At 33.9% G+C, this 72,089-nt stretch overlaps 8 protein-coding genes across 9 annotated transcripts; 4 read left to right on the forward strand and 4 right to left on the reverse strand.

The window, feature by feature from the left end:
- Window positions 1–36,161: 36,161 nt before the first annotated feature.
- BDCG_08875 (cytosolic Fe-S cluster assembly factor NAR1) lies at window positions 36,162–39,928 on the forward strand. Its single transcript, XM_045424647.1, has 2 exons — window positions 36,162–36,484; window positions 36,590–39,928. The coding sequence occupies exons 1-2, from the start codon at window positions 36,377–36,379 to the stop codon at window positions 38,345–38,347; spliced, it is 1,866 nt and encodes a 621-aa protein (XP_045273318.1). The 5' UTR covers window positions 36,162–36,376; the 3' UTR covers window positions 38,348–39,928.
- On the reverse strand, window positions 36,170–42,295 carry BDCG_08876. 2 transcript variants are annotated; one of them, XM_045424649.1, is made up of 5 exons: window positions 40,850–42,204; window positions 40,278–40,769; window positions 38,767–40,221; window positions 37,965–38,695; window positions 36,170–37,859 (listed from the first exon to the last, which is right to left on the reverse strand). In XM_045424649.1, exons 1-3 carry the CDS (start codon window positions 41,433–41,435, stop codon window positions 39,305–39,307), a joined length of 1,995 nt encoding a protein of 664 aa, XP_045282715.1. In that variant the 5' UTR covers window positions 41,436–42,204; the 3' UTR covers window positions 36,170–37,859; window positions 37,965–38,695; window positions 38,767–39,304. The 2 variants fall into 2 exon arrangements, with proteins under 2 accessions (XP_045282715.1, XP_045282714.1); XM_045424648.1 differs by having other exon boundaries at window positions 36,170–38,695; window positions 40,850–42,295.
- Window positions 42,296–42,430: 135 nt separating this feature from the next.
- Window positions 42,431–42,751, forward strand: BDCG_08877 (DNA-directed RNA polymerase I, II, and III subunit RPABC4; the record flags this gene model as incomplete). The annotated part of the gene is made up of 2 exons (XM_045424650.1): window positions 42,431–42,633; window positions 42,727–42,751. 2 exons carry the CDS (start codon window positions 42,431–42,433, stop codon window positions 42,749–42,751), a joined length of 228 nt encoding a protein of 75 aa, XP_045273319.1.
- A 75-nt stretch (window positions 42,752–42,826) lies between these two features.
- BDCG_08878 (anthranilate phosphoribosyltransferase) lies at window positions 42,827–44,789 on the reverse strand. Its single transcript, XM_045424651.1, has 2 exons — window positions 44,294–44,789; window positions 42,827–44,218 (listed from the first exon to the last, which is right to left on the reverse strand). Exons 1-2 carry the CDS (start codon window positions 44,612–44,614, stop codon window positions 43,247–43,249), a joined length of 1,293 nt encoding a protein of 430 aa, XP_045273320.1. The 5' UTR covers window positions 44,615–44,789; the 3' UTR covers window positions 42,827–43,246.
- Window positions 44,790–44,860: 71 nt separating this feature from the next.
- On the forward strand, window positions 44,861–47,690 carry BDCG_08879 (uncharacterized protein). Its single transcript, XM_045424652.1, has one exon. It carries the CDS (start codon window positions 45,014–45,016, stop codon window positions 46,064–46,066), a length of 1,053 nt encoding a protein of 350 aa, XP_045273321.1. The 5' UTR covers window positions 44,861–45,013; the 3' UTR covers window positions 46,067–47,690.
- BDCG_08880 (1-phosphatidylinositol phosphodiesterase) lies at window positions 45,804–48,291 on the reverse strand. Its single transcript, XM_045424653.1, has 2 exons — window positions 47,908–48,291; window positions 45,804–47,816 (listed from the first exon to the last, which is right to left on the reverse strand). Exon 2 carries the CDS (start codon window positions 47,758–47,760, stop codon window positions 46,333–46,335), a length of 1,428 nt encoding a protein of 475 aa, XP_045273322.1. The 5' UTR covers window positions 47,761–47,816; window positions 47,908–48,291; the 3' UTR covers window positions 45,804–46,332.
- Window positions 48,087–52,333, forward strand: BDCG_08881 (acetyltransferase). Its single transcript, XM_045424654.1, has 3 exons — window positions 48,087–48,667; window positions 48,734–50,713; window positions 50,770–52,333. Exons 1-3 carry the CDS (start codon window positions 48,583–48,585, stop codon window positions 51,240–51,242), a joined length of 2,538 nt encoding a protein of 845 aa, XP_045273323.1. The 5' UTR covers window positions 48,087–48,582; the 3' UTR covers window positions 51,243–52,333.
- Window positions 52,334–62,775: 10,442 nt separating this feature from the next.
- BDCG_17875 (uncharacterized protein) lies at window positions 62,776–62,968 on the reverse strand (the record flags this gene model as incomplete). Its single annotated transcript, XM_045426923.1, has 1 exon — window positions 62,776–62,968. A coding segment is annotated over one exon (192 nt), but the record flags the coding sequence as incomplete, so codon positions are not given.
- Window positions 62,969–72,089: the final 9,121 nt, after the last annotated feature.

Raw genomic sequence — 72,089 nt, forward strand, 5'->3', positions numbered from 1 at the left:
GTCTACTTATTAATAATTACATCTCTATCAAACTCATTCTTCACTGTTAAAGTCTCTGACACTGATATCTTTATCTGTCAAGAAGTTAGTGCTGCAGCACTGCAGAAGAGTATAAGAAATGTATAAAATATTAACTTATTAACTTACAAAGTATCTCAGTTATCTACTTCAGTTGAAGTGAGATTCTCTTTAATTAGTGATTAATCTTCACAGTACTTTTAATAGCAGTACTGACTGATCTCTTCTTGAGATCAGTTATTCTAAGATATTTTTTCATCTCAGAGATTCACACTTTCATCTTCTTTTACAGATGAGTAAGAGAAATCTTCTCAGTCTTGATAAAATTCATCAATACTTAAAGCTCTGAGACTCTTGCTCTGTACTGCTTAAGTATCTAGACTCTTTATCAGAACTGATATAATATCTTTCTGTGAAGTAATACTTACAGAGAGATAGAAGTTATTATTACAGATGCAATGAAAATAATAAGAGTGAGAGAAGAAGTAGATATATAAAATCTCTCTCTTCTTCAGCTGCTTAACACAGTGTAGATAAGTAGTGATGTCAGTCAGAGATCACACTGAAGCCTTCTCACAGAGAGAAGATGAAGAAATCACAGAACTCTGCAGACTCAACTCAGCAGTATTCTGAGCAGAGATTGAGTGTGCTGTGAGAGAGAAACTACAGATTGAGCTTCTCAGAGTCACTGTCTCTGAAATCAAGCTCTTTCTGAATTTCTCTCTGAATGATCACACAGGGTCATATGCTACTGTATTGGCTGAAAGGAAGGGCGGCGTCGCAATGACGGTGAGAGAGGTGAGAGATGAACTGAATGCAGATGCACTGACTGACAGAACTGCTGTGACTGTAAGAGAAGTAGAAGAAGATGTGATAATAAGAGCAGTGCTCCTGCAGCTCATTGACACTGTCTCTGCCTTCAACCTGGCTTTCTTGACAGTCATAGAGACTGCCGCTGCATCACAAAGATATTTATTCACTAGAAAACATCAGAATAAGCTCTCTATTATTCTTTAAGAATGATACTCTCATACACTCACTGTTACAATTGAGAGAGAGGAAAGAAAAATGTTTTATAAAGAGAGAGAATCTTTTCAAAAAATCCTATCACTACTGTTAGCTTTGTCTCTAAAAATACATCACTTTTGCAGAGAATTTCATATATAGAACAGAATATATTGAGAGATCTGCAAGTCACTTATTAACTATATTTTTCACATTTCAAATCAATATATAAGAAACTCACTTATCATGTGTTTGAATTGAATGAAGATGAGAAAAGAAAGATTTATATAGTCAGCAGAAAAACTCATCTCTGTATCATACACAGTATATATACTGATAATCAGTTAGTAACTGTTACTATACAACAAAGATAATTTCTAATTCAGTAATCTTGAAAGTATAGAGACTATACTCTTAAAGAGAAGAATATTATCACACTCTCAGACTGTATCAAGACTCTGCTGCAGTTTCATATGACTTATCACTTTCATACAGATGATTTCATTCTATCTGAACTGGTTTTCAATCACTCTATGACATCATTTGAATATATCATAGAAAGATTCAATTAATGAGTATAAGAACTCTGCTTCTATATAAGATCAGCAGATTACTCTTTCTTAATAATAAGATATCACTGAGGTATCACTCTGACTATTCTCACTCATGAAATGAAAGAAGAGTATCTGCTCATTATCTATATAGAATAGCTAGATGCTGACTTCTTATCAAAGAAGTCAGTGATTCATTTTACTCTGACTGAAATATATACAAGAGTTACTGCATGTCTCATACAATCTTCTTAGCATACTAAGTATTATATCTGTGATATTCTTGCAATAACTCTGTAGCCTATAAGCTCGCTATTTAAGCAAGATAGTCAAGCTCACTTATACAGCTTCTCAAACAACTACCTCTATATGTTACCACTGACTAGTCACCGCTTCGGTTCCGTCACGTTACAAAGTATTTATTTTTATATTTTAAGCTCTATTAGTTAGTAACTATCTGTTATAACTGAAAGAATTAAAAACTTATATATTTCAATCTCTGTGAACTTTACTGCAGAAACTCAGAAGTAATTAACTGAATTATAGATAACTACTATAAAAGAAATCTCGGAGAATTTATAATTTATTTATAAAATATTATTTTCTATATTTGAAACAGAGAAACTCTCTGAATCTGTGAATAAACTAATTTTAATAAAGAATATTTTTAAGCATTTTCTATAAAACTAACTTATTTTTTTATAAGAAATATTTACTATCTGTAAACACTCTTAAATTAAGTCTTTAAACATGATTTTTACAAATATTTATAAACAGAAATAAAACTTTCTTAAATTATGATTATTTAAAATTATTTATTGAATTATAATTTATAAAAGCTTCTGTAAATTTATTTTAAAATTGATTCACAAGTCTGACTATGTGATATAAAAGATGAAAAAACTATTATTTATATAATAATAGATCTCTATTTCACTGAAATCAAGAATTAATTAAATTATTTAAAAAATAATAATAAGAGATTCTGCTGATCAGTTCTTAAAATTTATTTAATAAGTAAATTAAGAGATTTCACAAGCTGAATAGAGAATATGTAAGAATAAGTACTCACAGATGATTATTTAGTCATTTACAGCTTGATATAATATATACTGATGACTACTAGAAGGATTTTATAATAGAAAGATAAATATAAAAGTTAAATATATAATAGTATTTAAGCTAAGTTATGAATAGTAGTCACAAACTTCAGTGTATATAATTGTATATAGTTAAGAGCTACTAACTTTATTAATTATATAAGAGATAGAAATAGAGATAAAGAATCTGTAAGAAGTAAGATTTCTTATATACACTTCTCTCTCTAAAGCTTTATCTGTAAAGTCTTTTATTATATAATATAGCGGAACTGAAGTAGTAACTTATCAGTAATATTATATATAGACTGACTGTGTGACTGTGTCTGAAATCAGAATCAAACTTTATAGTTATTACATTATTTAAAAGTATTACTTCTGATTATGATTTGTATTCATTATATTAATCTCAAATCATGTTATTTCAAATATTAAAGATCTCAGATTCACTTTTCAAATAAAAATCTAGTCTCAGATAAAGAATATATTTAAATTCTTAGTTATATTTTCATTCTAATTTCATTATTGAGAATAGTATTAAATGAGATTATAAAATCATTTCTCACTTACATAATATCATAACATAGTACTTATTTATTGAAAATTTAATAGAGAGTATTATTAAATATTATTACTTTTCTAAACACAGATTATAATTTATATAATTTTAATTATGAAAAAAATATAAAATATAAAAAAAATTAAAAAATAAAAAACAAAATAAAAACAAGAAAAAATCATAATGAAAAAAAAGAGAAAGAAAAAAAATAAAGAAAAAAGAAAAAAGAAAAAATAAAAATAAAAAAAATCAATGTAATTCAGAAGAATATATAACTGCTAGATAATAACACAGTCACTTCTAAACTTGCTTATAAATGTAAAGAGGCTATAGCAGTCACTAATTAATTTAGTATACTATATATAAGAAGCTAATGTACATCTGTAATTATATACTGACTTAAGCAATCTTTGAATCACATCTGATAGCATGTCTAAAAACTGGTGAGAAGTGCAGACTTCTTCAGAGTATAATAATTTCATCTATGAAGTGATTCATAGTTATTATATCAGTGTGGTTCTGAAAACGCCTCAAAAGATAGTGTATGAAGAAGTGTGAGTAGACTGACTGATGAGATCATGAATTTCATATTTAATCTTATTTAATCTGATCTCATACATTTCTTGATGTGAGTCTCACCAGAATCAAGTCTTAAAAAAATCTGAAAATGAATCATTTCTGAGAGAAATGACATGAAAAATGACCAGATTTAATTCAAGAACAGTGAAATAGAAGTAATTTCTCAGAATAAACTATAAAAGATAATCATTCTTTCAAAATCAGAATGAGACTGAGACTGAAGATTAAAATCAGTCTCATTCAGTTCATTCAGTGATTGCTTATATAATCAGAATTTGATAATAATTATTGATAATACTCATGAAATAATTAAATATATTCTTATACAAGTTTATTCTTTACTTTCTTATAAAAACTACACTTCTCTGATATACTGTGATCAGAGATATTAAACTGTCAGATAATTCTATATTTTACAATCATAAGTTTCTTGATTATTTCTTCTTATAATTATCTCTGATAATAGTGATAAATATCTTAACTTGAGTTAAACTTTCACTTCATTCTCATTTCTGTTAATGAAATTGTCAGAATATCACATATTATCAGTACAATAGTTGAATATATACTGTTAACAATTTTTCATAACTCTAGAATTGATTTGACACATAAATTCATCAGATCATCTTGAAAATAGTGATTAAATTCAGTTTTATAAGTATATAATTTTGTCTGATTTTTAGTTGTAATCAATATATATAAGTTCTATTTCAAAGTTAGTATTATAGTTCTATATGATATGAAGTGTTATCAAAAATTATTACTTACTAGAAAATTGTATTTCACTGTCTTCACATCTTAAATATCTGCTTATTTAAATCTCTGATAGTTAGTATTATAATAGTCTCAGACTAATTTAATATATGAGTCTCATTTCTCCTCTGTTCAATCTTGAGAAGTGTAGATATTAACTTAATAGAAGAGATCTAGTAGAGCTGCTATAGCATAGTACTCTGTAAAAGATTGTTCAGTTTTGCTGTAATAATATACTAGTTTATCTCTTACAGTAATAATAGCCTGCATTATAGCATTATCTCAGACTGAATTTCTTTTTAAGTAATTTAACTGCTTCTTAAGATAAGTAAATAAACTATTATACTATCATCAGACTGACTGCAGTATTAATATATAAGTAATTAAGACTGTCTTTATTATCTTATAAAACTGAAATAGTAAATTAATCACATATTTCAACTGAGTTCACTTCATGTTAGAAAGTTTTAATATCTGAATCTTTTCTCAATCAGAGTGTTACACTTAATAATCAATTATCTGATATAATCAAAGAGTCTGAACAGTTATCTTATATATTAAACTTCACTATATTCTAATATTCTATATCATATTCAGTGATGTGACTGATTTGTTTATTTATTAAATATCATGAAATTGTTATTATTATTTAGAGAAGATACAAATTGTATTAGTAATATTTCAAATCTGTGATATTTAAATTATTAATCAATCTATTCAAAATTAACAGTAGTATTATTAAAAAGTGTTACTAAAAAGTAATATTAAAAAGTGTTATTAAAAAACATTATCTTTTATAAAGTGAATATAAAAGTTACTTAAGTAATCACTTCTTCTTATTCTCATCTCAAGAATCAGTTATCTTATTATTCTTCATCTTAATATTAAGATTCTTTATCAGTGTTTGTATCACAAGTTAAATTATATAAGCAATGCAGAAAATATATTCTTATTTATCATTTCAGAAATACAAAGTCAATTTTTGCTTCAAGCTCTTCATCATAGTATAGTTATTCACAGCATTATCAGTTATAATTGTAAGAAGACTGAGACTAATATCTTAATAGTTATTTTTAATCACAGTTATTAATATCTCTGTTATATAATTCTCAGTATGACTACTGATCAATGATTTAAATTCAATTAATATCTCTTAATAAGTTCAGTTCTCATTAATATAATAATATATAACTCTTATAAATGCAAGATTGTTTGTACTAGTTTATACATTCACTGTAAGTAAACTGATCATGTGACCGTGTCTGAGACCAGAATCAGATTTTTTGATAGTTTCATTATTAATTTGACTGATCTCATTACATGATTTTAACATTAGATAGTAGTTTCATACTGTCTCAGTGAGACTTACTGTCTACTCTTATCACATTTTTCAAATGAGATTATGATTTTTACTTCTCAATTTAAATTATTTTTATTACTTTAAATGACTTTAAATCTCATTTGAGTGTTATCAAAAAGTGTTACTTTTTAAAAAATTAAAAATAGTCTAAAAAAAACCTTAAAATATCTAAAAATAGTAACTTTATGTCAAGAATGAGACTAAATGAGATCAAATGAGATCACTTTCTTATTTTTTTCAAGTCATGGTTTCATTTTAAGATCTGATATATAGTCACTTTGCATGTTTTTTTGATAGTCAGTCCCAGCGGGATTCATGACAAGAAATGTATGAGATCAGATCAAATAAGACTAAATATGAAATTTATAATCTCAGCAGTCAGTCTAACTGTAAGAGACACTTTTTAATAATTCTTCAACTCTGATTCTAGATGTTGTATATTAACTTTATAGTATGTCTTGAAATTGAACTGAAGACAGAATCAATGTAAAATATAAAGATTTGAATTAAGTATTTAAAGAAGTATTCAGAATTCAGAGTTTTTAATTGATTAAAGAGAAAGATTCAGATATATATATATACAAAGTAATTATTCACAGAAGTTATCAGATAAGAGTTATGAAATCAGAGTACTGATATATAATTATTTTTACATGATTTTCTTCAAATTAGAAAGTTAGTATTATTAAAAATTGTTATTTGATAGAGTAACTTATCAGCTCAGTAGTAATTTTCTGATTATTTTTTTTTTATTATCTGTATTCTAATAACTTCAGATATTGAGAAATTTCTTCAGAGTTATAATTAGTTCATGATAAATATTTCTGAATAAAGTTACAGTGATTGCAGTAGAGAGATGACTCTTCAGTAATCTATAATACAATTTATTAATAATTATTTCATAGTTCATCTCAATATTTATGTTGAGTTTTTCATAAATTTCATGACCTGAAATCAGATGTGAAGAATGAAGTAATCATTTATTATAATTGAAATAGAGTATTCTATATTGAATTGTAAACAATGTAGACTTTGTAATTCACAGTGATTTCTTAAAAAGTTTTGTGAATCTTCAATAGAAGTAAAAGAAGTGAAAGAAGTGAATTCAGAAGATATGATAATAATTTAAGAAAGATAATAATTTATTTTCAATAACTGATCACTGATGAGTGTAAGAAGAATTAATATAAGAGAAAATAATCTTGTTTCTTAGCTTAGTTATAATTTTAATACTAACTCAGATTGAATATTATTAATGTATAAAAGTAAATAAACAATCTTGATTAATCTCTGTCATATTTCTTGAAATATATTAATATAGTGAAAGAGAGTGTTATCAAATTATATTATCAGATAATATCATTAAAAATATATTAATATTATAAATATTAATGTTAAAAAAATGTTAATACTTATATATTATAGTAATTTGTGAATCATGATAGTTAAATATATATATATATATATATTATTTCTGACTTGATTACAACTTGTACAATAATTTTTGAAAACTTAAAATCAATTTTAATTATTAATAATTATGAACTTATAACTAACTAATATAAAAAGAAAAAAACTTTTTCTACTTCTTCTCTTTCTCATTCTTTTTATCATTTTTTATAATTCACTTCTTATTCTTCTTCTTCTTCTTCTTCTTCTTCTTATCTGAGATAATAATTATCTCAAAATCTCTCTTCACTGCCTTCTTAGAGAAGAGTTCTCACTGCTTTCTCTCAGTCAGATTAACCTGTACTTCAAAATCTTATATTTTCTAATCTGCTGTCTCAGATTTCATCTCAGCAGTAAGCAGATTGACATACTCAGAGAGCAGATCTGTCTTCTTAATATTCTGAATTATAAAGTGTATTTGAGACTTGAATAAGATCTTAAATCTCTTCTTCTCTGCCAGCTTCTGCTAATTAATTAGAGAACAGAAGTATTATTAAAAATTATTATCTCTTAATAAATAAAAAACTTATCAGTTTTAACTTCTTTATCTCTTACTTTAACACTCTCTTAATCTTCTTCTACTATTACTTATTTATAGTAATACTCTTCTTCTCTCTCTCTCTCTTTATCTTAAACTTAAATCATTCTCAGAACTTCTTCTAATCTTACTACTACTATATAAGACTCTTCACTGTCTTCTTCTTTAATCTCTTACAGATGATATTATCTGTATTATTTCTATACTTAGTTCAGTCTAAATCTATCAGAAGTATTACTTAAAATCATTATTATTCTACTTTCTTACAGAGTCTCTTCAAGATATTATAATATATCTTACAATCTGTCTTCTCTTATTTAAACATCTTCTTCTTCTCTCTCTTCAATCTGTGATAGCACTCACGCGCCTTGATAATTCACAGAATCATAGAATATTTAAAGAGAGATGATATGATTAGTTTCAGTAAGTATTAAAGAGAGATAAAGATAGAAGAGACAGCTAGAAATGATATAATAATAGTAATAATAATAATGATAGTAATAATAATGATAATAATAATAATGATGATAATAATAATGATAGTGATAGTAATAATATACTATTATTTCACTGTTCTTGAATTAAATCTGATTATTTTTGATATTATTTCTCTCAGAAATAATTTATCTTCAGATTTTTTTAAGACTTAATTCTGATGAGATTTATACTAAGAAATGTATAAAATCAGATTAAATGAGATTAAATATGAAATTCATAATTTTATCAGTCAGTCTACTTTTCTCTCTTTTAATTCTTTCATCTCTTTCACTCTCTACTCTCTCTATCACTTATAGTCTCTTCTATCACTTTCACTCTCTATTTTCAACTCTCTTTACAATTACTCTCTCTATCACCTCACAGCTCTTTCTACTACTTTCACTCTCTACTCTATTATTATTGTTATCTCTATTATCTCTAGACTGATCATGTGACTGTGTCTGTGATTCAGAAGAATGTATGACTGTCAGATAATAACACGGCTGCTTCCGAACTACTAGCGTACACGTACAAGTGTAAAGGGGTCATAGCGGCTGCTAATTAATTTAGCATATAATATTACAATATATAAGAAGTCAGTGTACATCTGTAATTGTACACTGACTTAAACAACCTTTGAATCACATCTGATAGCATGTCTAAAAATAAGTGAGAAGTGCAGACTTCTTCAGAGCATGATAATTTCATCTACAAAGTGATTCATAGTTATCATGTCAGTGTGGTTCTAGAACATCTCAAAAAATAGTGTATGAAGAGCAGTGAGTAGAAGAGCATCTGATTGATACTGCTTTACTTGTTAAGAGAAAACTTCACACTCAGGCAAATGCCATGTATGAGACACAAATGAATGAGATGTGAGAAAGAGAATAAGAGTGATGAATCAGATTCAAAGAAGTTTACTCTCTACTCAAAAGAGAAATAAAAAGAGAGAGATGATTATCACTGAAATCATACAATGATAACAGAAATCATATAGTGATATAGTGATATAATGATACAGTAATATAATGATAAATATTATATAATCAATGAGAAATCACTAAAATAAATATCTTTTCTAGCTGATACAAACAACACTCTTCTCTGCTATCTGAATCAGAAGATATGCAGAATCTCTCAGAGAGTTTACTTAAAGTAGTAAGAAAAAGAGCTGAAACTGCTGAACTGAAATCAAAGCTCTGTATATATACAAGAATTCTAAATGAGATTAAGATCTTGCATATACAGTGACAGGCTGAGACAGAAGTTAAATAACAATTAATATTTACTGTGAATTAAGTATTTACTATAAAGAGCTTTGTCAATGCAATTATCATCATTAATAAAAATAAAGAAAACTAGATCTTAGATCTGCAGCAGAAGATTAAATATTTATACAGATAGATAATTATACTGAATCTGAAGATCTTATCATGATTGTTCATAATCTCTTCAGAAGTGTACACATCATTGAAGACTGCTGTGTAGAATGAGAATCTGAGTATGAGATACATCAAGCTGAAAGATCTGCTGAAGTTATCAAGCTTTAATAGCAACTGAAAAAATAATGCTGCAATCAGCTGACTAAGTCAGATATAATTATATTATCAGATTGAATGTAAACTCATAGACAGATAGCTAACAGAATTTTAATAAGTCTTAAGATCTGTCATATTTCTATATGAAAAAGCAAAGTTATTATGAATAGCTGATGAAAAGATAAATCTTACAGACTCAGAGTAATATTCATTCTTATAAATATAAAATGAGTTTTTCAAATGAATCTTGCACAACTTTGAGAAAGTGAATGTGTGAGACAAGTATTATAAATACTTCACTGAGTGTAGATAAGTGAGTGATTTTATATTATACTTTACACACTTCAGCTTACACTATCTTATATTAAATGAAGAGCTTTTAACATCTTTCTGTTTACAGATCTTCATTCATAATCTTACATCTGAGTTAAGAGTGAAATGAAAATACTTAATCTCATAGTCAGACACAGTGAAGAAAGCATACAATATTCTCATTATACAGAAATAAGTGAGTTAATTATAATAGAAAATACTGTAATCAAGTATATCTTAGTAAAGAACAGATAATCAGACTTCTATAATATAAATTATACACTCAGATATGATGAATCTAGATCTGAATATCATTACTAAAGTATTAAATTCTCTGAAAAAGAAATTCTCTGAGTGAAAATCTTAGTATTATAAGCATCAAGCTTGTTTCACTGTAAATGCTAAAATCATGATGTAAAAGATTGCACTCAGTGTGCACAGTTAAGAGAAGTAAGAGAGTTAAAAAACTAGCAGAATCAGTGAGCTTAAAGACACTCACTGATATTTTATAAAAAGTCTTCAAAGTGAAAGAGATGTCTGTATTAAATGATTCTCTGAATTCTGTGAATGTAAAGAGAAAGCAGGCTTCTGACTGAGAAGTGAGTAAGAATGAAGTGAATACTCATCTCAATGCCTTGAGATCTGAAATGTTAATGTATAAGAGACACTTAAGTAAGAATTAAGAGATGATTGTAAAAGTATTAGTAAATACAGAAGCTTCTATATAATATATTAATAATTATATAATTCAAAGATTGAAAGAGGTTCACTGAGTGAAGAATCTCTGATATATAAGATTATCTAATAATTAATATTTGATATCATCTGTAAGAGTAAGAGTTTCCTTGCACTTCAGAGAATAATCTTGCTATATTTAAGTATGAGAGCTGCAGAACATGAAATATAACCTTATTCTCAGACTCAATTGATTCTAAAGATTCAATTTACAGATTCAATAATGTACATGCTATATACAGTTGACTGATAGAAAGAAAACAGTTTATACAATTCTATCAACTGATATGAGAAGAACATTTCACATCTCTGATATAGAAGAATTAAATCTGCTTATATATTAACAAGTAAAGAGAATAATTCACAAGATCTTATCTGAAAGTATTCTGTATATCATACAGAACTCAGAAGTGAAGAAAATCAAGATAAAAGATATATAGAAGAATAAGTATATGAAGAAGCTTCTGAAGAAGCATGAGAAGATCTTCTGAACAGATCTTTCACTGAAATTTCTGCTGAAATGAGAATTTATACATGAGATTGATATAGAGAATGCAAAATCAGTCAATCAGAATGCATACTCTCTGTCATAAACATATTTTAAAGAACAGAAGTGTCAGATCACAGATCTTCTAAAATGTGATTTTATACAACTCTCATCAAGTACATGAGGCTTTTCAGTTCTATTTATAAAAAAGATGAGTGAGAAGTGACAGATGTGTATCAATTACTGAGCACTTAATAAGCTTATAATCAAGAATGAATATTCACTGTTATGAATTCAACAACAGTTGAATACAGTTGAAAATATCTGATATCTATTGAAGATTGATCTTCTCTCAGAATACTGGCAGATTCATATAAGTGAACTGTCAGTTCTGTGAACTATGTTTAATATACAATGAGAGAAGTTTGAATTTCTGATAATATCATTTAATCTGATAAATACATCTATCATCTTTCAAATGATGATGAATATGATTCTTCATAAACAGAATGAAATCTCATATCTTATATATCTCAATGACATTCTAGTCTTTTCAAACTCATACAATGAATATCTGAAGCATCTCAATAAAGTGCTTATAACTCTGACAGAGTATAAGCTCTATATCAAATCAATAAAGTGTGTGTTTGAAATGAAAGAGTTGAAGTTCATAGAATATGTAGTAAGTAATAACTGTATATATCTCATCTCAGAGAAATTGAATGTCATAGTAAATTAACTGTGACTGAGAAATATACATTATGTATAACAGTTTCTTAAGTTGATCTCATACTACTATAGATTTATAAAGAATTTCACATGAATATCTGCATCACTCTCAGATCTCTTAAGAGAAATGAATGCAAATCTGTGAAAGAAGAAGTTTCATTCAATTATCTGAAATACTGTGTGTGAAGAGGCTTTTCTCACATTGAGAGAATGTATAATAATATCTTCAGTGCTTATTCAATCAGATTATAATAAATCTTTCTACATTAAGACAGATATATCTGAATGAGCTATTGAAGATACTCTTCTACAGATAAGTAAGAACAACAAGCTGCACTCAGTGATGTACAATGATAGAAAACTATCAGATACTGAGCTTAATTACTCAGTGTATGAAAAGAAATTACTAGTGATCAAGCATGCACTGATGTTATAAGATAGATACATTAATAACAAGTATATAATAACAGTAATCACAGATTATAAAAGCCTTGTCTATCTACAATCAATAATAAAACCTTTCAAATGCTTAGTATGTTGAATCTCAGAGTTTCAAGTGTATAATCTTCATATTAAATACTGAAAGAAATCAGACACTGTGATATCTGATATAATCAGTCACAGATCTGATTTCATGAGTGAGAGTTCTGTGAATCAGATATAAGAGATATTTGTGTTAAACACACTAAGAGAATGTAAGGAATTAGAATGAGTGAATATTATAATCTCTCACTTGAAGAATGATAAGATATCAGATAATAAGTGTCTTATAAAAGTAGTAGAAGAGATGCTTCTGAACTTCAAGCTGAGAAAATTGAAAAATGACATTGTGCTTTACTGTGATCTAGAATATGTAGAAGCTTTCTATCTAGAATCTTCATTTTAATATGACTTAATGACTCACATGCACAAGAAATTCAGTCACTTAGAAAGCTCTGAACTCATGAGTATACTCAAATCAAGAGTATACTGACTAAGCATGACTAAGAACATTCAGGCATATACTTATAAGTATCTGAATTATCAGGTTGCAAAAGAATCTAAGAAAGAATTAGAATGTAAGAAAGTATAATATCAGATAAAGTATACAATACAACTGTTTAAATGATGAAGAGTGAATCTCATAGATATATTATCATGAATACTAAATGAAAACTGATGAATAATCACTGCTATTAATTATACTACTGACTGATCAGTTATGAAAGCAGTTTCAGAGATGATAGAGAAGATGATGATGAAGTTTCTATATAATAAGATCTATGTCAACTATGAAATACTGTGTGAGATTCTAACTGATAACAGTGCAAATCTCATAGAAGAAGTGATAAGACATTTCATGAGCCAGTTACAGACAAGACATTATAGAACAACATTATATTATTCACAGATAAATGAGAAGATGAAACACTTGAATAAAATCTTGAGTAATATGCTGATAAAATATCTAATGAGTAAGTCTATGAGATTATGAAATGAATATCTCAGTCAGACACTATTAATTATGCAAATTCAGTAGTATGCAGTCTTCAAGCATTTATTATTCTATCTATTACATGAATTGTATCTGCGCATTCTGAAGAATGCTTCAGAAAAGATGAGAGAGAAAACAGCAGTTACAGATACAGCAGTAGCAGTTGTAGATACAACAGTTGCAGATATAGAATCAAGATTGAAAGAGATCAGTCATACACATGTAAAAGTTAACAAGTTACTTCTGAACTGAGCAATTCAATTGAAAAGAATACAAGACTCACTAGTTAAGAAATTGAGTCTCAAGATAAAAATGTAAGTTCTTATACATAATGAGAGTTCTGAGAAGTTTCAACCTAGATGATTTAAGTTATATAAAATACTCAAATCACATTCTCTGAGAATGTATGCATTAAAAGAATCAGAGAGACAGATCTTACACAACTTAATTAATAATTCATAACTTGTAAAAGTAAAGATATAAGACTCAAACAGATTATAATTATTCACAGCACTATTATCAGTGTTGAAAAAGAAGAGACTTATAATTAAAAAGTCTTATAAAGTAAGAGAAATTATAGATACTTATAAATCAGATAATCTCACTTATTTTAATCTTTTCATAATTATAAGAAAAGAATGAGAAGTAATGAAGAAATCAGATGAATATCACACTTTAATAAGTAATAAGACTGTAGCTGATTATACAATAATACATCACAGACAGTGAGTACAATATGATAAAGAGTAGTCTCAGAGCAGTAGACTTGTATATAAGTCAGATCACAGAAGAAAAAGAAATTCAGAGTTGAATTTAACTGTTTATATCAGTTTAATCACAGAGATCACAGAGAATGAACTATCTGAAACATTCATAGATATATGAGATCAAGTCATCTCAATCTCTGAAGACACTCAGAGATTGAATAAGATTAGTTTTAATAAACTGTTCACTGTAGTGATCTGAGCAGATGAAGAGAGACAGTATAATACATGAGATAGAATTATAAAAGATAAAAGCTGCTGAATCTAGTCACTGAACACTGTATTATATAAAGATTATATAAGAGTAGTGACTAGCAGATAGACTGGCCGCTGAAATCATGAATTTCACGTTTGGTCTCATTTGATCTGGTCTCATACATTTCTTGGCGTGAATCCCGCTGGGACTGGCTATCAAAAAAACAGGTAAAGTGACTATATATCAGATCTTAAAATGGAATCATAACTTGAAAAAAATGAGAAAGTGATTCCATTTGGTTTCATTTAGTCTCATTCTTGGCATAAAGTTACTATTTTTAGACATTTTAAGGTTTTTTTTAGACTATTTTTAATTTTTTAAAAAGTAATGCTTTTTGATAACACTCAAATGAGATTTAAAGTCATTTAAAGCAATAAAAATAATTTAAAATGAGAAGTGGAAATCATGGTCTCATTTGAAAAATGTGATAAGAGTAGACAGTAAGTCTCACTGAAACAGTATGGAACTACTATCTAATGTTAAAAGCGTGTAATGGGATCAGTCGAATTGATAATGAGACTATCAAAAAATCTGGTCCTGGTCCCAGACACGGTCACACGGTCAGTCTACTAGCAGATAAAGAAAAAATGTAAGAAAAGAGATAATGAATTAATCATCAATTATAAGAATCAGCTGTAAAAGATAAATATTATTATACATACTTTATTCATTTTTATATATTACATGTTTAATCTATTTTCAACATCACATTATCTGAAAAATGCTAAAAATAAAGAAAATCTCAAAACTTGAGATCTGTAAGAAATTCAAGAGCAGTAAGCTGCTCTTATAATAACACTGTACACATCTCTGATTTCTCTATCACTCTGTGTATAATATTAATGTCATTTATTACAAGATTGACTGAAATGCCAATATAGAAATGTGTATGTATATGTATAGAAAAATTGAAGAAGAGTGCAGAATCTGCAGAATCAGAAGCTAGAATAGAGAGAATAGAGATAGAAGAAATGAAAGAAGAAGATGCAGAACTGAATAAATAATGATAAGAGTTACTCAGAGCTGAATACTTATAATCTGATATATATACAATCTTCTCTGCAGAGAGGAGAGAGAAAGTGATAGAAGAAGCTTAAAAGTGAGAGAGAGTAGTTTCAGTGATATTATCATCTTCAATCAGAATGATCTCTGACACTGAAACAACTAAGAATTATTATTAGTATATGAAAATTATAAAATCAGAGATGAAAACAGTTACTGAATGAATACTCACTGATCTTAGAGTTGTATATGTAATTACAACACACATGAGACTTCTCAGAAAGAGAGAGAGAGACACAGAGAAATACAGAAAGTAGAATACAGTGTATAAACAGCTCATTTTCACAATGACATCTCAGATAAGATATATAAGTCTCATGTCTGTAGATGTAAAAGAGTATAATATCTGCATTTCTGTTTCTGAAAACACAGATATCTTTTATCTGTACTATAAAGTTAAATAACAGATATCAGAGAATAGACTGATATAGATCTATTATTCTGAAGAAATTTATCAGAGCAGATATTCTTATAATATTGAACTTTACAGTTGTAAAAAGTTTCTTGATATCTGTGAATGTTATGACTTTGTACACAGTAAAACTTATAACAATTTTCTCTAAGAACAGAAAAATCAGCATTAGAAAGAAAAAATAAAAAAGAAAAAAACTTATAATCTTGACACTGTTGAAAGAGAGAGTGATTCTCTGAGATAAACAGATAATTATCTCACTACAAATATTTAAAATAAATATAATAATCAGTGTTCATGACTGAGCTTTAGATAGTTATGTTATACACTGTCTTTGTATAATAGATTGTTCTGAGAGTTAGTAAGAAGAGTGAGAGCATACATACTGAGAGATGTGATTCATTAAGTCTACACAATATCTTCTTGAAATGAAGAGAGCTGATAATGAAAGCAGAGATGATAAAATCAGAGATTGCAGAAACAGAGATAGCGGGAGCAGGAGAATCAGACACAGAGACAGGTGTAGAAGATTGAAGAAGAGCAGCAGAGAAAGAAATAGAGAAGACAGAAAAGAATACAGAAGATCTGATTACATATGATATAAACAATTTCTTTATTATCACATTCTTCAAGTTCTTGATCAATAATTCAATATTGAGTTCACTATCATTAGCAGACACAGATCTGTCAATATGTGAAGATTCTATATAAATAAAAACAAATATATCAGCATCTGCATTCATGTAAAATTGTGTCAGAAAACATGATCAGAAACCTGCTGAGAAGAGAAACAGTTAAGAGTATATAAGAAGATAAAGAGAGTGTACAGAGAGATGAAGAAGATGTGTCATTTATAATAGTATATTCTGATAATTATTAGAAGATAAACAAGTTCTGATCATATATATTTCACAATGCATTATACTTACTGCTAATGAACTGCCTAGTATAAGTACTACAATAATACTTATTATGAAAATGAGAGATCATTGTCAGAAACATGTACAATGTGATAGATGAACAGATGAAAAGAGTTGAACAGAAGAAGAAGTAGAAATCTTGAATGAGATAGTAGTATTCAATGATGATGATAATGAAGAAGATAATTAAAGAATGAGAAAAGTTAGTGAATAAGTGATATAATATAGTGAAAGTTTCTTTGTGAGAATATACACAGAATGCTAGCTGAATCAGAAATAGATTATATAATTATGAAATGCTAGTGACAAGCTAATCTGTATAAAGTTAGAGTGTATGATATAATTATGTGAGTGTGACTGAATCTGATGAGAGAGAATGTGATTCAGAAGAATATATAACTGTCAGATAATAACACAGTCACTTTCAAACTACTAGTATACATGTACAAGTGTAAAGAGGTCATAGCAGCTGCTAATTAATTTAGTGTATGATATTACAATATATAAGAAGCCGGTGTACGCCTGTAATTATATACTGACTTAAGCAATCTTTGAATCACATGTCTGAGATCAGAACTAGATTTTTTGATAGTTTTATTATTAATTTAACTGATTTCATTACACAGTTTTAACATTAGATAGTAGTTTTATACTGTCTCAGTAAGACTTACTGTCTACTCTTATTATATTTTTCAAATAAGATCATGATTTTCACTTCTTAATTTAAATTATTTTTATTACTTTAAATGACTTTAAATCTTATTTAAGTGTTATCAAAAAGCATTACTTTTTAAAAAATTAAAAATAGTCTAAAAAAAACCTTAAAATGTCTAAAAATAGTAACTTTATACTAAGAATGAGACTAAATGAGACTAAATGAGATCACTTTCTTATTTTTTTCAAGTTATGATTTCATTTTAAAATCTGATATATAGTTACTTTACATGTTTTTTTAATAGCTAGTCTCAGCAGAATTCATATTAAGAAATGTATAAGATCAGATTAAATAAAATTAAATATGAAATTTATAATCTTAGTAATTAGTTTAATTATCTCTATTATTATTATTATCTCTATTATCTCTATTATCTTTATCACTTTCTTTCACTCTGTATCACTCTTATCATTATTATCAGATTAATCAGAGCTGTACAGATTACAGAGCTGACTATTTAATCTTATTCATGAATTCAAAGAGATGTATATAATATCACATAAAATCATGTTATAGAGTATTTAACTCTCATAAACATAGAGAAGAGTATAAAGAATGTAAATACTGTAGATAAAAAGAGTAGAATGAAAAAAAGAATGAAGATTTGAAGAAGATTCTGAGTTATCTCAGTAAACTCAGCCACTTCACTCCGAGCTAACTCAATCCGAACTACTGCTACTTTCTGCCAAGTCCTGCTAACATCTGAGTCAATCAACTGTCACAGGGCTTACACTAAACCTAAATGAGACATTCTCAGCAAACTCTTCATGAAGTGTCTGAGAAAAAATGATTTCTGTTTATTAGTAACGCGGGAACAATTTGCTTCAATTATAATATTTAAGATAGAATCACTGTGCAATATCACTTATAGATTATTTCTCTATCATCTTGAGAAATTAATTTTTCAATTTTCTGTTGATTGATGTAATTTTTATCTGAAAATACATATATTCTGAGTATGAAGTGTTGCATTGAAAACTGCTACTATGATTTTAAACACAGGAACAATTTGCTAATTTTTCAATCATGATCATATCTAGTCATTCAACACCTTGATCTTGCTATCAAAACATCTATTCAGTCATCAGAGACTATAGTCAAAGCACTGAGTGTATTTTTCAGTGACTTCTGACAACTTCTGATAACTTCTGATCTCTTGACAATCTTACATGATACATTAACTTGTGATAACTTCTGATAACTTCTGAGATCTTCTGACAACTTCTGAATCAATCACATAACACTTCTTTTTAACAGCTGAGTTACTTTTTGACAGCTGAGTTGAACAACATCTCATCAACTGCATTAAATATGATCAAGAGAAATTGAAGAAAACATGCAAGTCAGCTACAACAGTGGCTTCAAAAGTCATCATTAAAGTAAATACTTTCAATGAACATTGAAGATATATCACAACTTGTTATGAGCTATATTAAATCAGATAGTATTGACAAGCAACAGAATATTATTCAGTATTGTCTTCAATGAATACTTCAAGGCCTGTATTCAGATTCTGAGTGTACTCTTCAGTCACACATAGAATAAGTCTGTATACTTCAGTGCATGATATATGAATATAGCAACACTTTATTCATTGTCAGAACTGGCTATGAAAAGAGTCTTATTCTTCAATTCTATACAATTCTGACAGAAAAGATAATCATTCAACTGATTTCTCTAAACAAGCTTGATAATCAGTAAACAAGAGATATAGCACAGTTTTCTGATGTCAATTCTTGTCTGATCAGTGCTGATAATCTCCAGAGATAAGAAGACTTACTCAAATGCATTCAACAGAGTGAGTATACACATATACTGCTCAGTTTAGAGCAAGCTCTTTGTAAGTGATTTCAGCATGTTCTTCAAGACTCTACTTTATAAGAAAAGATTGAACTTGTAGCTATCAATGAGTGTCATCTTGTCACACAGTGAAGTCAATTCTGTAGTCAGTTTATCAGGCTGAAGCATCTGAGATTACTTCTTCATGAGAATATTGTCTGATTTAGCTGTTCTGCAATTCTCAGCAGTAAAGCTGAGAATATCATTCTTCAAGAGACTGAATTTCATTCTATTGATGTAAACTCACAGCAGACTCAGGTTATTCAAACTTTCATTAACTGTTCTGATATCTTTATCAGTGTACATTCAATTTCATATGATAAACTTGTATTCTATGATATATTATATTTTTTATTGAACAAGGTCATTGATATGAATGAAAAGATCATACCTTAACACATTTTAAAGATTATTGTCTTTATTGACAGTCATGTCAAGATTCAATAAGCAGTGCAATATTTTCAATCAATACTTCTTCAGATCTGTCAGAATAACAGACAGAATGTCAATAATACTGATATCTCTTTCATCAATGACATCATTCAGCATTTTATATCTTGAGTATCTGAAGTGGATCAGAATATTCACTTTGAGAAGTTCATGAAATCAACATCAAAAATATGAATCATGATGACAACAACCTCACTGAGTATGAGTATAAATATTTCAGATGTCAAGTGTACTGTTGTATGAGGATTTCCTATTGAGAGAGATGATATCGCGGATGTTTGACAATGATGTGGGTGAGAGGATTGTGAACCAGATTGAAAAAGCCATGTCTTGATTCTTCTTCTCTACTGGGCATTTGACTTTGAAGATTATGACAAGAAAGCTGTTCAATCTTCTTAACTATCAGCAAAACAAAGATCTCAGCAAAGAACTTGATATCAGGCCAGTCAGCTATTACAGTTCATGAACTTGAAGAACATATCTGATGTTGAAAGTATTGCATCAAATATGACAAGTCAGAGTCAAAGTCAATGTAGAACAATCACTGTGAAGGCATGAACAGAGAATGAAATGCAAAGATGAGCCAATCTCTTCACTGACTGAAAGAGAATTATTAATGACTTATGTCATTGAAAAGCCCTTCTGACCTATCTTGAGGAGAATTGACTCTCATTTAGCATGAATAGAATGAACACTTCTGTGGAGAAATGCTGCAGCAGGTGTAATTCAAGCCATATATCTGTATTCAAACAGCCACTCACTACAAACATCATCAAGGCACCTTGAGGCAATAGTTGTGATGTCATTCTGCTGTCAGAACTTAAGAACTGATGTATCAAATGTGTGGAGGAACAGTATCATCATGATTGAGACTTTTCAGTGCCAGCTTCATGATTTATGTCTACTCAATGTCAGTGGCAGATAGCTGCTCTTTTTTGTCAGAAGACATCTACCTTTGAATTCAATTGAAATGAATTGTGTGATGCTGTCAATCTTCTTCAGACTTGAAGCTATCAAGATAAATTTGAAGATCAGCTTCACAGCTTTCTGTCAAGTCAAATTGCAGCTGTAAATAAAGTGTATGAAGCTATTCTCATAGAAAGATGTCAATGTCAGACAATCAGAAACAGGGAGAGAGCAGCAGAGATAGCAGTATCTACTGAAATGTCAAGTAGTGATTCAATCAGTGAAATGACAGCAGCTCAGCAGCTCACAGCTGCATGATGTGTGAAAGACAATAATCTGATCTGAATGACTGCTTAACACACAGCAAAAAGAGCATAGCAACTTAATGAGATCTTCACTGAGATCTCTACAGCTCTTTCAGCTGCTGTTGCTGCTGCTGAAGCCTCTGCTGCTCTAGTCATATCTATTGTCAGTGCTTTTACTACTCTACAGTTCACTTCTCCTTCAAGTCTCTGAGTTCATTCTTCTTCAAGTTCACAAGTTCATGTATCTACAACTGCTCAAGTTCATACTTCATTCAAGTGATGAAGTAACAATAATAGTATTGATATTCAAATCCTCTACAAATGAACATTATTTGATGAATAGAATGTAAACACAGATATTGTATTCACAAAGATATCTTGTTTTAACTGTGTTCAAACTCCTTCTCACAGAGAAAGAGACAACTTCTCTATAGAAAATGACACTATCAAGTAGTTAGATATCTTCTATAATAAATCTTCTGTAAACTTCTTGCAATTTCTAATAACTTCTGCTAACTTCTGAATCAATCATGAATTGTAGAGTTATAGAAGTGAATAGAAATATACTTATCTAGACATTATTAACTTACTCATATGTTGTTTACTCATATTATAAGTATAAATATGAGCTTCTTACTTCATTTTCTTCATCTTTCTTTCAATCAGCAACAATCTACTTACTTATCAATGTGAAAATCCCCCTGTCACACCACCTGCTGCTGCCTCTGCTGCTGCCTCTGCTGCTTCACTCACTCACCTGTTCTTCAATTGAATGAAAGTAAGTTAAATCTTAATCATAGATGATGTATAAATCAATCTCTAACTAAACAGTTTAGTCAAACAACAATGTCTATTCATGAGCTTGAGTTTGTCATTCTCAAAGCTCATTATGACACTTACTATGCAACAAAGCCTGAGAAGATCTGCACATGCTACCTTCATGTGGCTGAATTTGAGCTGTTGTGTAAATGTATTGTTTCTGATGTTAAAAAGACATGTGATAATTGCTATTTTTATAATTTAATATGCTGTGCTGTATGTTCACTATATTTCTAGAGAAAGCTTAGATATTAACAGATATTATTATAGATTCTCAGAGAGTCTTATACCATTGTGAAATATTATATTAGAAGATCATGAGAGATGATATGTCATAAGCAAGAAGATGATGATGATTATTGTCATGTTATGAAGAAGTTGTGAAGTATGCTGATGATAAACAACTGATTGATCAGGTTCTATCATGATTATATACTGAAATCATTTGTTGAAGAAGGTTCTCAGGTTGTTGTCAGTGTGGATCACAATGTTGACTTGTATAATGCAAGCTGTTTTTTCAATGAGAAGTTGTCAATGAGTTTTTCTTTATACTTGATGAATTCTGTTGACTGTAAGATTGATGAGAGAATTATTAAGAAGTAGCTTTGTGTTCTGTTACTGTTGCTGTTTTTACTTTTACTTTTACTTTTATTTTTGTTTTTATTTTTATTTTTTTTTTCTCTTAATATCTTCTTTCTTTTTCTTTTTCTTTTTTTCTTTATTTTAAATGATCAATGAGATACTATTATTTCAATTCTGCTGTGTGATTATCAAAGATTTCCTTTTAAGCTTAATAAGCTGCAAACTGTGTCAATGATCAAATTTGCTGTTATACATCTGATTGAATGTCATAAAGCAGTTGAAGAGTCAAAACTCAATCTTGCTCACACAACTGACAAAGTTCTCAATGACTATGACTTCAAGGTTTCTGAGTCTATGATGATTATGAAAGCTCAGCTTCTTTCTAACCTGAAACTATCTTTTGAAGATAATCAATGTGTGAACTCAGATACTGCAGAACAATGAGATTGTTTTCTCACTTAAATCTTGATATCTTAAAGATATGAACTTCACTTCAAAAAGTGAATATAGCTCATATAACTGACTCAACAACTGTCAAAGATTTTCTTCTAAGCTTAATGAGCTTTAAATAGCATCTTGCTCTAGCAGTTCACACACTTAATACTGCAGTCTGGAAGCAGTTTAAGTGTAACTGTGTCAAATGAGGGAAGAAGTATAGCATTCACAGATGATGCAGAATCAATTAAAAAAGCATCATTAAATTTCACAATTGTCATACTCTCTGTCTCTTGTGAACTTTCAGATCAATGAGATTGAGAAAAACAGCACATAGCTTGAAGAGTATGTAAAGCTTCTCATTGCTAGTGAAGAATGAGAATGAGGAAATGCTGATCATCATGCAGTTACAAGATGATGAGATCTTTGAGAGAATTGATACTGTAAGATAATGCTGTAAGATGATAAGATCTTTGAGAGAATTGATGCTGTAAGATGATGAGATCTTTGAGAGAATTGATACTGTAAGATAATAAGATCTTCAAGAGAATTAATGCTGTAAGATGATGCTGTAAGATGATGAGATTTTTGATCTTTTTTTAACTTCACTGATCTTTTATAAATATCTGTGAATTTCTTTGAAGTTGTGTGAACTTCTGAGTCTATTAAATTAGTTAATGAGTGAGAAGATAAATTCACTATATTAAAGAAGAAATGAATAATATTATACTGATATTTTTGAATCTTTTTTTTCTTTCTTTCTCTTCTTCTCTTCTTCTCTTCTTCTTTTCTTCTTCTTCATGATTTAAAAAAATCAATATAATATCTCTCTCTCTGACAACATTGATGCAGATGCACTCACCCTGCTTTTTCATCAGTGAAAAGAACATACTTACTGCTGTCACAGCTATTCTGTGTGAATAACTCTGCTCTGACAGAGTTCATCACTCACTGTATGTGTCTATTCAGCATGAAAAGTATAATGAGAATGAAATGAAATACTAACTCTGATAATTAGTCCTTCTCTCTGCACCCGCGCCTGTGTCTGTGTCTGTCCTTGTTCCTCTGTCCTTGCCCTCGCCCTCGCCCTCACCTGTGAGGGTGAGGGTGAGAAAGTGTCTGAGACTTCTCTTCCTTCTTTGAAGGATGGAGATGATGAGCTGGACTTGTTCAGATAGACATGAAAAGCTCCCTCTAAATAAGTGCAATATAATAAGAGAATAAGAAGCTAATATTATTGCATAGCAGTTCTTACTCTCATCTCTCTTTCTCTTTCTCAGGCTTCTTCTCTTCTCTGTTCTTTGCAGAGAAAGAAGTTTCATTGAAATCAATCAAGTAAGCAATATGAATATGAATGAGATATATGTGATAGAGAAAGAATCAATCACTGACATGTCACATTAGCTTTCTCTCTTCCTTTTCAGAGTCATTATGGCCTCCTCTGCTCTCTGTGTCAATGAGCTCATCTCTCTCATCCTCTCAGCTGTTCCCCATGTTGGGCACTCTCTCTCTCCCGCTGCTATCATCATCATCAATAATATCATATAGTGTCTCCCTCTCTCTCAACACTCCATCCGCCAGCTGTGTCTGTTGAGAGCAGGCACAGCTGACAAGCCAGTTAAGACAGGATTGGAATTGAATGATGAGCAAGAGCTCATCATTCTATCAGTCTCAGAAATCAGAGAAATGATGATTGATCTTTCATGAGAAGTTCCAGTGCTTCTCTTCACAGAAGCAGAGAATGTGAGGCTATATTGACTGAATAATGAAGATGAAGCTGAGTGAGCAGCTGCTGAGAAAGAACAGATATACTGTCTGTCAAGAGAACAATGAGAAATGTTGAGTGTACTCTGAGAAGAGAAGAGCTCAGATAGTCAAGTCTGGGAATTCTTGTTCTCACTGCTGAGTTATTGCATGCAAGAGCGGGTGTAGTATCTCTAAATACAAGCTTAAGAATCTCAGTGCATTCTCACTGACACAGTCACATCAGTTACTGTCAAAGAAGTCATCTTCTTCTTCACTGAGAAGCAGTACTCTGATGATTTAGATTCTTGTTTTATTTATACTGCTCTGTTTCATGAAGAAGATTTTAAGTAGAACTCTAATAAACAAGTAATCTATACAGATGAATATATTGAAGATTCTATACAGATATTCTTTATAAGTATCAGTTGTAAATGTAAATTAGTTGATGTTGAAAAATGATATCTCAAAAATAAAATTTGTCAGATATTAGTCATATTTATTTTAAATCTTGATATTTAATTAACTCACAAGTTGACAGAATAATGCAGAAGTTCTATTATTAATATATTTATCAGTGAAAATGTAACATTATATATCAAAGAAAGATGAAGTAAGTAAAGCTTCAGTATATTCATCAATTTTAGTTATTCTTCTTCAGAATTGTTTTCAAAGTATCAGATAGATTATTTACAGTAGATAAAGATAGTGTATTTTCAATGAAAATAGAATCTTACTCTATATTATCATTGAATTTCTCAGAATAAGACTTAACTTCAGCATTAATAATCATATCATTTAAATTCAAGTTCATTGCAATCAACTACTGCTGAATTCACACTTGATTAAAGTGCTCAATCTTCTTCTTCAGATCTTTCACTTCAATCAAAAGTATATTCAAGAAGTCAAATATATATTTCTTTGATAGTAAAAGTAAATCTTAAGATGAGATATAATCATTCTTCAACAGACTTCTAGCAGTAGAGAATATCTTGAGCTTAGTAACAGCACTTATATATTTCCCAGTAAGTGAATACTCAAAGATAGACTCTAAAATTCATCATAGCTGATGAACTCATGTATTTGATAGACAGACTTGATCAAATATAAGATAGATATTCTTTATTGAATTTTTATAGCATTTCATCTTCAGCTTACAGCTATCATTGAGATGTTCCATGCCTAGATTAATTGCTTTGAAGAAGCTGAGTTTTCCAGATCAGTTGATAAGATTCACAGTCATAATCACTTAATACAGAGAAGAGATTTTGACAGATTGAAGTATTTAAAAATAATGAAGTATCTCAGTGACATAATTATATTAATCAGCATTAAGAAAGAAGATAATCAGAGATGAAATAAAGTACTCAAGAAGTTCAATATTATCATGCTTAACAGCATAGTGTATTCAAATGAATAATTCACATTCTCAGAGAAGATGACACATAGTACAGAATTCAATATCTTAAGTAAGCTGAGAGATTTGAGAGTTAATTTCATTTCAGATATCAAGAGTAAATGCTTTGATGTATACATCTTCAATAAGCTGAAGATACTGTGAAGAACTAAGCTGTTGTATAATAGAATTGATATCTTCTGAGTGCTTAAGATTGCTAACTGAATAATCTTGATATTGTATGACAGTATAAAATAGAGTAAGACTTCAAGATGCAAAGTTCTGAGAAATCACTGACTTAAGAAGATGATATTTTGAATTAGCAGCAGTCATAGAATTTCAGTTTCAATGAGTGAGATCAGACTGAATACAGTGATGAGTCTTCTCAGAGACTCTAGCTTCAAAATAAGTATGAATAATGATGAAGAGTAGATTCATTTGAATATAAAATCATTCAGAAATAGAATGAAGTCAGTTACACTGTTCAAAGATATCTGTAGATTTTGACTGCTTTATCTTGACTGACTGAATAAGTTTTGTAATCAAAGTATCTTCATATACTGAAAAGAGATGAGTTGAAAATGCTGTATGATCTCTTGATAAATCAAGAAAATCATTAAATATCTTCTCATGAACTCTCATAGTTCCTGCAATAGTGTTCTCATTTTCAAAAATAGCACTCAACTGCTGAAAATGTGTTCTATGCACAGAAAGTGTATTAATAATAGACATTTGAGATAATAAATCATTTACAGTACTGAAAACACTTTTAATCTCATTATCATGAATCTTTCAAACAGTATCTGAAATAAGATATAATGTTATTTGCTTTTGAAGCTCATTATCATTGTCTGTCACATCAGATACATCAATGATTTCTTGCAGTGTTAGCAGTCTTATGAAATCATGCATAATCTGAGTTAGATCAGTTTCTAAAATGTTGAGAAAAATAATTACAGCAGCAGTAGTCACAGCAGTCATGAAATCATTATATCTGATTATCTCATCTTATACAGTCTTCTTGAAGTTCATATTATCATAGACTATAACAGCTTGAGAATCTTTGACAAGCTGTCAAAGTTTAATCTAACAGTAAGAATTAGTCAAGTGATTGACTCAGAAGTTGATAGAAGTTCAAAGAACATGTCAGAAAATAACAGATGTTATCAGAGATTATTAGAAGTTTGAGATGTTAGATAGAAATATTAATAAGTTAAGAATATTAAGTCATATCTTCTCTTATTTAGTAATTTTCATCATTAATCTATTTCTCATCACATAGCTGTGACAGAGTTCAAAGTCAGAAATGATTTCTATCACTTATTATTTTACTTCTGAGCTATGAAAATATACAGAGAGAATAGAGCTGAAGAAGTTTGAGTTTTTCAAGAAATAAGAGTGATATATAATACTCATAATAATAAACAGCTATTTGATAGCTGTTATTTCATCTGAGTCTCATTCATAGCTCTTTCAATTAATATGTTTATTTTTTAGAACAGGAGTAAGTAGATCAAATCAGATTGACATATTGATCTGAATAATCTCAAAAGCAGTCTGAAAGTTGATGATATTCAGATCAGAATCATGATTGAATTTTATAAAGAAGAGAGTATTGATAAGGTATTTCAGCTCCTGTTTAAGTAAGACAGTATAACATTGATTATCATTGAATATCTCTACTTTGAAAAGTGCTGAATATAATGTATTTCATCACTTTGTAGAAGTACTGTATCATTAATAAGTCAAGATATCAGAACTCTGAATTCAAGTCTCTATAAAGGTCTTCATTTTTCAACTGTTTTACTGTAATATTCTGACAATGTGAGATAATTTTAACTGTCTTTTCTGTCAGTTATAAGACATTGTAGACAGATGCTGTGAGTCACAGCAGTTCAATTATGAACAAGCTTACAGAGTATTGATATCAGTATCAGTGATCTCAAATTCTGAAGAAGTATCAATAGATTCAAGCTCTGTTAAGTCACTGTCTGATGTGTTATATTCATTATCTACATTGTTAAGAGACTGTAATGATTGTAGAGAGAATTTATCTTTAAGTAATGAAGAATATTGACTGAAGCACATCTGACATTAAGTGTAAGAATAAGTGCTCGCAGGCGATTATTCGGGTGTTTGCAGCTTGGCGTGATATGTACTGTTAACTACTAGAAGTGTTCATGATAGAAAGATAAATGTAGAGATCAAATGTATAATAGCATTCAAGCTGAGTTGTGAATAGTATTCATGAACTCCAGTCTATATAGTTATGTGTAGCCAAGGGCCGCTAGCCCTATTGATTACATGAGAGATAGGAATAGAGGTAAAGAATCTGTGAGAAGTGAAATTTCTTATATATCTCTTTCTCTCTAAGGCTTCATCTGCAAAGCCTTTCACTGAGTGACTTCATAGTCAGCTCAGCACTGCAATGATACTCACTAAAAACCCTTCACATCTATAAAAAATCTCAGTGAGAAAAAATTCCTTGTTACTATGAAGAGAAAAGAGTCTGTCACTCAGTTTCTTATTCTGTGAGATTCTTTGTAGCCTACAGATTCTTGTCTGACTATCACACAGATTCATCTCACACCTTTCATACAGAAGGGTTTCAGTTGACTCTCAATCATTTTCATAAGATTCTTGTATAACTATCACACAGATTCATCTCACAGGTGAATCACTCTCTGTGAGATCATTCTTATCAAAGAGAAACATTTGCAAGTTAATCTTTCATTCATTCTTACAAATCATTGCTCTTTGACACTGTAGAATTGTGAGGAATTTTTCATTCTTTCATTAACTCTGTAGAATTGTAGAATCAAGATGTCTGCAGTCTGCAATCACTCTTTGTAGTTATATAGAAAGATTCAGGTCTGTGATTCATAATCACTCTTGTTTACTAGAGTGATCTGACTGTTTTACAGAATCACTCACAGTGTAAGTAAATCTCTCTAGAGTAGTATAAATATCCCAGATCTGTCTGCAGAATCTCATCTTCTTTTCTCTTTTTTTATAACAGCTTTCATTCTCATAAACTGTGAGTATTCTCATTCATTCACAAAGTATTTTTACTCAGATGACAGAGAGAGAGTATTTCTAACAATGTCTGTGTATTAATTCAAGAACTTCTCAAGAATAAAAATTTTTTTAATTTCAACATCTTTGTAAACAATGTCTGGCTGCTGCTGAGCTTCTTGTGAGTGTCTCTGTGACTTCTCTGATTACTTTTTATCAGCTGATGAAGCAGGAGTGCTGCTGCTCACAACTGTGTCTTCACTTCTCTCAGCCCTGTCACTGCATCTGATCTTCAGGCCAGCAGCCCATTTCATTCCTTCCTCAGATCAGTCTCTGGCTTCAAGCAGTGCAGTCTCTTTCTTTACTGTAAGTCTTCTCATAAGTAATTTCTTACAGATTCTAGCTGATAGTTCTTGTGAAGCTCTCAGTGTTGTCAGTGTCTCCTGCAGCCCTGCAGGCCTACAATCATCTTCTCTCTGCTTATACAATCTCTGACCAGGCATATGCAAATATATCTAGGTTCTCTATCAATGATTCTTGCACTGCAGCGCATTTCTGCAATCTCATTGTCAATGAGAGATGAGTCTCTGAGTACCTGCAAAATCCAGGTAATTAAGGCAATGTGAATGCCATGAATTTGTGACAGAAGTTGACCTGGACAGATGAGCCCTCTCTTCATATCTTCATTGTTTTCAGGCTGAATACTTCAGTATAACTGAGAGAGCAGACACAGCTTTATAAGAGATATCTAGTCACATGCACAGATGATCAGTCTTCAAGGCTCTGCTGCAACTGTATACACTCTGATATCTGATTCCTCTGAAGTCTGTGCATTTCTGACAGTCTTCATGTCAAATGTAATAATTGTCTGTACTGCAGGCATAATACTCTCTGCTTCTTTAAAGAGAGAAATTGATAGTTGTGAGAAAATTGAGTGTTATGAGTATTGATAATGTGAGTGTGAGTTTTCTTTATTTTTTCTTTGTTGATCTCTAAATTGTATTCATGACTCTGTTTATTTTCTTATTTTTTAATTTTAATAAGAACATATTTTCTTCTTTTCTTATATACACTGCAGACTGTTCATCTCAGTAGAAACTCATTATCTTGTAGACTAGAATTTACAAATGACAGTGTTAATGTCTTTATCACAATCAGGTTCTTAGCAAAGACTGTGTTATTCTGACTTATCAGAATTTGCAGTATAAAAGTCATGTCTCAGCTTCTGCAGATATCTTATCTGTCTGAATAATTCTCAAGTGAACTTATTCATCTTGTCAGAATACTCTTATCACTGAATCTTGAATCAGAGCTTATAATCTCACTTCTCTGAGTTAATAATCTCTTTGATCTGATATTCTCTTTCACTCTCTAGTGTTTTGTGAACAGGGTGATGAGTCACAGAGTTCTCTTCTGAGAATTTCTTATATTCACAGAGTAAAGAGATATGAAAAATATTGTACATCTGCAACTCAGATAACAGTTTCAATCTGTAGAACTGTAAGCTAACTTTCTTCACAATCTTATAAGACTCTGTCTATAAGAGATTCAGCTTCTTGCTAGATCTCTGTATAATGATGTTTTCTAGACTCAGTCAGACTCTATCATCTTTCTTGAAACTCTTTATAATATGCTTGAAGTCATAGTATCTCTTCTGATACTCTTGAGCCTTTCTCAAGAATTTATGAGCTTTCTCTCAGATCTCCTGAATTCTCTCAGTCTGTTCACAGATATCATCACACTCTATAGTATACTCTCACAGGTTCATCAAGATCATTCATGAATGAGTCTCAGTGAGTATTTCAAAGAGGGTTTTACCTGTACTGACATGCTTTGAGTTATTATATATAAACTCTGTGAGTGATAATCAATACACTCAGTCATTCTGATTGTAATTGACAAAGCACTGCAGATACTGTTTCAATATACTCATCAGATGTTCTGTCTGATCATCTGTTTATTGATGAAAAGTCATACTTAGATCTTGTGAGATCTTCAGTATAATTATCAGATCAGATCAGAACTCTTCTGTGAAGATTGATTCTCTGTCTGAGATAATGTTTACAGACAATTCATGCAATCAGATCACATTATGAATAAAGATATGAGTCAAATTCTTTGACTTCAAGTTCTTGCAGATGAGTATAAAGTGTGTTATTTTGATGAAGTAATTCACTATCATCAGCACACTGTCAAAGCAGGCATCATATATGTTCTTGCTTTCAGAGAGACTCACAAGAGCATTCATTTCTAGCTGTTCTCAAGGTTTTCATGAGATGAGTAGAGAAGTGAGTTCTTTATATAACCTGGATCACACTATCTGTGAACTCTGATAAATAGTATAAGAATTCACTATTTTCTTCATAAGTCCTTATATCTTCAGTCAGAAGTATTTTCTTATAAGCAACTCATGAGTTTTAGTGTCTGTAAAATGATCTGCTAGAGAAGAGTTATAATATCTTTTAATAAGTTCTACATATAGAAACTCATTTATGAGCACATAAATCCAGTTCTCTCTTTATAAGAGATTATTTAAGTCTCTTTAATTCTTTATTTCTGCAGAGTTGATCTCTGCTGTGAGCAGTTTCTGAATATGCTGAGTATATTTATTCTTCAGTTGTAGTTCAGACAATCTGAATAGAAGATCTTATGAAGACTTATACTCTATTTCTTCTTACATCAGATCTTTCACAGTGCTTCTCAAAGCCTGCAAATCCTTCAGGTTATAGATACTCTCTTCAAGAATTCTCACAGAGATTCTCAGAGTGTTGACTCTCAGTGTTATAGAGAGTAGTTATACAGGCTTCTTCTCTCTCTTCTCTCTCTTTTCTTATGAGAGATTGAGAGACTCTTCAGTCAATCTCTTTGTAATACTCAGTCTGAGTATTCTGCAAAGCTTTTCTGTCTTCTCTAGTCTCTCTATGTCTGTTGTCCTGATCTTCTTAATATAGTCTGATCTGTGAGAGAATCTGTTCACTGAGTTCTTAGTTCTCTTGATATGTTCTATCTTGAATCAGAACTCACTCAGTCTCTGAGTTCAGTGAATCTGCTGCTGTGAGAGTTTCTTGATTGAAGTAAACTGTTATAAGCTGTCATGATCAGTTCTAACAGTAATCACTGTCACAAGGCTCTTGAAGTAGTGATATCAGTGACAGAAGAATTTCACTATTATAAGAAGCTTCTGATCATGAATGCTATAGTTGATCTCTGCAGATTACATCTTCTGTGAGAAAAAGATCACTGAAACTCAGTTCTCATTTAACTGTAGTTATGAGACTATTTCTGAAATTGCAAAGAAGAAGACATCTGTCTTCAATCTGATTAAGAGTAAAAAATCAAAGTGAAACAGTATCACTGTGTCTGTGAATATCTGTTTCAATCTTACAAAGACTCTGTGAGCTTCTGAGGTAAGAAAGTTCTTACAGTTCTCTCTTCTCAATAATCTTTTCATTCTCTGTTTATGAAATGACTTCTTCTTATTTTCATTCTTCAGCATGTCTGTAAGAGTTAAGAAGATTCTTATGAATACAAAGATAAACTGTCTATAGAAATTCACAAAGCTCAGAAAGATCTGAATCTCATGAATACTAGTTGACTTCAGTCATGATAGAATAGTCTCAATTTACAAAGATTCTATCTGAATATCATCTGTGATGATTATATATTCTAGAAAATTAATTCAGTGAGCACTGAAGTTGTACTTTATAAGCTTAACATACAGTTCTGCCTCATCTAAGATCTTCAACACACTTCACATATACTCAGTGTGTTCTTTCTTCTTCATGAAGTACATTATCACATCATTCAGATATATTATTATAAAGACATTCAGATATGCATGAAGTATTTTATTGATGAAAGACTGAAATACTGCAGAGATATTAGTCAGATCAAAAGACATTACTAGATATTCAAATAATCTCAGTGCAGTTCTAAAGACAGTCTTTCATTCATTTTTAAACTGTATTCACAGCTGTGTATATGCATTAATCACATTCAGTTGTGTGAATATAACAGCTTCTGTGAGATGATTGATCATATTCTCAATCAGAGATAGAAGATAGCAGCTCTTTATTATCTTGAAGTTCAGGTTGCAGTAGTCTACACACAATCTGAGATCTTCATTCTTCTTCTTCATGAACATCACAGAGACTTTCACAGAGGTCTGTGAAGGTTGAATAAAGTCATTCTTCAGATTCTTCTTCACATAGGTCTGCAAGACCTCTGTCTTGTGATAAGAGAGCTTATAGATTGATTCTCAGAAGGATTTCTACTCTTCTATCAAATCTATTATCAGATTCTTCTTATGATAAGAAGAAAGCTCAGCTGTCTTAGCTGAGCTGAACATCTCTGTGAGATCTCAGTATTTCTCTGATATCTGAAGCTCAGTTTTTATGACTGTGAGGTTCTCAGACACTTGCAAAGTTATTACATAGATAAGCTTGTCTTCTCTAATTAACTCTACAGTATTAACTGCTTCTATCTCTGTGAGTGAGTCTGTCAACACTGATCAGAAGTATAAACCTGACTCATGAACAGCTATGTACAGATTATGTCTTTGAAGTCATGCAAGTCTCAAATACATATTATCTGTGATATCTGTGATAATCACAGTTTCTGCAAATCTTCTTCAGATTTCAGAGAGATCTTGCAATTCAAAGATGACTCTTATGAGTCTCTCAGCTCTCAGATCTGAGTTCTCATGCTCTGCTTGTTATAAGAGCAGATTCTTAGTCTTCATCTTTCAGCTCATTCACTCTGTGAGCTTTAGAGACATTACAGTGATCTGGGATTCTGAGTTCATCAATGCTTCTTATACTTGCAGGGCAGTAGTACTGTGATATAGTCTCTCTCTGTAAGTAAGCATTTTCATTGAAGAAGCAACAGATTCAGATATCAGCTTCAAGACTCTTAAGAAGGCTGTTACTGACTCTGTCTACAACTTCTTAAATTTCTATTTTAGTTTATCTGAACAGTTTGCATGAAGATGTTCTGATTTAGAATAGATAAAGTAGAGTCTCTTTTTCTTAATCTCTCTGTTATACACTCTGTTTACAGAAGCTTATAAAGCTCTCTCTTTCTACTCAATAGTCAGATATGAATCTCTCTATGTCTTATTATCTTTTTCTGATAAATCTGTTCTCTGTTGTTCTAATTCTTATAAGACTGATTAATAATTCACTCTTTATAGATCTGTGACTCTCACAGTGATCTGTAAGTAATGAATGAGAGTTATCAGTTTCTTCAGAGTTAAGAACTTAGAGTCTTACTCAATAAGCTTATTCTGCATGTCTTTATTCAGTCTTTTCATAAATATCATTATTCAGGTCTTGTTTCAGAGCTCTGTTTTCACAGGTCTTAATTCACATCATAATTTTATAAAGCACTGTGAGTAGTCTTCATCAGATTTCTTATCTCTTTTTCTAATATTGATAATTATGATTCAGATGTTCTCTGTCTGATTTATGAAGTCTTTCAACTTATTCTCTAAATAGATCTTGAGAACAGATCATCAGAATCTCTTATAATCATTCTCTAGATAATTCAGCCAGTTCTTGACTTCAGTGTAATAGAGATCTGTTATTATGTAGATAATAGCTTCTTTATCTTTCATATCACACAGCTGAACTTGCAAGTCAATTTCAAATACAAACTTGTAAAAGCTTTTATAGATTGTGATTTGATAGATAATCTTAAGTGATCACAGCTTGAGAAAGTTTCTTTTCAGTTTGTGAGTATCTCTGAAGATCATGTCTAGAGACTCAGTTTGAGAATGTTTGTGAACAGTAAGTATTTCTTATAGAAAAATAGCTTGATTCTGCAGAAGATGCTTAAGAATGTTCTTCACTGAGATTGATTTGTTTATAAGTTCAGAGAGTTTCTCTGTTACAGATGTAGAGAATGATGTTCTGTGAGTGATTGATAAGTTCTCTGAGACTTCTTTCACAGAGGTTATTCATGATTCAGATGGCTGCTTCTGAGTGTCTGCAGTAGAGTTTGCAGGGGTTGAAGCATGTGAGTTTCTAGTTCTTTCAGTCATAACAGGTGATTGCTGACTGACTGAGCTTGAAATGTAAGAATAAGTGCTTACAGGTGATTATTCAGGTGTTTGCAGCTTGATGTGATATGTACTGTTAACTACTAGAAGTGTTCACAGTAGAAAGATAAATATAGAGATCAAATGTATAATAGCATTCAAGCTGAGTTGTGAATAGTATTCACAAACTCCAGTCTATATAGTTGTGTGTAGCCAAGGGCCGCTAGCCCTATTGGTTACGCGAGAGATAGGAATAGGGGTAAAGGATCCGCGAGGAGCGGGATTTCTTACATTAAGTGTCTTGAGATTCAAAAGACACACTGTCTTTTGTCAATGATTATGATATGATGAGAAGAGATAGTGAGTTGTAAAATAGCAGAGATGATAGCAGAATAGCTGAGAATTTGAAAAATATTGATTTGATAATGATCAGACAGATATTTAGAGTAGATGTATGATTTCAAAGTCAATTGAATATTTTATATGAGTGAAGTTGATTTTTCACATACAATGAAACCATTTCTTCTCAGACTCTCTATGAGATATTAGGTTGTGAGCATGTGTGAAGTCTCTTATTGGTCCAGAAGTTAGCAGGACTTGGCAGAAGTCTAAAGGAGTTTAGTTGGTCGCGCTAATCCGAAAATATCGAGAAGAGAGGCTGAGCATGCTGAGATAAATTCTGAGTAAATATTTTTGATGAGGTGCACATGATGTCACGTTACAGTGTTTTTTGCATGGAAAAGTTTTTTTCTAGAGATTAGCTTTGCGCGCTTGCTGATAGGCGATCTTATCGGACTAGCGCGGGGAAACCGGGCCACTTTTTTTGGACGCAGCCCGGCATCCCGAATTACTCAGCGGGATATCAACGGCCATTAAAGTAAAATAATTTTTGCCTTCTCCATACCTAGGTATATTTATTCTGTCACGTTTGCTACATCTGTCTTTTGTTTCTGCTGGCAAATATAACCCCGTTCGTTAGTTTTGTGAATAGCTAGGGTCTACAAATTTGGTGCGACGCCTTCACGACCGGCACAGTGTCGTTGCTCTGGTGCCGCCACCATGAGCGCAATTCTGTCTGCAGATGACTTGAATGACTTCATTTCTCCAGGGGTTGCTTGCATAAAGCCCATCGAAACACTACCCCACAAAGAGGTTAAAAACTCAGAGGTATACATGTTAAAGCCCATCGCAGTTTCCTGTTTTTTTTTTTTTTTTTAAAAAAAAAGAAAAAATTAAAGAAAATCAGCTTTTCCGCTAACTTGCTGGTAATAGAATGCATATGAAGTTACAACAGAAGACAAGATCGAACCGGAAAACCTCCCCCCAGCTCAAATCTCCCTGACTGATTGTCTGGCATGTTCGGGTTGCGTCACCTCTGCTGAAGCAGTTTTGGTATCGTTACAGTCGCATGCTGAAGTGCTTAACACCTTGGACTCGTGCCCCGAATTACGAATTGATGAGCGGAACGGACACGGTGTCGCTCAAACATTACGCGATGACGCCGGTTTCTCTGCTGCAGGCCAGCAGAGCATAGCAGAAGGCGATAAGAAGATATTTATTGCAAGTGTCAGTCCACAGGTCAGAGCAAGCTTGGCCGCAACATATGGAATATCTGAACGCAAGGCCGGATGGTTGATCGAGCAATTCCTCGGTGGCCCCCAAGGGTTAAGGGCTGGTGGCGCTCACGGGAATGGTTTTGCCTGGGTGGTTGATACAAACGTTATGCGGCAGGTCTTCTTGGAGCTCAGCGTGAATGAAGTTATGGAGTCTTTGGAGGACTCAGGAAGTCCTAGCCTCGAAGGGTTTCCAATCCCAAAGCGCCCAGTCTTATCATCCGCCTGTCCGGGATGGATATGTTACGCCGAAAAGACTCACCCTCACGTCTTACCTCACATATCCCGTCTAAAATCTCCACAAGCTCTTACAGGCACTTTGTTGAAGACCGTGCTGAGCAAGGCATTGAACATCTCACCGGCCCAGATTTGGCACTTGGCCATCATGCCTTGTTTCGATAAAAAGCTGGAGGCTAGCCGGCAAGAATTAACAGATGCTTCCTGGCAATCATCTTCATCTACCACACATTCTCCCGTCCGCGATGTTGACTGCGTCATTACATCCCGCGAAGTTCTCATGCTAGCGACGTCGCGGAATATCTCGCTCCAAAACCTCCCATTGCAACCATTACCTTCGTCATATACCCCTCTATTCCCTGATCCCTACCTTGCATCTTTCTTATTTCCTAAATCCGGCCCGTCCACCCAGCCGTCCACAGCTGGCACGTCGGGGGGATACCTCTTCCACATCCTCACAGCTTACCAACATCGAAACCCGGGAAGCCAAATCCAAACGCAGCGTGGTCGAAATTCTGACGTGATTGAATATTCCCTAACATCTCCCTCAGGCGATACCATTATAAAAGCTGCTCGCTACTACGGTTTCCGTAATATCCAAAACCTCGTCCGGAAACTAAAACCCCCCCGCGCATCTAGGCTCCCTGGCGCCAAGCCTATGATAGGTCGCAGGGCAGGCAGTGGGCGAGCAACTGCAGCCAACAACACATCAGCCACAGATTATGCTTATGTCGAAGTAATGGCGTGTCCCGGTGGATGCACGAATGGCGGTGGGCAAATACGCGTCGAGGACGTACGAGACATTAATACCCCGAAGCAAGACACGATCAATCCACTACAGCAGGATGAGCAGCCACAGCCACAATCTACCCAAAAATCAACGCCACAGGAACAGCGAGCTTGGCTAGCGCGAGTCGACGAAGCATACTTCTCAGCCGATTCCGATTCGGATTCCAACTCCAACACCCACCCTATCGCGCGCGACAGAGGTCACCGTCCATTTGACGATCTGTTGTCCCACTGGTCCCGCAGCACCAATATCCCACTCGAAAAACTTGTGTATACCACTTTCCGAAAGGTAGAGAGCGACGTGGGCAAGGAAAAGGGTAAGGATCCAGGGGGGATGGGCGATATGGCTCGTGTAGCGGAACTTGCCGGGAAGGCCGGTGGTGGTTGGTAGGCAGTGTATATATCCGTCCCTCTCCGCGTGTGCTCTCACTCTCACTCTCACTCTCACCTCCTCTCTCTCTCACGCACACACGCACACACACGCACACACACACACACATACCTGCGTACAAAAATTATAAAAGAACGAGTGTGCTGTGACCCAACAGCCGAACCTCTCTTCTCTCTTCTCCGTTTTATATAGTGGAGTTTTTACCTTTTGGTTTCTATGTCTTGCATACATTTTAGCCACGCCCGGCCTCCATATGTATTTGTACTCTTCTTTACTACTTTATAGACGGGAACGGTTGGATAAATATATATAATATTGAAAAATTTTCTTTCATGATCCTAATTATATCTAATTAATCTGGTTAGCGTCACATGATGAATGATTTACTGAACCTTGAAAGAGAAGGGGGAGTAGATTACCCTGCAGCCGGTTATTGCCTTATTATTGGCGGTTTGGATTGCCAACGTGAATCCGATGCGATTAGGCAGATGAAACTTGGAATACCCGGCGTAGAGGAGGGGTGGGAACGCGGAGCTAGAACTTGAGAGAATCTTTCGCTACACTACTTGGCAACTAGTTGTGACGAAAACTAGAAATCCAGCATTGAGATTAGCAGTTATGGTGCACCGAATGAAGATTCAAATTGGTACTTCTAACGCGACAGATTGAACGACTGTAAACTGCAACATGTGGATATTATGAGTGAAAGTCACGACAATGTTGCGGTGGCTAATAATAGTCAAACCAACATATCATGCTAAAGGAAAGGGAGTGAAAAGTTTTAACTCCTGGGTGAGGAATTCCGTGCTGCGCAACATCAATATCACACAATACACCACTTGAAATGTAGCCCCAGTCCGAGAAACCACTGTGATAACCGAAAACAGAAAATCGAAGAGCAAACAGCGGACAAAATAAAACTTTAGGAGAGCTCAAGAGATGCTCTAAATTCTCTGCCTAGTCTTGGGCTTGCATTTCGCAGCCGCCACATTGGTGAATTTCGGAAGAAATTACTTCACCAGTAGGAAAATCAGGGTTCCGAGGTTGAACTTGAAAAAGGGGGAAAGCGCAAATTGATGTCCTAAGTGGTAGCTGTACAGAAGGATGGGTATCTCTCATTCCCACTTTAGCATAGGTATCTTGTCCGCACTGACAAGGCGATGGGCATGAACAATGAGGTCGGCAAGCACAATTTTGTGGGTTAGACAAAAGTGATTTGATTGATATCCCAAGTGGTGGTTGTGCAGAAGAGGCGGCATTTCTCAGGGTCATTTTACCATCTGCAACATACTCACATGCACAAGGCTGTGGGCATGAACATGGAGATGGACAAGCACAACTCTGTGGGCTAGCCGTAGCGGGTACCACAGCAGATTTCTGCCCGCACTCATAACTTTGCTGGTACCCTGGTGTAGCTTCGGTGGGGTGTGAACCTCCTCCGCCTGGCGAAAGTAAAGGGGCCTTAAACGGCTGGTGGGCTACACAGATATGGTAAACCGAGTCGGATTGTGCTGCCAAATGATCAACTTTAACTCGTTTTGGGTGGCATTCCCGGCAGTGAGAATAGACCTGGAGCTCTTCCGAAGAGTAAGGCTTGTCAACGTATGCCTTTGCTTTTTGGCTGCAGCAGCCAAAGGAAGATTCTAGCTTGCACTGGCACGCATCTTCGATGTTTTGCCCTGGTCTTTTTTTCGACGAGACATCTGAAGTTTTTTCGCTCGGAAGGAACGTATCATAAAAGCCTCCAAAATCGGATGTGCTCAAGAACCGCTCCTGTGGAAGCCCATAGAGTGGCATAGCGAAATAAGTACAAGTACCGTTACAGCTCGCCGGGGTGTGGTTGTTTTCGGCAGTGGTGTGGTTTCGAGCCAACCCTTCCCATAGTATCAGTAGCCAGCTCATCCAGAAAATTATGAAATGAAGAACGAACCTTGACGATCCCTGGCAATCCTAGGGCCTTCGTCTTGGGAGATATTCTCAGGAGCTACGGTGGTCGTTGCCGGACCACAGTTGTTGTCCTCTACATCCACCACGGGTCCGCCTGAATCGATACGGTCTATCATATGTCCACGGAATGGGGTGCTGTGATCGCGAGGTGGGTCGGGGCTGTCACCGCCGCCTGGGAGGGACGCAACTTGGAGGTTACATTCCGAACTCTGATTCGGGCGGCGGGGTGGCTTGGTATAGAATTTATTGACATCGCCGACCGCTGAATTAATATCCGAATGGCTTCCGTCTCCCTCAAGGTAGCTCGATACCATGTCTGCCAGACCTTTCGACTGCCGCGAGTGCAATTCGATCGATTGTAGCAACCGCGAAAACTCATCCGTCTCAACTGTAGTCGGGCTCTGAGCTAGGCCAAACCCGACAGTCATGCGATCAGGTTGGTTTTGACTGTTTACAAGCCTGGATAAATTGTGCGCTGTAGTAGGTAGATTAGTGATTGGCGAGGTATACGGATGTTTTGTCACTATTTTGCTACAGGATTTTGGGGCTGCATACCTTCTTTCTGGGATTGATCAGTCATGGAAGAGGTCGAACCCGTGTGGCTGTTCGTGTCGGAGCCAAATGGGTTGCACGGGTTCTGAAGCAACCAGGACTCCTTCTCAGGAAGCGTGGCAGCAGCCAACTTTCTCCCCAACCAAAGCGGGGACTTTGTAAGGTTGAAGGCGCCATTCATAGCTTCGGTAAACGTATTCTCCCTGGCGCTTGGAGTAACCATCTGAGGGATATCGATGGGATGCTCAAGAAGTCTTCCCTCGGAAGTACATGGTTTGCTGGAGAGACATGTTGCGTTTTGATCACCACTACTGGCGGAATTGTTGGAATGTCGCAGTTCTGGTCTTTTGCTAATCTGATCTCGACTAAGTGGTTGTCTTGCAGAAATACGACATTTGGACCTCAATTCATAGTGCCGTGTCGGCGTTTGAAAGGTATGATGACTATAATACCGCTGGGGGGGACGATAATGACGGGCTGACCTACGCCTGCTTTGGCTTTCAGTGCGATGGTGCAGACATTCCTGGTTTTGGGTAACAGAGGTGTCACCATCCGTGGAGTCACGAGCAACAGACAATTGAGGAGCCATTGTGAAGAATGCGCTTCCAAGTCGAATGACAAGAGAGTGTCTTGGATTTGGACTTCTAGGAGGACACACGCACTAATTAACTAGAACCGAGTTGGGATCCTTGATTCTAACCGACAAGTAGATTTGAGAACAGAAGAAGACGAAACAAGAGAGGGAATCTAGAATGGACTGAAAGACACAGAAGAATAACTGGAAAAAATACTGGGATAAAGATTTGGTCTCTGTGTTGCTGATTGGAATATCAAACTGTGTATGTATAATATGAAGCTGAAAGTGAGCAACTCTGTGGAGAGTCGGAGAACAAATAAATCAATAAATCAATAAATCAATAAATCAATAAATCAATACATCAAGAAGCAACAATAAAAACATCAAAAATAACAACAATGATGGCCGCAAATTGTCAAGGAAGGAGAGCAGGAGGAAATCTCTATCTCTCCACGGCAAGCCCTTTGGCCCAGCGTAATAGCTTCGAAGAAGGGAGGAATGTCAACGCAGCAGGTCAGGCATTCCAAATTCAGAATTGAGGCTATAGAGCCAGCAGGTCATAGTTCGGTAAGCTGTGCTCTGCCCTTCAAGCAACCTATCTACAATCAGTGTATAAAATGCTCAGGACAGCTAGTACATATGTTGTAGAAGGAAGCGAAGGCGAGCGAGGGTGGAGCCCTCGAGTAACTAGGCCTAAATTCAGTGCCTAACATGTTTTTCAAACAGTCCACCGGCTCGTGAAAAGGGAGAGGAGTTTAGAGACACTGGATATGAAAAAATTCAACTGTGATCAACTGTGATCCTGGACCGGGATGGATGGTGCTAAATCACATGACTAGTGATTTGATATCATGTGACTGACCTTGCTATCCATGGATCTTTCATCCTGTCGCTTCAGAGGTTGACTTTTACAAGAAACTGCTCCATCCAGCTCAACGTCCTACGCTCCAAGCTCGCAGTCTGCTCCTTACCACTCACGCGCATACCGCTCACCTCCATATACAACCATGTCTCGCGAAGCCTACCAAGTCCCTACGGGCCAGACTGGTTACACTGGCGCAGGGGGCGTCGTGGAAGGAACCACTAGCGACGCCATATCGGTCACCTACGTTTGCGGTGATTGCAACTCGCGCGTTTCTATGAAGCGTGGAGATCAGATCCGCTGCAAGGAATGCGGGCATCGTGTGCTGTATAAGGAAAGGACGAAGAGGTTCGTTGCCGTCTGCATCCCGTCTGCTCTCCAGGCTACAAATGTTTTGGGACCCGTTGGGATCTAACTGGGATTTTCGTCGCGTATCTACAGAATGGTGCAGTTTCAGGCTCGATGATACCTGACCGCCTACCTGCTACCCTTATCGGCGTTTCTTGGACGCCCTGGGCGATTACGAAATCGGATTATGACCGGAGGATACATGCTATTTGTTTGCTTTTCTTTCGCTGTTGTTAGTTTGCAACAGCTTTCTGCAGGCGCTAAAGGAGTGGGATGCTTGATTTTTCATTTTTATGAAATGCCCGAAAAAAAAGAAGGTTGTCGTGAGATGGGGGACGGACGAGCTCGGAAAGTGAGCGTGATAAAACTTTCTTGCTTCCTCGGAAGTTCAAATAATATTCGAATGCAACGTTCTGGTATTCCTGATGGGTTCATGTCTAGAGTCCCCCGAAAAAAAGAAAAGAAAAGAAAAAGAAAAAGAAAACAAAAAAAAAAAAAAAAGAAAAAGGGAAGAAAAAAGAGAAAAAAAAGACCTCAATAAGACAATATGGTCCATCCAAGACCCGAGAAGATAGATTACCAAAGCATCTTTCCAAAATTCCCCTTATTCCAGCTACAATGAGTTTGATACCTTGATGAATTTCTCCAAGCTCTTCACTGCCTCTCCACTTTCGATCGCCCAGCGCGCCCGTCGAATACCTTCCTTCCAGCGGCCACCGCCCGGACCTACCTCTTTAATAACTTCCCCGTTATCACCAGGACCCATATTGCTGGTATCAGCGTCACATATGCCAGATATGACCAACAGAGCTGCAACGTTCATGAGAACGAATTCCAAAATGGGGTGGTCGCGAGGAAGCTCGTTACGGAGCATACTCATCAGTATCAACGCGTTTTCGCCAGGCCTCTTGCCCCCACCAACTTCTGAAAGCGGGCGCGGAGAGAACCCAAAATCCGATGGTTGAAGCTGGAAGGTTTCGATTTTCACCACCGTTTTAGGCGGCGCGTCCTCATCCCAAGTCTCCTCGCCTTCAGCATTACCGTCTGGATTGCCTTCGTATTCGGGGTTAGGGTATTCAGATAGTTTCCAGCAGTTTGTTTTCCCAGCACAGCTGATTTCATCCAAGTCTTCTTCACCGCATACTACCAGCGCCTTCTTGACTCCGCTGAGCTTCAGGACGTTTGCGAATATTGGCCCCAAGGATTGGTATGCTACGCCAACCAAACGAGCCTCAATACCCCAATCAATGGGGTTTGCGAGGGGTCCGAGGAGGTTGAATATTGTTCGTATACCCAACCCTCTCCGAACCGGAGTTGCAAACTTCATGCCAGTGTGGAAATTTGGAGCAAAGAGAAAGCAATAGTTCGACTGCTCGTACACCTTGCAGATGTTCTCAGGCAGAACCGCAGATATGTTTGGTGGGGTTGGAGTGATCGAGGTCAAGACGTCCGCAGAGCCTGAAAATGATGTTTGGGCCCGATTTCCATGCTTGGCAATCAAGAGCAATGGCGACGCTATAATGGAGGAAGTCGTAGAGATGTTGAATGTTCGATGCGAATCTCCTCCTGTCCCAACAATGTCACACTTCCGCCAAATATGTTATTAGCTTGCTTCACAACTTCTTCCCGGAGAATAAAATCATCGATTCCTTTTACTTACAAAGCCACCTTCGTAAGACCCTTCTTTTCTAGCCCGCTCTTTAACTAATGCCCGTAGTGCTGTCGGCTCAATTGGCAGTGCAGCTTCCCTCATCCGAGCTGCGCATTGTGCTAACACATCGGCATCCCTGTCCTTGCCAGTTGAATGTAGGAGGGTGAGAAGTGCAGCGGTCTGAATGAGAGATAGTTTATCCTCAAATATAAGAGCAAAAGCACCAGCTATCTCTACTGCAGAAACCTCATGCTTGGCTGCATCCGGATAAGCGAGTCTCGTAAGAAGCGGTGTTATAGAAATCGCCAGGTCAGGTTTGTCCGACGCCATAGCTTCGTTCCCGTCGAAGTTCCCAGTTATACGCAGAATAATTCTTTCGGCCAGAACCCAAATGGCAAATTGATAACTAGGCACACTCTTAGGTAAAATGAAAGATATGAAAGCAGCAATTAAAGATGCGATTGTTGCGTCCTCGTAATCTTGCCCCACCAATGGTCGGACAAAGGAGTCATTGAGTAATTTAATGTGCGACAGAATCTTCACCGCCTTTGACGACCACCAAACTTTTGTAGGTTAAAAATATTCTCCATGAACAGTAGCAGAGTACCGGCGTATATCTATCAGGCTCCGAATTCGAAACGCATGGCAATTGAGCCAGGAGTGACAATCTGCCGTGTTCTACATTTATTCCGAATATTCTAATATTCTAATTGCTGATTTCCCGCTCCAATGCCTCCTCGATTGCGCCTCTCCGTTTCCCTCCTCTCACACCCCCTTCGGCATGAAGTCCTCATATATTCGCGACGATATGCCGCCACAGCGGCAGCAGCAGTTGTGACATCCACAATAAGCCAAACATCCCAATCGAAATCCACATCTTTACAGCCACCTCCTTCCCCTGCTGCAGCATACCCATCAAACCAACCCCCATCGCACCGCCGCCCTGAGTTCCGCAAATCCCAGCTCCACCGCCAATACACTTCCATCCTCCGCACAACGCCGCTGATCCTGATTTTCCAGCATAACAACCTTCTATCCGTAGAATGGGCCGGCATACGTCGCGAGCTTACAAAAGCTCTACAAAAAGTTGACGAGGCAAATGCTGCTGCCGGCAGAACAGAGCCTCCGCTGGCTTCCCTAGTTCAACTTAAAATCATCCAAACTAGCATTTTCGAGGCTGCTCTGCGTGTCGTGGATTTCTTCCGGCCCGGCGAAACAACCCCCCGCGGCCCTGGCAAGATTGCAGCCGCTAAAGCTGACTCCAACTTAACACATGATCTCTCTCGCACGGCCTATGCCGCAGTACTGGACAAAAAGGGCAAACATGATCTTTCAAATGTCCTAATCGGCCCAATTGCTGTGCTCACTTTCCCACATGTTTCCCCGGAGCATTTGAAGGCTGCCCTATCGATTTTGGCACCCAAGCCGCCACAGTTCCCCGCACCAGGACGAAGGTTGAATCCCGGTCTATACGACCTGCCTGTCCAGGAGGGATTGAAGAAATTGATTTTGTTGGCGGCGAGGGTGGAGGGCAAGGTGTTCGACCAAGACCAGACGAGATGGGTTGGTGGAATTGAGGGTGGCATGACTGGGTTGAGATCTCAACTTGTGTCGCTCTTGCAAGGCGCAGGAGCAAGCATTACTACGACGTTGGATGCGGCCGGTAAGAGTCTGTATCTTACTCTTGAGAGCCGGAGGAGCGTCTTGGAAGAGGAGCAGAAGGGACCTGAGAGTGACGTTAAGAGCGAGAGTGAGGGGCAAACGGATGCTTTAAAGGAATAGACGATGACTATATACTTTTGTTTGTTGTTCCATTTTTTTTCATTGTTCTACTTCTAGATATAGCTTGTGGTCGTTTCTGGTTTTTATTTTGGTTTGGTTCTTCTGATACATGCTGACCTTTTTCCTCTATATCTACTGTACATTATGTATCATATATTTTATCCAAACCGGTTCAAAACCTCGGTCAGTATGCTGGCACTGTTCCTATAATTGGTTATTTTGCCAAATATGGAGCAACAACCCTCCAAGTGGTTGTTTGGCCGAATTTATTTCTGTCTCATCATGAGCCTTGCGTTCATTCCAACGACACATCTCACTAGATCCCAGTCACCGCCTAATCCAACCCAATCGCACACCAGAATCCCCGTAGACCAATCCCCCTTCTCCCCTTGATGCTTGCGGCACAAATAATCCACTGCAGCTGGATTCACTTTGGCCGCAATCTTTTCCGGCCAAGTCGTTACTTTCCAAAAGTTGCTCGCGCTAAGGAAATTTATATAAAAGGGAAGCTTGAGATCACCACGGTCGCTATTATCTTCTCCTTCCTTCTTAATGACGCCACACGGATAACACAGCTCCGCCGCCCTCCCAAAATGAGCATTGATATACTCTATTTTCTGCTGGATCTTTTCTTTCTCGAGTACCTCGTAGAAGTCCTGGATGCAAATGTCTCCGCTTGGGCATGTCGCAAATGGGGTATTATCAGCCCAGCCTTCCGCATCGATACCCCAGCCCCGTCCTCTCCATTCTTTCTTCAACCGATCTTCTAAAGCAAACCGCCGGATCAACACGATCTTACCCCTAGATTTGCCAAGGGTAGGGACTTTGGGTTCGGTGTACCACCGGCTCCCATCTCGCGCATAGTGGTCCCGGAGAATGCGGCTAAGTTGCGCATCGGTAGAGTTCCCTGGCCCTTCCCGCTTCACGGACATAATGAGAGTTTCAGAAGGATTGCGCTCAAGGAATGATTCAACCTCGTTAACGAGATCGCGGAAGTATTTTTGCCCCGTAAATGAGATCGGGAATGCCCCGTGGACAAGCACCAGATTGTCCTTGCTTGGATCGTCGGGAAATTGGGGCTGCACCCGGACATCGAAAAATCGAACGCCGTTTTCCAGTTGTTCTCGGGGCCCAACAGCCTGACAGCGAACTGAGGGAGGAGCTAGATGGCATGTTGGGGAGTTGTGCGTACCGGGAATGGAAAGGGCAGAAAGATAGGTTCCGTCATTGAGCTCGCGCATCCAAGCATTGAGGTTGGCAGAGGAGTATACAGCAAGGTGGGATTCCGGGATAATATAGATTCCGGTAAATTGGAAACGGGGATTAGCAGCCAGCGGTTTAGATGTGGCGGACTCCTTGGTAGATACAGGGGTTTCAATTTGGTGTCTCTCGCCTTCTACTTCAAATATCAGACGCATACGTTCTCTATCTGACTTGTCAAAAGCCCGGATATCCGTAACCACCGAGGTAAATGGTTCAATCCGAATTGACACATCATGATTAGCAAGAATTTTGGGATTCTGCGTCGAAGTGTCCACGACTGATGTAGATCTGGTCACATTGTTCTTCAGTAGTGCTTCGGCCACCTTCTTGATATCGCGCTTTGGGACGTCCGGGGCCAGGAACCGCTCAACGTGCTTCAATAAAAGCGGGGTTGATGTAAGGTTCCGGACTGTCAAGTATTCTACAACCATGATGCACGTCTATGAACTAATAGGCAATGTTTTCCACTAGTTCGGTATTTTGATAACTATTCTAAGAATTAGCCATGTAACTCAACATTCTTCACAAATGCTATACGGAACCTATGACTTATGTCCTTCAATCGAGTTCGAACTTACCAAATTCATTAAGGCGTATGACCTCAACATTGAGTGACTATCCTTGATCTTTCATGAGAGACCTAATGCAATCATTACTCTGCACGATTTGGGAATATTGAGACTGGTTACCTGATTGAGGAGTCTAGTTCATCCATCACTAGGCTCAGAGGTAGAGGCGTAAAATAGTACCCAACGCGCTGAAAGAGTGGGCTGTTATACATGGGATAGGATGAACTGAGGTTTCGAAGGATCAGTCAGTCCCTTGGGTTCACTCCGTTGGCTTTTTATCTCGTGATCTCTATTCCGCCACGGAACCAATTTGTCCGATGAGACAATAAATATAGTCTTCGGACCGCCGAAATCGATTAATTGATATTTACATATAGAGCACCTCCAAACAAGAACAAAACTGCTTTGTGAAGCTGCAAACAAAATTGCTTCCACGACAGGGCTCCTTGTCACATGACCGACCTTCGATCCCCGGATAAACGTTTTTAAGCCTGACCGGCAGCATAGACTTTCAAGTCTTCGACATTCATAATTCGACCTTTCCAACAGTCACTATTGCGACCAATTGAAACAATTTCCCGTCTTTTATAGCCTCTGCTCTCCCCTGACGAACTTCTCCCCGCCGTCATCAATTCCGCTCCTATCACTGGACGGGTAAAATCCGTCCAGCCAAAACCAGCCGTAATGGATCCCCCGCCATTGAGCACGAAGGACCAGTCGCTGTTCCGCCAAGTCGTCCGTCTTTGTGAAAGTAAACAGTACAAAAAAGGTGCGTTCCTACCGTTTTATTAGGCTAGCTTTTTCCAGGTGCGACTCTCTAACTCGGTTCGAACAGGCATAAAGGCTGCGGATCAGGTCCTCCGAAGGAACCCGAAGCATGGAGAAACCCAGGCGATGAAAGCCCTGATACTCAGCAATCAAGGGCAACAGGAGGAAGCGTTTGCCCTGGCAAGGCTGGCGATTACAAATCATTTTAAATCCCACATCTGTTGGCATGTCTACGGGTTGTTATATCGCGCGGATAAGAATTATGACGAAGCCATCAAAGCCTACAAAACCGCTCTAAAGTTTGACCCGGAGTCCCAAGCGATACAGCGAGATCTAGCTCTCCTCCAAGCCCAAATGCGCGATTATCAAGGCTATGTTCAAAGTAGGACGACTATGCTGCAACAAAAGCCAGGCTTCCGCCAAAACTGGACCGCCCTTGCCATTGCTCATCATCTCGCGGGAAATTTGACGGAAGCTGAAAACGTTCTTACGACTTACGAGCAAACACTGAAAACGCCGCCCCCGAGAACTGATATGGATCATTCAGAAGCCGTTCTCTACAAGAATTCTATAATTGCTGAGTCGGGGAATCTGGAAAGGGCACTAGAACATCTCGACGAAGTGGGCAAAGGCTGTTTCGATGTACTTGCCGTGATGGAAATGCGTGCAGATTATCTATTACGTCTTGGCAGGAAAGAAGAGGCAGCGGCTGCTTACGAGGCTCTGTTGGAGAGAAACTCGGAAAACTCAAATTACTACGAAGCTTTGATCAAAGCGAAAGATATCGATAAGTCCGACCATAAAACGCTAAAGGCCATATTCGATGAATGGGCCGAGAAAAATCCAAGGGGAGATGCGGCTCGCAGAATTCCTCTAGACTTTCTAGAAGGCCAGGATTTCCGAGACGCAGCAGACAATTATCTTCAACGAATGCTTCGGAGAGGTATTCCATCTACTTTTGCGAATATCAAGTTCTTATACACAAACAGCGCGAAGCGGGACATCATCCAGGAACTTGTTGAGGGATATGCAAGCGGCCAACTTGGGTCGCAAATGAATGGGTCAGCAGAGAACCAAACAAAAGGTGACGCCTCTGTGTTCGAAAGTTCGGTTTACTATTTCCTTGCACAGCATTACAATTATCATCTTAGCCGCAACCTGGAGAAAGCCGTGGAGTATATCGAGAAAGCAATCACATTATCTCCAAAATCCGTTGACTATCACATGACGAAAGCCAGAATATGGAAACACTTTGGCAATATCCCAAAAGCCGTCGAATTTATGGAGATAGCTCGATCATTAGATGAAAAGGACCGTTATATTAACTCCAAAGCGGCCAAATATCAACTCCGGAACGATGAAAACGAAAAGGCCCTTGACAACATGAGTAAATTTACGCGAAACGAGACAGTGGGTGGAACTCTGGGTGACCTTCACGAGATGCAATGCGTTTGGTACCTGACCGAAGATGGAGAGTCCTACCTGCGTCAAAGAAAGCTTGGACTGGCGTTGAAAAGATTCCACGCTGTCCACAACATTTTCGATGTATGGTATGAAGACCAATTCGATTTCCACAGTTTCTCCCTAAGGAAAGGAATGATCCGCGCATACGTCGATATGATCCGATGGGAGGACCACCTGCGAGACCACCCATATTACACTCGAAGCGCGCTCGCGGCTGTCAAGGCTTACCTATTGCTACATGATCAACCGGATTTAGTCCATGGTCCAATCCCTCGCGGAATGAATGGAAATCAGACTGGAGAGGTCGACAGCGCGGAGCGGAAGAAAGCCCTCAAGAAAGCCAAGCGTGAGCAGCTGAGGATGGAGAAGGCGGAAGCGGAGAAACGGGATCTCAAGAAGGCTAGCAGCACTAAAGGAGGTGACAGGGAAACGAAAAAGGAGGACCCTGACCCATTGGGGACAAAACTTGTTCGGACCACCGAGCCATTAAAGGACTCCATGAAATTCTTGACCCCCTTGTTGGAATTTTCACCCAGAAATATAGAAGTGCAGACAGCTGGCTTTGAAGTCTACATCAGAAGAAGTAAGTTTCTAGTAAACCCCTATTATTTCCGTACCTTTGCTAACTCAACGCTACAGATAAATTTCTTCTGTCTCTAAAATGTCTGCTTGCCGCCCACTCCATCGATCCCCAAAACCCCACTCTGCACATCCAATTGGCACGCTTCCGAAAAACGATTGACACACTCTCGGAACCTCTGCCCTCCCGTGTGTCCGAGGTTATCACCGCAGATTTTGACCCGCTTCTCCCAAAAACCCAAGACCTAACAAGTTGGAATGAGTCATTCCTTTCCGCGCACAAATCTAGTGCTGCGCATGTTCAAGCTGCTCTCTCTGTCCGCCAGCTCCTAAACCCTGACTCAAAATCCCAGGGAGAGCAGGAGCTTCTCTCTACCGTCGACCTTGAAACCACGTCTCTTGAGGTTGCCCTCGCAGGCCTTCACCTCCTGGATGACTGGCACAGCAGTCAGGATGCCAAGTCGGCATATATCAGTCAAGCACAGAAGAAGTGGGTTGAAGCATCGATATTCCAGCCACAGCATGTCCTGTAGAAATGTGAAGGGAAAGAGAAAGAGAGGGGGAAAAGGAGGTCTGACGTATTTATTCGATCGCATGTTCTTGAGACGTAACATAAAGAGGGTAGACCGATTTATTCTTACCTGTCTCCTTCCTACCTTTTTTTTCCCTTTTTTTGACAGATATCTTTAGAAGCGGCTTTTGCCTCTGCCTTTTGACCCTGAGTCTCTTGTTCTTCCTACAGGCAAGCTGCGTGGTGTACTGGGATGGTCAAAAAGGGAAATGATGATTTGTTTTATTGATTTATTAATATACTATTTTCGTGTACCTCTTTGTGCCATTGGCTCTTTTGCTTGGGCAATAGTAAGGACTGTCTGAAATCGATGATCGACTGATCGGAGGGGAATAGTTCACTGTGAAATATGTAAGCTTACATTGTACATGTACATGTACATGTACAATAGCCTACCGGGAGCTTATTCGGCACTCAACTTTATTCTTATATATGGGGCACGATTTGCGTATGAGACGGGGTCGGTCCCGCATGCCCGACATTAATTTCTTTAGCGGTTGTTGAAGGTATTGTTTGGGATTGATTGATTGATTGATTGATTACATCTTTAAGTTGGTGTCTGCATCCCGTACGGGCGCTATGCAACTGGTCTAGATCTAGTCTAATTAAGCATCTTAAGTGAGGCCCAGCAGGGCCTCACATGCTGCCACATAATGTTGGTGATTACTGTTGGGGGTCCCAGGGGTTGATCGGCCCTTCTACCAGCAGCGCTGGTGGTGACTGAGCTCTTTTGCCCCAGTATTCTACAGGTTATGAGACCGTTAAGCGTGAGCCCCGCTGTGGTCAACATGCATGGGTTCAATCTCAGAATGAACTTAAGAATATAAATCCCAAAACAAATACCCCGGACATTTAACAGTGTCAAGAGACTTTCTAGGAGTGTGCCCTAGAAGTGAGCCCTTGAGCCCTAGGAGTGAGTTCACTGAGAGGAGCCACTAAGAGGAGCCACTGAGAGGAGCCACTGAGAGGAGTACTGTACTCTGTGGTTAGCTGGTCTGAGAGGGGGTGTTGGGGGTCTCAGGGGTTGATCGGCCCTTCTACCAGCAGCGCTGGTGACTGAGCTCTTTTGCCCCAGTAGCCTACAATTACTACACCTACCCTAGTCACGTGCCACCCCAACCCTATTAAGTGTACGCGTATATAGATTACACACATAACAATGTTATTCTTCAAGAGGTTATGAATAGACTGGCCGCTGAGACCATGAATTTCACATTTGGTCCCATTTGGTCTGGTCTCATACATTTCTTGATGTGAATCCCACTGAGACTAATCATTAAATAAACATATAAAGTGACTATATATCAGATCTCAAAATGAAATCATGACTTGAAAAAAATGAGAAAGTGATTTCATTTAATCTCATTTAGTCTCATTCTTAGTATAAAGTTACTATTTTTAGACATTTTAAGGTTTTTTTTTAACTATTTTTAATTTTTTAAAAAGTAACACTTTTTGATAATACTTAAATAAGATTTAAAGTTATTGAAAGTAATAAAAATAATTTAAATTAAGAAGTAAAAATCATAATCTTATTTAAAAAATATAATAAGAGTAGATAGTAAGTCTCACTGAGATAGTATAAGACTACTATCTAATGTTAGAACTGTGTAATAAGATCTGTTAAATTAATAATAAAACTATTAAAAATTCTGACTCTAGTTTCAGATATAGTCACACAGTCAGTCTAGTTATAAAGCTCTTTATAAGCTTTAAGAACTGTAATAACATGTTAAATTAATATCTTTATACATTATTACAAACATGTCTAGATAATTTACTGATTATCTAAATTCATAATTGATCTCAGATCTGAGACAATGTCTGACTTAATAAAAGAATATATGTTTTCAAGACAGAGAAATGAGAAAACATCAGAATAACAGATATAGACTGATTACTAAAACTATGAATTTCACATTTAATTTCATTTAATTTAATCTTATACATTTCTTAATATAAGTCTCATCAGAATCAAGTATTAAAAAAATCTGAAAATGAATCATTTCTTTCAGAAATAGCATGAAAAATAATTAGATTTAATTCAAGAACAGTAAAATAAGAGTAATTTCTTAGAATAAATAGTAAAACATAATTATTCTTTTAAAATCAGAATAGAACTGAAACTGAAAATTAAATTAAATTTTATTCAGTTTATTCAGTGATTACTTATATAATCAGAATTTGATAATAATTATTAATAAAACTTATAAAATAACTAAGTATATTCTTATATAAGTTTATTCTTTACTTTTTTTATAAAAACTATACTTCTCTAATATACTGTAATTACACTGACTGTATAACTGTGTCTGAGATCAGAATCAGATTTTTTAATAGTCTCATCATTAATTTAACTGATTTGATTACATGATTTTAACATTAGATAGTAGTCTCATACTATTTCAGTGAGACTTACTGTCTACTCTTATTATCTTTTTTAAATGAGATCATGATTTTCACTTCTTAATTTAAATTATTTTTATTGCTTTAAATGACTTTAAATCTTATTTAAGTATTATCAAAAAGTGTTACTTTTTAAAAAATTAAAAATAGTCTAAAAAAACCTTAAAATGTCTAAAAATAGTAACTTTATACTAAGAATGAGACTAAATGAGATTAAATGAGATTACTTTCTCATTTTTTTCAAGTCATGATTTCATTTTAAGATCTGATATATAGTCACTTTACATGTTTTTTTAATGACTAGTCTCAGCAGAATTCATGCTAAGAAATGTATGAGATTAGATTCTTGATTAAAATGAGAATAATGCTTTAAAGAAAATGCTCTCTCAACTGTATAGACTATGTTCACTTATTAAGAATTAATTTTCTTTATTAAATATTGAGAAAATTGATCATGAGAAGATATTTCTCCGAAGAGAAAAGCTGAAATCTCTCATAGACTTACAAATAAGTGAACTATCTAAAGAGAGAGAATATAAACAGCATTTGAAGAAGATCTCTACAATCAATATAAAAGACTCTATTCTGATTTACTCAGATGACTCAAAAAATGAGAATTTGAATAGATTAGACACAGGCATTGCTTATACTAAAGATAATATTAATTTTATCTCAGATTTCTGAAATTTAGGCTGTGAATCTGAAGTGTTTGATGCTGAACTATTTGTAATAGTGAAAGCTTTCAAACTCATTGAAATAAAATCTCATAAAAGTGAAAATAGTTTGAAAGAGATATGAATATTCTTTGATAGTCAAGCTGCTTTAAAAAGACTTAGAAATAGTCAGATTCATAATGATCAAATGAATCTTGAACTGATTTTAAACTCTGTTTTAAAAATTCAAAAGAGAAGAATATTAAAACTGATAATTCATCTGCATTGAGTTTCTGCTTATATGAATATTCATGATAATGAATTGACTGATTCAGCTGTAAAAAAGAGTTCAGAATTAAGCAGATCTATTTAAAAAACAGTGTTCTGATCTTTCATAAAGAGAAAGATAAAAGAATCTTGTTTAAACAAGTGAAATGAAAGCTGACAGAAATAAAAGAAGAGTATACATTATTCAAGATTTGAGATAAAATCAATATGAAAATCTTGTTCAATTAAATGTAAAAAGAAAATATTCTCATCTATAATTCAGCTAAAACTAGAACATGATTATTTTAAATTCTATATACAAAGATTTGATGATAGATTTGATTCAACAGAGTGCTTATTCTGCAATGCAAATGAAAATCCTGAGTATATTATAATGCATTGTGTATTATACAATAGTCTCAGAGTCAGATTAAAGAAGAAGTATGATTTAAATCAATTAAATATGAGGTTTTTATTCTCAACTGAGACAGAAATTAAATACTTAATAGACTTTCTATCAGAAACTCAAGCAGCTATAAGAAAATAGCTGAATTCAGAAGTATCTGAATATGAAGAGGCAGAAATTAATTAGATATAGTCTGTTAAAACAGCTATACACTATCTTTTAATAATTTTATTTTATTATAGTCTCTCTTTACTGTACTTATTTCTTTCTGTTCTTTTCTCTATCTATTTAATATGTCTATCTTTAAGACTATGTTCTCTTTTCCTTTGTCATGATATTTTCAAATGATTTCAAAGTATCAGAAGGTGTTGAAATACTGCAATTTGTAAATAGTTTTTATATTCTGAGCTGAAATTTTCTGATTTTGCATATCTGAAATTGATAAATGTATAATAGTTGACTCTATAGATATAGGAAAAACTCTGAGAACTAAAGATTCTCAGGTAGATGTTATAGTCTCTGACTGTATACATCTATAATTGAAGAATAATAATAATAATGTACAGTAATTAGATATCTTCTTTAAGAAAGACTTCAAATTATCTTCTAGAATCTGATGAACACTGATAATTTCACAGAGATTACACAGTGCTGAAGGCAGAATGTGCTATTATAATCTAATAAGAGACAGAATTAATCTTCTCAGAGAAGCTGACACTGCACATTTTACTTATAACTCAGAGAAAAACTGAATGTGCAGAAATCAAGTGTCTGCTTATAACAATCTTGATCTTCTACTTGATAGTGAACTCTGTTTATCTGCATGAAGTGACAATAAATCAGTGAGATTACAGGCTGATAAAATCATGCTATTTGACTCAGCAGAAACAGATGTAATGATGTTTATCAGTCATTTGAAATTCATTATTATATAGAAGAGAGACAATGCAGTTCTTCATATATTCTTTCTGTTTCTGAAGAGTCAGATGTTGAAATGACATAACAGTCTGTCTACTGAAATGAGAAAGAATATGAGTGTCTCTCTCTCTATCACTATTGATAAGTTAAAATGTGAGTTTCAGCTATCAGAAGAAGAAGCTTGAATGAAAGCTCAGACTCTGTATTTTTTCTTTAAGAAGTCAGATGAACTATCTCTGATATTATACATTTTATAAAAGATTAACTTACTGTAAGCTGCTGCAATCTCTGATCTTATTATAATAAAAAGGCTTCTGTGAGAGGGTTTAGAGTTCAATCTTTTCTTAATCACATCACTCATTTCTGCTGAATGATTGAATAACTTCTGATGATAAATTAGAGATAATGAGTCAGCTGTCTGATACATCTGAACTGATTGAAAGACTCAATTCATCAACTACATATGTAGTTCCAGACATTTCAAACAGAATAATAACTGTCATCTGTATCTCATCTCTCTCTTCAAGCAGACAGAGGCTACAAAGTCATCTGTGTCTGCTGTGAAGATGACAGCAATTTCTCTGAGTACTCTCACAATGAGTAAGTTGCTGATTCAGTATATAATAGAAGAAGAAAGATTATCAGCATCTACAGCAGAGTGCTATATCTGTGAAGACTCTCATTATATTAACTACTGTCTTAAAAAAGAGAAGAACAGTGATCATTCAGTAAATCAAGTTAAACTGAAGAGTACTGAGAAAGATGACAACAAGCTGCTGAATCTAGATCTCAGTCTAGATTTCAATAATAATTTAGAAAAATAATCAGTAAGATAGATACTGAGAGACTTATCTTATCTACAGACATTCTCTCAGATAATTATCTGAATATCTTTAATATCAATATATATACAGTTACAGTGTGTGATATCTCTATAAGTGATTGAGAATATATTAGCAGACTATAGTATTTGTCTTACATCTTTCTCATTATTTCTGTTATTATATCACAAGGTAATCTCTCTGTCTGTGTGAATACAGACATAGGTATATCACTTATTAATGTAATAATAGCAAGTCTATTCTTCTCTTCTTGTTAATCAATCTCTATGTCACATAATCAATATGTAAGCATTCAAGAAGTTGACTCAGAAGCAGATAAATCAAATCTATTTATAATAACAGATCTTATCTTGAAGATGAATAATGATTCTCTTTTCATTGTTGAAGATGAATTTCACTTAGTGTAATATCTCAGATATAATATAATCATAGCTAACAATGTATTATTATTATTATTATTATTCTTCAATTATAGATATATGCAGTCAGAGACTATGACATCTATCTGAGAAGTTTTAGTTCTCAGAGTTTTTCCTATATCTGTAAAGTTAACTATTATACATTCATCAATTTCAGATATGCAAAATCAGAAAATTCCAGCTCAGAATATAAAAACTATTTACAAATTACAGTGTTTTAACATCTTCTGATGCTTTGAAATCATTTGACAATATCATGACAAAGGAAAAGAGAACACAGTCTTAAAGATAGATATATTAAATAGATAGATAGAAAGAAATTGAAAGAAAAAGATAAAGTAAAGAGAGACTGTAATAAAACAAATTATTAAAAGATAGTATATAGCTGTTTTAACAGACTATATCTGATTAATTTTCTCCTCTTCATATTCAGATATTTCTGAATTTAGCTATTTTCTTATAGCTGCTTGAGTTTCTGATAGAAAGTTTATTAAGTATTTAATTCCTGTCTCAGTTGAGAATAAGAATCTTATATTTAATTAATTTAGATTATACTTCTCTTTCAATCTGACTCTAAGACTATTGTATAATGCACAGTGCATTACAATATACTCAGAATTCTCATTTACATTATAGAATGAGCATTCTATTAAGTCAAATCTATCATCAAATCTTTGTATATAAGATTTGAAATAGCCATGTTCTAGTTTCAGCTGTATTATAGATGAGAATACTTTCTTTTTACATTTAATTGAACAAGATTTTCACTTGAGTTTTATTTCAAATCTTGAATAATGTATACTCTTCTTTTATTTCTACCAGCTTTTATTTCACTTATCTAAACAAGATTCTTTTATTTTTCTCTTTATAAAAGATCAGAATATAATTTTTTGAATAGATCTGCTTAATTCTGAACTCTTTTTTATAGCTGAATCAGTCAATTCATTATTATAAATATTCATATAAGCAGAAACTCAGTGCAGATGAATTATCAGCTTTGATATTCTTCTCTTTTGAATTTTCACAACAGAGTTTAAGATCAGTTCAAGATTCATTTGATCACTATAAATCTAACTATTTCTAAGTCTTTTTAAAGTAGCTTGACTATCAGAGAATATTTATGTCTCTTTCAAACTATTTCCTCTTTTATAAGATTTTATTTTAATGAGTTTGAAAGCTTTCACTATTATAAATAGTTCAGCAGCAAAGACTTCAGATTCACAGTCTAGATTTCAGAAATCTGAGATAAAATTGATATTATCTTCAGTATAAGCAATGTCTGTGCCTAGTCTATTCAAATTCTCATTTTTTAAGTCATCTGAATAAATCAGAATAGAGTCTTTTATATTGATTATAGAAATTCTCTTCAAATACTATTCATATTCTTTCTCTTTTAATAGTTCACTTATTTATAAGTCTATAAGAGATTCAAGCTTTTCTCTTCAGAGAGATAACTTCTCATGATCAACTTTTTCAATATTTAAAGAAGAAAATTAATTTTTAATCAGAGAGTATAGTCTGTACAGTTGAGAAGATATTTTCTTTGAAGAATTATTTTCATTTCAATCAAGAAATCTATTTCAATTCAGTTCATTTTCAGAGTTAATTGATAAAAATGAAGAAGAGACTCTTTCTCTGATTATATAATTTAAGCTCATCTTTATAACTCTCAGAGTATAGTTCATACAGACCTTTTTAAATCTAATAGTAGAAGAAGAAATTGAAGCTTCAATTTTCATTGCTTTAATAGAAGATGATTTGAATACTCTCAGAATTCTTCTCAAGACTCTGTTTTACAGACTTTGAAAGAGTTCAGTGAAATTCTCTTGATTATTTCATTAAACTTGAACTTCATAATCAGCTACTGATGTAATACAGACTATATATAACTGTCTCATAGTCTGAAAGAATAGACATCTCTCTGTATTTGATAGTCTGATTATATTATTTAATAGTCTTTCTGTCTTAACAGTTCTTTGTTGAATGTGATATTTAAAATTCAACTTGAAGTTTAATCATACTTCTAATCATTTAACATTTACACTGTGTTTAATCTCTCTATTTAAAAGAGTTAGAGATAGTTCTTTCTCATTGAATCTAGAAAAGAAATGAATTAACTCAGTTTTATTCATATTAAATTGAATTTAATTAATATCTACTCTAACAAAGATTTTCTTTACAGCTTTTTCAATCACTTTTAAATTCTCTTTGATAGTTTTTAAGCTGTAGACTAGATCAATATCATTCATATAACTTGAAGATTACACTATTCTTATATTTCTATTTTTGAATAGATATACAGTGTATATTGCAAATAAAATGAGTGAGATTGAAGATTCTTACAGTACTTCTATTTTTATCTCAGTCTTATCTTATTTTATTTCATTAAAGAAAAGTTGTATAATTCTTTTAAATATAAAATAGTTAACTCATTTTATTAGAGAAAGTGATAGTTTTAACATCTTCAATGTCTGAATTAACTTTGACTTTAAAACATAATCAAATGCTTCTTTTATATCAATAAAAACTGCAGTTGAGATCAGATCTTCATACTTTGCTATTTAAATATTATAAATAACTGAGAGAACAGTGTTAATTACAGAACACTGTTTTCTATCTCTCATTTATTCACTGAATAAAAGAGAATTACTGATAGAGCTTATAAAAGATAGTTAAGTAGCTATTATCTTTTCTAAAACCTTTTCTAGACAGTTCAATAGAGATATTACTCTATATAACTTAAGAATTGAAGTTTTTCTATTAGATTTTATAAGAATCACTTTAGTAACTTCTCTTCAGTATTCAGAATGATATTCATTTTTCAAGAGATTGAAAAAGAGTTCAAAATATTCATTCTTTAAGTAGAAGTATGTATTTTAAATAATTAAGTAATTAATTGAATCAGGTTCTGCAGCAGTCTTAACTGAACTTGAGAAGATAGCTGACTCTAATTCATCTTGAGTAAGATCAGACTATTCCCAGTTATTTTCATTAATATAGTTAAGAAGTGATACATTCTCTTTCTCTGAATCTGAATCTGATAAGTTTTGAAAGAGAGTTCTTATAAAAGCTTAATATTTTTTCTTAAAAGAGTTTGCTGTATATGATTCATTCTGAAACTTATATTCTAAGGTTGAAAGTTTTACTACACTTCTTGTTTTAGTATAGTTAAAAGCTTTAAAAACTTCTTTTTCTTATACTTTCTCAAGAAATTTATTTCAGCAGTCTGTTTTAGCTTTTTTAATATCTGAAAAATATTCATTTCTGACAGCTTTGAACTCTTTATCAGAAATTATATCATTCTTTCAATCTCTTCTAGCAGTAGTCAATTGTTTTCTTTTAGATATAATATTCTTATTTCATTAAGATTTTGAATACTCAGAAGACTTTCTCTTTGAAATATTATCTTTAATACTTATTAGAATAATAGATGTAATGAGTTTCACTCTATTCTTAAGCATTTCATTTGAGATATCTTAATCAGAATTTCAATACAGCTCACTCTCTCTTTCAGATTTTAACAGTTTTATACTTTCTTCAACTGTCTTTCAGTCAGCTTTTTCAAAGTTAAACTAATTAGAGAGAAGAGGATTTTCACTCATTTATTTCTCACTTTATTATTATTATTATTATTCTTTCATTATACTCATATGCAAGCGGAGCTTATGATGAGTCCTTGCATGATGTTAAATACCGGTCAAGTGTTGATTATACAGAAGAAAATACAGGTGTTAAGACCACACCAAGATAACAAGAACATAGAAAATACAAAGAAGTGACAATTAGATACATGCGATAATAACTTCCCAGCCCAGGAACATAGAGTGATTTTATTGAAGCAATTTGTACACCTCTGTATTTATTAGAAACCTGAGATGCTTGAGTTCCGGATTTAATGTATCCCCTGCGGGTTTCGAACCCACACACCTTGGTTTCCCACGCCAAGGCGCTACTGAGTGACCGCATTAATCATTCAGCCACTGAGGCATTTATTTCTCACTCAGTTCAATATTAAATTGAATAATCTTATGATCTGAGTCTGATATCTCATTTGAATTAATAGATCAGTTTACAAGTCTTTTTTCTATAAGATTTTATGACATGAAGATTAGATCTATAATAGATTTCTGTTTCATGTCTTTTCTAAAGAATGTTTGTTAATCAGACTTGTTAACTAAATCTATTGAATGCTTAAAGATTCATTTAATCAGATTATTAACTCTTACTACTCTTTTACATTCTGAATTTCATCAGAGATAATATGCATTGAAATCTCCTGTAATTATAGAGTTTCTTGATAAAGTTATGTTCAGAAATTCTCTATCAATTATTCAGATATTATTATTTTTCTTCAATGACTTTTCATTATAGATATTTATAAGCTATATAGTATTAAACTTATTCTCTTTATCTATAATATTACTCATCAGAATATCAGAGTCAGACATAATATTAAATTTTAAATTAAATTAATATCTTAATCTCTTTCTTTCATAGATCACTACTCTTGACTTTATCTCAGACTAGACTGACTGTGTGATCATGTCTGAGACCAGAATCAGCTTTTTTAATAGTTTCATTATCAATTCAACTGATTTCATTACACAGTTTTAACATTAGATAGTAGTCTCATACTATCTCAGTGAGACTTACTGTCTACTCTTGTCACATTTTTCAAATGAGATCATGATTTTCACTTCTCAATTTAAATTATTTGTATTGCTTTAAATGACTTTAAATCTCATTTGAGCATTATCAAAAAGTGTTACTTTTTAAAAAATTAAAAATAGTCTAAAAAAAACCTTAAAATGTCTAAAAATAGTAACTTTATGTCAAGAATGAGACTAAATGAAATCAAATAGAATTACTTTCTCATTTTTTTCAAGTTATGGTTTCATTTTAAGATCTGATATATAGTCACTTTACATGTTTTTTTAATAGCCAGTCTCAGCGGGATTCATGCCAAGAAATGTATGAGATCAGATTAAATGAGATCAAACGTGAAATTCATGATTTCAGCAGCCAGTCTATCTCAGACTTTTAAGATAAAAAGCAGTAGTAGCTTGAATAAGAAATAACATATTTTTACTCAGTATTAAAATTCAGCTTCTGAAGCAGTATAAAATCAACTTTTTATTCAAATATAATTTAAAGATAAGAATAAATGCAATTTGAGTTTCTATTCACATTATTTTGAATAAATGTGATTTTTGAAGAGTTTTTAAACTTTTTTTATTATTTTTATTGTATATTTATACTAAAAGAGAGTAGAGTAGAATCTAATCACTATTATCAGATAGTAGATTATAACTATTCTGAAAAGTAGAAATCTCAACTGCTTGCATTATATCTAGTTTATTATCAGAGTCATTTCTCAATTCTCTAATTTTAACAGAAGTTTGAAAATTCAAATTCTGTTTACATTTAACTGAAGAATTGAAGTTTGAAGATTTAAATAGTTAAGAGTTTCTTCTTTTTGAGCTTGTAGTTGTGAGTTTACTGACTTAACTATTCTTTTCAGTTCTAGATTTGTTTTGAGCTTTATCTTTTCTTCAGTTCTTTTAAGTTCTTGAAGTAAACATACATTCTTTTGAGCTAGATACATGTTTTTCTTTATAATTAGAGCATTTAAGCAGAGTGTGTTGATATATTTCATCTCTTTTTAAGCATGTCTCATATTTATACTCACTAGTTTTGTAATCTCTGATACAGAATACACATTTTGAGTCTCTGAAATAGAAGATTGCAAAGTGTTCATATCTTTGACAGTTTGAACACTGTGTTTAAGCTTTGAGATTTATTCTTGAGTCTTTGTATTCATGAACTCTCATTTTCAAATCTGCTACTCTTACTTCAGAGATCTTTAACTGTTTAAGTATCTTTATATATACTAGAACAGAGACATTTCTTCTGCTTTATCTGAACTTAATTGAATTTAGTTATACAGACTCTTTTCTCAGTTGAATAGAGTTGTATTCTTCTAATTCATTTGTGAGAAGTAGTATTTCTTCTTCACAGTCAAAAATTTCAACTGAAATATTATAAAGAATAAATTTGTCTCACTTTTCATCTCTCTCAGATAGAATTATTGTGTTTAATAAAGATTCTACTGCTGATTTTCAGAGATTCTCATTCTGAATAAGAAATTCTGCACTGAATTCAGACATTATAGTCAGAATGATAGAGTTTCTAAAGAAGAATGATTCAATTGAAGCTATAACTGATTTTTGAACTTCAATATCAGTTATTAACTGAGAAAAGAACTGCTGATTAATTTCATTTCTAATTCTGAAAATAAGATTTAAGTTTAGCTTGTTTCTTTATAAGATATTCTAATTTGAGACTTTGAGAATAAGTCTTCTATTTCTGAAGATTTGAGAGTTTTTCTTCTTTTACATTTTTTTCTTCACTTTTCTATTAATAGAAGTATAAGCATTATTCTTCTCAGTTTTCTCAGAATTTTGAGCATGTTTTAAGATAGTAGATCTAAAGACAGTAGATTCAGCTACTTGAGCATATATTTTCTTCTGATTCAAAGAAGAAGAAGAAGTAGAAAAGAAGAAAGAAGAGTAAGATGAAAAGTCAGTGATTGTACTAGGAATTTTCAATGTTTTTTGAACTGTGTTTGAAATTTCAAGTTTGAACTTGATCATCTTCTGTAGTTGTCTAGTCTGAGTATGAAGAATTAACAGAACTTCTTTATTTATCTTACTCAGACACTGCTTTTCAAGAATCTTACTTACTTTTTCAAGTTTCTGTATTTCAAGAACTTGTTATTTCTCTATTTCTTCTTTCTTTCTTCTCTTCAGAATTTCAATCTCAGAAATAGTATTTGAGAAAGCATCTTTTTCCACATCAACTGAGTGAATTTTTAAACTCATTATTCTCACTCAATGAAAAGTTGATCAGACTGTTTCAATTGAGATATGTATTAAAATCTTTTGAAAAGTTGATCAGACTGTTTTAATTAAGAGATTTCTAAGTCTGTTTTCAATTGAAAAGTTAATTAGACTGTTTTAAAAGAAGAATAAAAGACTTTTATATATAAAACATCTGATTTTTTTCACACTAGTTCAGTAACTAGATTAGATTTTTGAAGAGAATCTAATAAACTAAAATTGATTTTTAAGATAAATCAATAAAATCTTTACAATTATCTTTCTTAAGATACAGTGAGATAAAGTATGATATCAATTGATAATAAATCAGATAATATGACAGCTTTTAAGAGAAAAACTGATAAAAAATAAATCAATTATTTACAGAGAAATTGTGAAAGGTGTAAAGCTTGTATGATTAAAAGGTTGCTAGCTTGTGGAAAGTTATATGATGGAAGGATTAGTAAGCCAGATCACGTGACCTGACACCCCCACTCACCAGAGTAACTATACACGATGCTATATACAAAATTCGCCTTCAAATCAAGTACAGGTACAAAAAATGACTGGAAAATGTGAAGTAATGAAAAACCAGTTATAATATACATCATTTTTTTATCCCTCTATCCCCCTATCTTCTTTATATTCTCTTTTCAATGCATATATTTCAAACGGTTGACCTCTTTAACACAGGCCTTGTAATAATACTTTCATTTCATAAAAGCTTTGGCGTGTGTTATCTCAGCAAGCTCAGATGCTTCTTCAGATATTCATTGCTGTTTTAACACTGAATTGATGATTATGTCATGAGCTAACCTCAAATAAGCAATAAGCTAACCCAAATAGTAAAATCAGGTCATATGAGTGATAATATCTTGTGAAGTGTCTGAGAAGAAACAGTTTCTGATTATTAGTAACACAGAAAGGATTTACTCAGTACTCTGAGTATGAAAGAGAATTTCAACTTAACTTCATAGATTCATCATTTCTGTATCATCTTGAAACCTTAAAATAACAATATTCTCACAATGTATCTGATTTTTATATTCATATCTCAAGTTCTTAGAATAGAAGTATCATCTCAAAGTTGACCAGTGTGTTTTTGAACACAGAAATTTTGATCCAATTCCTCATATAAAAAAAAGCTCTTAGAAATTCTGAGATCAAAAAATATGATTATTTTCAAGAGTATACATCTATCTTAAATATAGATTTTTTTGAAATATTAAAGAAATATTTCTATTCTTCTTCTCTTTAGCTATAAGCTAAGGTGATTTTCAAATCTCAAAGATATGTGAGTATATAGTAATAGAAAGTCAAAGTTGAAGAATCTGAAAAATCCTTATAAATCTCAGAAATCTCCATTGAAGATGAAATCATTTCTTCTCAGACTCTCTGATGAGAATTGCTCTGAGCACATGACTTGTATCAAAAGTAGGTTAGTGTCATGCCGGATTAACTAGTTAATAATAATGCTGCAACCCATTCAAACCGAGCCAGAGGGTCTGAGCCCGCTGAGATAAGACGTGCGTGAGGTTTTTCGGGATCGGAAGTGCAGTGATCTCGGGATCAGTGAATAGGTCTTCAAGACTGTTCCTCACTGAAGATTCCCTCACTGTTGATTCCCCCACTATAGTGATATCTCTTGTAGATGTCAGAGGGTCATCAGATTCAACTGTGAGTTCTGAAGAGTTCAGTGTATTCTGCACTAAAAGAATAGATATTCTCGCGGAGATATCATAGTCAATCCACCAATTATTAGTGAGTATGAGAAATAATGAACACTCAGGTTGAATTTCCTCATTAATGAATAGATCAGGAATCACTGCAGTCTCTTGATGAGCTGCAGTGAGTAGGCCTGATGTTGCTGAAGAAATCGCTGCAGCTGCTTTACAGGCCGCATTGAGTAGGACCTTCGGGTTGTGTATTGTCAGTATCAATGAATCAGCAAGATGAAGGTCCTCCTGAAAGATAATGTCTTTTGATATGTATAAACACCTATTGAAGGGGTTCACCAATCTATAATTGATAAAACCATCATATTCTATAAAAATCAACTCTTTGAAATGAGAAGCCATCTTATTGATGAGCTTGAGAACTATCTTCAAGAATGCTTTGCAACTCCATCAGCAAATGCCACATGCAGAGAGTAGAGCTTCAAGTCAGGCCTCATATAATGTAATCAGCTTTGTATTTTCAGAGCCCTCATACAATATTGTTGAGATTGATATAAGATTAAGCAGCTCTGTGACTGCAATAACTGTCTCATCTCATATCTTTTTCAGAGCTGAAGAGTCTATTAATAGTGATCAGAACTTCTCAATGATCAAACTGATTAATTGTTCAGATACTTCATCTTACTGTGAAGTATGAAGAGAAGTCAGCTCTCATTTTATATCTTCACTAAGTATATATGTCATGACTGCATTTGAATTCAATTCTTCATGATCTGAGTGAATGATTGCAATGCTACATTTCAGCAGATTCTTAATGAATTGATTGAAGATTCATAGATATCTCAACATCTCATTCTTGCATTTCAATAAGAATATTCATCTCATATAAGTGACATTATCTGTTATCATCATTGCAAGCTTCTTGCCAGTGTAAGATGATATATCATTCTCAGTTCCAAGAGTCTCATCATCATTGAATATATTCACTTAAATCTTCAAGGTCTTGCAGGTGGCACAATGTGGTGTGAAATTCTTGTAGAAAGCACATTTCTGTTTAGTCTTAACATATGTGACACAGAATGATAATTTCTTCAGACTGATAATAATAATATCAAATCACAGATCTCTGATCATTTTTAATATACTATTTTCACTGATATGATTAAGTCAACAATGTCACTCATCTATTAGAAGCTGTTTCAGAAGAACTGCAGATAACTGAGATGAAGATGAGATAATAAAGAAATCAGTATCTGAATTCTTAGAGTTGATTAACTATTCAACCTTCTTACAGCTGAAAGACTTCAAAGACTCAGCACTTGAATTGTAATCTATTGAGATTGTCTTTGATTTCAGAACAGTCATATATGTCACTGCTTTATACATTGAGTCATTCATTATTTCATGAAATGTCAGTGAGCTGTCAGATAGAATGTAAATATTATTGTAAGATAAATTAGTATAGAAGATATCACTGTTAATAAATAACAGAAACTCAAAGTAGTTCTCAGTATTAACTTATATATCACAGTAAATATAGCTCTGACATTTTATAAGCTTAGCAAAGATCAGATTTACAGATAGTTCTGACACATAGTATATATAATTGAATTCTATCAATCTTTTACTTACTGAGATGAATACAGTGCTGACATTCTGAATCTTCATAATAGTCTTATTAATCACTTAAACTGTTGAATCATTGATTGCTATAAGTTCTGAAAATCATGATCTATTACTTACTATGTGATATCCAGTGCCACTATCTCATATAGTAAGAGAATTCTTGTGAGATTTCATGAAACAGACTGACACATTGATAACCTCTGTGAGGTTTATCATCTGATAAATGTCTGATTCATCTGTAATAAATAGTTAAGTTCTATTCTCACTATTATTCTTTTTCTTCTTTTTCTTGAATTTCTTTATTCTCACAGCATTGTTTATTCTTTAATTATTCAGAGTACTGTCTGAATTGATTAATCAACAGATGTCAAAGTGAGATCTCTCATATTCAGAATATGTAGGTGAATTTCCTGATCTCTGATGATTTCAGAAGCCCTCTTGTATACTGCTACAATCACATTCAGTACAGTCTTCACAGGCCGGATTCGATGTATTGTTGTTAGAATTGATAGGTGTAGTGATTATTGTATCTGTTATAGCTGTTATAGCTGTGTTAGCCGCAGAATCTATATTCTACAGATTCTTTTTATCTTTTGAAGAATTAAGCTGTGAACAGATTTTCTTCATGAGAAGATCAATATTCAATATCACAGCTGTGAATTTGAAATCCTGTATCTTCTCTATCTTCTTCTGAACATAATTCCTTCAATTGTTGAGTAGAACTGAGTAGAAGATATCAAATATTCATGTATCTGAGAGGAAAGCATTCAACATCTTCAACTTTGTAATAACAGACTGAAACTTATTAAAGAATGTGTGTAGATTGATGACCTGTGTGTCATCAAGACACATGAATTTCAGAACTGCCTTGCAGTGTAACTGTGTTTTGAGGACAGAGTATTTCTGTTCAATTGCATTTCATAGAGTATAAGCAATCTGATTTTCATCATATTTGGAGAAATGTGATCTGACACCTGCACTCAAGAAGTTTGAGATGAATATGTAGAGCCATCAGTTTCTGGCATCTCAGAATGATACTTATTCATCATCTCTTTATAGAGGGTTCTGAGTCTGTCATTTCTCTATTATATATTAACACTATGCATTAATCAGTTTCAATTTCATGAAGATGCTTCATATAATGTAATTGAAAGTGCCAGTCAGACTGTTTAATCTCACAGTATTCTTGACATCTTTCTTAAATTAGAAGATTGCCTTGTCAACACAGCTATCTGATTCATAAAGATTGAATTTCAACCTTTCACTGAGATTAGAATTTCATGTGACTGTTGATATGATAACAGAACAATTATTGACATTCTGTAATTAATCTGTGAAGAATGAGAATCTCTATTAATGAAGTTTTTCCAGTTGTAGTTTGAGTTCTAAGACTCTTTGCTTTCTCTTGTTTATCTCAAGTATTATCTTGAGATGCTTCATCTGTTGATCTGATATTATCTCATCTGAACAGTAGACATCTGAGTGTTCAATATTCTCTTCAAGAGAACCAGCTTTATCAAGCTGTTAAGTAGATTGAGAGGCCGGTCTGACCGTAGACTGACCGTGTAACCGTGTCTGAGACCAGGACCAGATTTTTGAATAGTCTCATTATCAATTCAACTGATTTCATTACACAGTTTTAACATTAGATAGTAGTCTTATACTGTCTCAGTGAGACTTACTGTCTACTCTTATCACATTTTTCAAATGAGATTATGATTTTCACTTCTCAATTTAAATTATTTTTATTGCTTTAAATGACTTTAAATCTCATTTGAGTGTTATCAAAAAGCATTACTTTTTAAAAAATTAAAAATAGTCTAAAAAAAACCTTAAAATGTCTAAAAATAGTAACTTTATACTAAGAATAAGACTAAATGAAATTAAATGAGATCACTTTCTCATTTTTTTCAAGTCATGATCTCATTTTAAAATCTGATATATAGTCACTTTGCATGTTTTTTTGATAGCCAGTCCCAGCGGGATTCACGCCAAGAAATGTATGAGACCAGACCAAATGAGATTAAATGTGAAATTCATAATCTTAGCGGCCAGTCTACCTGACCGTGTCAGAAGCTGTATTCAAATCAGCTTTGAATTGAGAGAGTGTTTTGACAATGAAGCTTTCATCAATAAAGCTTTCAAAGACTTCAGAAGAATGTTCACTGGCAGAGTATGAGTGTGAAGAATCATCATCATTATCAACTACAACTGATTCAGTGAAAAGAACATGAGATCGCGAATGTGTGTGTGAGCGAGATTGTATTATTATTATTATTATTATTCTTTCATTATACTCATATGCAAGCGGAGCTTATGATGAGCCCTTGCGTGATGTTAAATACAGGCCAAGTGTTGATTATACAGAAGGAAATACAGGTGTTGAGACCATGTCAAGATAACAAGAACATAGGAAATACAAAGAAGTGACAATTAGATACATGTGATAATAACTTCCCAGCCCAGGAACATAGAGCGATTTAATGAAGTGATTTGTACACCTCTGTATTTATTAGAAATCTGAGGTGCTTGAGTTCTGAATTTAATGTATCCCCTGCGGGTTTCGAACCCACATGCCTTGGTTTCCCATGCCAAGGCGCTATCAGATGGCCGCATTAACCATTCGGCCACCAGGGCGGCGAGATTGTATTGAATCTGCCATCTTGATATTTGTTTATTGAATTCTTGATATTCATTTATTGAATTCTTGTCAATATCATTCTCTTTTTCTTGCTTTTTTGCAAATGTGATGCATTTTCTGCAAGTCTCTTTTTTAAGTGAGCAGTAGTATTATTAATTATCAAGATCTTAAATACATTAATACTGATAGAATAAGACAATTTTAACTCCTGATGAGTGTATCAAATGAAGCAGTAGTTCAATAATGAGTATATTAACAAGGAATTCCGAATTGGCAGTGATTTTTGCATAAAACAAAGCTCATAACCTGTGAAAGGTGTAAAGCTTGTGTGATTGAAAGGTTGCTAGCTTGTGAAAAGTTATATGATGAAAGGATTAGTAAGCCAGATTATGTGACCTGACAGAAATTGATCAAAACTATTCAATTTTATTCTAAATCATTCAATTCTTCTCACACAACAAGTGTGCAACTCAAATCAGTTAATAAAGAGTGTAAAAAAGAATTAAGTATTAATGAAAGCTCTTCAGTCACTGAAAAAGTAATTCTTACTTAAAATAATATGAAATTATGATAGAAAACAGCTCTGTTTTTAATTCTTTATAAGAATATTATATAAAACTCAGAGAAAAACATCTTACTTTTTCAAGAGAAGTAAAAAACTATTTCTAAGATCTTTTTTTTTTTTGCATTAACTGCTGTAGAAGAATGAGATAGAAACTGCTAAGATATGTATTACTATATATCTTCTATTAAGACTTTCTCTCTTCAGAGTCTTGATATTATAGAGAATATAAGTCTGTTTTTATATAATAATATAAATATTGTCAGTGAGATGTAGAGGAACTGATTATTTATATCTTAAAATAGAAGACTTTGTCAATGATTATATCAATATAAAGTTAATTCTCAAATTCAATAGAAATCTACTATTGCTGTTCTCAATTCCTTGCAGAATCTATTGAATATTGAGGTATTAAAACTAGATTTAATATATCTCACTATGTAGAAATCAAAGACTCAGTCAGATCTTGAAATATACTGATTTTATAATTGTTGTGTCTGCTGATTATGTATTAAATACAGTTGCTGAGGTATCTTTTTATACTTTTCTGCCAGAGATGAGCCAGATTGAGAGAGATGATATAAGAGTAAGACTTGATATTAATGACTAGATACACTGAAAACAGATCACAAAGATTGCACTTCAGAAGTGACTGTTGATTATGTACTTAATATTATCACTGATATCTTTTTGTATTTTTCTGCTGAGAATGAGTCAGATTGAGAAGAGCGGTATGAGAGTGAGACTTGATGTTGATGTTTTGAAACATCAAAGATGAACAGGGTTTTTATGAAGATTACTTCTCAGATATCTTCACAATTACAGGTCAGAGATCTTTCAAAATTGAGAAGATTAACGTATATAACTAGGTCTCTTCTAGACTGACCGTGTGACCGTGTCTGAGACCAGGATCAAACTTTACAGTTATTACATTGCCTAAAAGCATTACTTCTGATCATGATTTGTATTCATCACATTGATTTCAAATCACATTATTTCAAATATTAAAGGTTTCAGATTCACTTTTCAAATAAAAATCTAGTCTCAGATAAAGAATATATTTGAATTCTTAGTTATATTTTCATTCTGATCTCATTATTGAGAATGACATTAAATGAGATTATGAAATCATTTCTCACTTATATAATATTATAACATAGTGCTCACATTTACAAGCTTTTGAAGATTATACAACCGCCTCATCACGAACTCGCTCGATTTTTCGAATAAGAACCCGCCGATAGATTCATCGAAAAGCCCTCGATCATACAAGCATTTGAACCCCATCGCCGACCGCATACCCTGTGTAGTGGTGGAGATATTCAGTCAAATGTGAACTAGACTTTGTTCAAAACTCCTGTGTGGGATTATTCCCTGTTCACTTCTACCACACCACAACCCCGGGCCAAAGTGTCATACAAATTGTAAGATGAAGAGACATAGTTATATACATTAATCTTCTTGATTTTGAAAGATCTTCAATCTGTAATTGTGAAGATATCTGAGAAGTGATCT

This window comes from Blastomyces dermatitidis, assembly GCF_000003525.1.
Source record: "Blastomyces dermatitidis ER-3 genomic scaffold supercont1.12, whole genome shotgun sequence".
NCBI lineage: Eukaryota > Fungi > Ascomycota > Eurotiomycetes > Onygenales > Ajellomycetaceae > Blastomyces > Blastomyces dermatitidis.

Bases quoted from the DNA above. Each gene is read 5' to 3' on its own strand.
- BDCG_08880 (XM_045424653.1), bottom strand. From the start codon at position 47,760: ATGGTTGTAGAATACTTGACAGTCCGGAACCTTACATCAACCCCGCTT.
- BDCG_08878 (XM_045424651.1), bottom strand. From the start codon at position 44,614: ATGGCGTCGGACAAACCTGACCTGGCGATTTCTATAACACCGCTTCTT. The intron at 44,219-44,293 runs GTAAGTAAAAGG...ATTTGGCGGAAG, and splicing joins GGTCTTACGAAGGTGGCTTT to TGTGACATTGTTGGGACAGG.
- BDCG_08875 (XM_045424647.1), top strand. From the start codon at position 36,377: ATGAGCGCAATTCTGTCTGCAGATGACTTGAATGACTTCATTTCTCCA. The intron at 36,485-36,589 runs GTATACATGTTA...TGCTGGTAATAG, and splicing joins AAGAGGTTAAAAACTCAGAG to AATGCATATGAAGTTACAAC.
- BDCG_08876 (XM_045424648.1), bottom strand. From the start codon at position 41,435: ATGGCTCCTCAATTGTCTGTTGCTCGTGACTCCACGGATGGTGACACC. The intron at 40,770-40,849 runs GTATGCAGCCCC...TACCTACTACAG, and splicing joins TGATCAATCCCAGAAAGAAG to CGCACAATTTATCCAGGCTT. The intron at 40,222-40,277 runs GTTCGTTCTTCA...TACTATGGGAAG, and splicing joins GATTGCCAGGGATCGTCAAG to GGTTGGCTCGAAACCACACC.
- BDCG_08881 (XM_045424654.1), top strand. From the start codon at position 48,583: ATGGATCCCCCGCCATTGAGCACGAAGGACCAGTCGCTGTTCCGCCAA. The intron at 48,668-48,733 runs GTGCGTTCCTAC...CGGTTCGAACAG, and splicing joins AAGTAAACAGTACAAAAAAG to GCATAAAGGCTGCGGATCAG. The intron at 50,714-50,769 runs GTAAGTTTCTAG...TCAACGCTACAG, and splicing joins TGAAGTCTACATCAGAAGAA to ATAAATTTCTTCTGTCTCTA.
- BDCG_08879 (XM_045424652.1), top strand. From the start codon at position 45,014: ATGCCTCCTCGATTGCGCCTCTCCGTTTCCCTCCTCTCACACCCCCTT.